The 72,089-nt window shown below is 38.5% G+C and overlaps 1 protein-coding gene and 2 long non-coding RNA genes across 4 annotated transcripts; all 3 read right to left on the bottom strand.

Annotated features, from left to right (window-relative positions):
- Positions 1-16,596: 16,596 nt before the first annotated feature.
- LOC121879083 lies at positions 16,597-19,075 on the bottom strand. The gene is made up of 2 exons (XR_006091274.1): positions 16,730-19,075; positions 16,597-16,698 (listed from the first exon to the last, which is right to left on the bottom strand). It is a non-coding gene; the product is annotated as an uncharacterized LOC121879083 (long non-coding RNA).
- Positions 19,076-25,966: 6,891 nt separating this feature from the next.
- Positions 25,967-36,207, bottom strand: LOC121878996. The gene is made up of 2 exons (XR_006091265.1): positions 32,181-36,207; positions 25,967-32,012 (listed from the first exon to the last, which is right to left on the bottom strand). It is a non-coding gene; the product is annotated as an uncharacterized LOC121878996 (long non-coding RNA).
- A 353-nt stretch (positions 36,208-36,560) lies between these two features.
- On the bottom strand, positions 36,561-68,410 carry LOC121879082 (zinc finger MYND domain-containing protein 11-like). 2 transcript variants are annotated; one of them, XM_042385583.1, is made up of 4 exons: positions 68,301-68,410; positions 67,302-67,463; positions 47,832-47,950; positions 36,561-37,688 (listed from the first exon to the last, which is right to left on the bottom strand). In XM_042385583.1, the coding sequence occupies exons 1-4, from the start codon at positions 68,379-68,381 to the stop codon at positions 37,676-37,678; spliced, it is 375 nt and encodes a 124-aa protein (XP_042241517.1). In that variant the 5' UTR covers positions 68,382-68,410; the 3' UTR covers positions 36,561-37,675. The 2 variants fall into 2 exon arrangements, with proteins under 2 accessions (XP_042241517.1, XP_042241518.1); XM_042385584.1 differs by lacking the exon at positions 36,561-37,688 and adding an exon at positions 38,651-39,124.
- Positions 68,411-72,089: the final 3,679 nt, after the last annotated feature.

The raw sequence follows: 72,089 nt of genomic DNA, 5'->3' as shown, positions 1-72,089 counted from the left end.
TTATGGTTGTATAAAATTTCATGTTTAAGTAATTTTTTAAACTGCAGAGTAACTAAGTATTTTACACATACTGTACCATAATGAATTTGTACTGTTTTATAAATTTAATAAATATATCTCACCTATTGACACCTAAGTTTCTGTTAACCTTTTCTTTGTGATTCTTGCACTTACCAATTTATTCAGCTTTAGGTAACCTCTTGCAGCCAAAGGGTTAAAACAGCCAAAGGGTTAACTGGATGTAACCTGACCTGATGTAACCCATCTCAAATACATATACAGTACTGTACTATGAATAAATTTGGACCTAATTTTTAATAAGCAGAGAAAACCAACCTCACCCAACCTAAATACAGCAGGTGGGGTTATGTTCCTGAAAAAAAAAAACAAGTTTGTCAATTTAGGATTCTGAGGGTGAGATGGACTCAAAATTTCCATCGGCTGTTTCCATGGCTACTGCTTCTGTTACTGCTGCTTTTAATGCTAGTGTTACTGCTTCTGTTTCTGCTTTTATTACTCATAGCATTTGCACAACTGCTCTTGCTGCATCATTCAAAGACACATTGAAAACACAGCCTTTTTGCTGCCAAACATGGATATGGAATTGACGTCACCAACACATCAGATCAGGATTCAGTCTGGAAAGTGAAGACAAAATATTAAATGAGGTACTGCAAGAAGGACGGTGTGGTACTGACACATGGAAGAGGAGAAGGGGAATGATGAGGAGGGGAAAGGGAAGGTGAGGAGAGGAAGGGAAGTGGGAAAAGATTAGGAGAAAGAAAGAAGAAAAGAAGAGGGACGAGGAAGACTGGTCGTAGAGGGAAGAGTTGATGGGGAGGTATTAAGGATTCAACTTCCTTAGTTACTTCTGTTAGATATTTTTAACTGATTTATGTTGTATCAATGACACCCCTGTACTGCTCTTGTCACAGATAGTTAAGAGGCATAAAAAAAAATAAAAATTAACAGATTGGTGAAAAATATAGTTTAAGAGTTAATGCTGCAAAGACTAAAGTACAGTAAGTCCTCGCTTAATGCCGGGGGTTTCGTTCCTAAAATAGATAAAATACAGGAGTTACGTTGTTGAGCCTCCCTTTACCCCATGAAATACATTACATATATAGAAAATCATTGCCATTTCTATAGAAAATAATACATACATATACAACTACTAAGTTTGTATTGGTACTCACCGATGGGCAGAGGTGGTAGAGCGAGTGTGTGGTGCGTAGTGAAGCAGAGGAGGAGGATAGCGGGAGGGGAGGAGTATGGCTAGAACGGAGAAGGAGGGTGGGAGCGGAGGAGGGCGGGCAAGGAGGAGGTTGGCGAGTCATTGAGACTCTGCATCAAGCCGAGAGAGCATAGCGTGACCAAACGAGAGAGGGTGATGCACCGCAAAATGTAGTCTGTGACAATGTAAAACGACATTGTATCGGATCACAAATTTTTTGTCTAAAGTTTAGCGAAGTAATACCGAAACAACGTTAAGTGGGACAACGTTAAGAGCGGACTTACTGTAATGGTTGTTTCCAAATTGGAAATACAGTAAATCCTAAAATAAAAATTACGGTAGACAATAGGAAACAAAAACAAATGGAAAATTTTGTGTTAGCTGTGATGGTAGATGTAAGGAAGAAATCAAAACAAGAATAGATCAAGTAAAAGCAGCTTTAATAATTTAAAAAAACGAATGAAAAGGGACATTAACTTCAATTTGAGAAAAAGGCTGCTGAAAGGCTTTATATGGCAAGGACTAGTGTATCGGTCAGAAAAGTGGACACTTTCAGCAGACACCAGAAAGAAGTTGGAGGCCTTTGAAATGTGGTGTTATAGGTGAATGCTAAGAATAAACTACGCACAGGAAACAAAGAAGTAATACGATTTGCAAAAATTTCAAGAGAAATACTTAAAATGTACAGAATTAGAAAAATGAGATACGTACAGTATTTTGGTCATATAATTAGGGATGACGGGATAATAGTAATGTTAATGGGCAAAGTTGAGGGTAGGGGGGCCAGTGGGTAGGCAGAGACTGGGATGGATGAATGAAAATAGAAACTGGGTCCCCAGAGATACAAAATCTTGAAGGGTTGGTAAAAACTGCCTGAGAACATTTAAAGTGGGGCACTGACTGTGGCCACTAACCTTCAGTACAGTACTTGTAGTTGGCAAGCTTTCCTGTAAAGGTACTGTTAAAGCTGAAAAGAAGTTAGTGTAAAAAGGTGTGGTTGTGTTATGATTAAGATTAAATATTTTTCAACCCCTTTAATTATGGTTTCTCTAAGACAATCTATTTTCTCGTGTGTAAATACTTTTAGGGCTGCCACTTATATATTTCCTTTCAGTCAACCCAATTTCTTGAATTTTCTGTATTAGTCTATTTACCAACATTATGTGACTTATCTGTCAAGCTGAACACCCCACTACATGCATCTGCTGGTTTTAAGGTACCGTATATCTCGGCTTATAAGACGGAATTTGAACATTAAAAAATCTGCCCAAAGTTAGGGGGTCGTCTTAATCACCAAGTATAAAATTCTTACCTCTTAAATATTGCGGTTTAGCATGTCAAGAGTGGTGATGGAAACATGGTAAACCACTCACAAAGTCCTACCAGGGAAAGTGACCTTGACTGTGACCGCCTGTGGCTATTTTTAGCCGTCCTTGTGTTCGGAGGTGGTCAGTAATGCATATCTGTATATTTACTGATCATAATACTTATCTCCTATAAATAATTAATTTAAAATTAATTTTTTTACAAAGAATATTCAGTAAATGACTGCGTTAATTCTTGAAACTACCGACAGTGGTAAATTTAGGATATAAATGATGAACAGAAGTCACTTCATGGAGTCATGGATTCGGAGTTTGGTCCTTAATGATCACCTACCAGTTATAATGCTAGCCTCCCTTTTTCGCGATACAAGTATATAAATTAAAGAAAATACTTGCAGTGTGTTTAATGTATTACAGTATATTATAAATAAATAAATAAACAAATAAATCGGCAAATCTATTTTAAGTAAATGGAAATATTTTACTCACACCAACATTAGTTCCAATTAAATAACTGCCGCTTAAGTGAGTCACTAGTGTACACCAGCCGGTATAATTTGATGCCAATACTTGAAGTGAATTGGCATTATTTTAAATAACCAACAATAAATAAATGGAAAAAAGATCAAAGGTGAGAAACATTATATTGTATGTATGTTGTGTTGTCAAAGGAAGAGAAACAATTGAAACTCTGCAATTGTGTGTAAATGAGACAGAAAGATAAATCAGCAACCTAAGACTTGGTCACAATTTTCGTGATGCCATATGGAAGTAGGGTCTACCATTAGACAATACTGTACATTGTGCTTCCAATATCTTCCCAGGCAGTAGAATCTCCCCATTTGGTAGCTGCCTAAAACTTTTAGTAATATTACTTTGATACAACATGATAAATTAGACAAACAATGAAAATAAACAAACAAAAGTTATTTACCAAGACCTCTCTGAGAACAGAGGGATGTAGGGGGAAGGAAGGAGGTTGAGATAAGATGGCTATTTATAGCCTGTCTTTGTGTAGGAAGTCGACCACACTAGAAATAATTAATTTTATTATGGTAGTGTTGTGAGGATGTGTGAGTGGTGTGGGGGGTTGTGGTAGTGTTGTGAGGATGTGTATGTGGTGTGGGGGGTTGTGGTAGTGTTGTGAGGATGCTGTAAGAGTAGTGTGGGGGCTTTGTGGTACAGTTGTGAGGATGTGTAAGTGGTGTGGGAGGTTGTGGTAGTGTGAGGATGTGTGAGTGGTGTAGGGGGGGTTGTGGTAGTGTTATGAGGATGCTGTATGAGTAGTGTGGGGGCTTTGTGGTTCAGTTGTGAGGATGTGTGAGTGGTGTGGGGGGGTTGTGGTAGTGTGAGGTTGTTGCTTCAAGTGGCGTTATTGGGGGGTTGTGCAGTGGTAGTGTTAGGAGGATGCATTATGAGTAGTGTAGGGGAGCTTTTGTGGTTCAGTTGTGAGGATGTGTGAGGTGGTGTGGGGTTGTGCAGTGGTAGTGTTAGGAGATGCGGGCATGGTGATCGTGAGGACTGGTTCCAGTTGTGAGATGTGTGAGTGGTGTGGGGTTGTGCAGTGGTAGTGTTAGGAGGGATGCAGTATGAGTAGTGTGGGGGCTTTGTGGTTCAGTTGTGAGGATGTGTGGTGGTGTAGAGTTGTGCAGTGTGTGTGGGGAGGATGCTGATATATGTGAGTAGTGTGGGGGCTTTGTGGTACAGTTGTGAGGATGTGTGAGTGGTGTGGGGGGGTTGTGGTAGTGTTGTGAGGATGTGTGAGTGGTGTGGGGGGGTTGTGGTAGTGTTGTGAGGATGCTGTATGAGTAGTGTGGGGGCTTTGTGGTACAGTTGTGAGGATGTGTGAGTGGTGTGGGGGGGTTGTGGTAGTGTTGTGAGGCTGCTGTATGAGTAGTGTGGGGGCTTTGTGGTACAGTTGTGAGGATGTGTGAGTGGTGTGGGGGGGTTGTGGTAGTGTTGTGAGGATGCTGTATGAGTAGTGTGGGGGCTTTGTGGTACAGTTGTGAGGATGTGTGAGTGGTGTGGGGGGGTTGTGGGAGTGAGTCATAACCACACACCACCCTCAACACACTACCTCTTTCCTGCATCACCATCCAACACTACCAACATGCAACACACCTGGTCACCTCTACATTATTAACACCTATACTGGAGTTGATTGGGATCATGTGCTGTGTACATCGATGTATTTCTGCCCGACACTGAATACGTCATCAACCTCTAGGGTCCAGGATAATATTAAGCCCTGGCACGGTGACTCCTCTCTCTTAAAGTGCATTAAGGTGATTGTATTTGGCGTCATCTAATCCCTAACTTCATAATGGAGTTGTCAAGGCTTCACTGTAATTACAATCTCCAGTTTTTTAGTTTAGTTTATTCAACTGGTATTATATCTACAAGAGTTATTTAACCAGACGTGGACATTTCTTTTTGTAAAGTCATATGGAGCTAAATGCAGCTAAATGCAATTTTTCAAGAGAATCATGAAAATGGTGGTACAAGCACCAAATTTGGCATGGTAATTCTCTAATGGTTACTAGTCAAGTCTGCCTGATTGGCCATTTAAAAATTCAAGATGGCGACCATTTTTCAAGGTGACCGCCATATTGACCTTCAAAAGTTGATTTTTCTTATAGAAATTGATGTAGTTGGTCAATCTGGGTGATCTTGGTGTCGATATGTATGTTTTCAAGCATGCTTAGATGATTTTTTATAGTTTTAAGTCCATTGTAACATTTTTATCCACATAAAATAACACTATTAGTAAAAAATCTAACAAAAATGAACTTACTAAAAAAAAGTACGGTAAACAGTGGGAACACAGTCCCACCACCGAGACGAGGTAACACTCCCACCACCGATCGTCTCGTGTGAAGCAAGCATATAAATTAAAGAAAATACTTGCAGTGTGTTTAATATGTTACAGTATATTATAAATAAACAAATAAATCGGTAAATCCATTTCAAGTAAATGGAAAAATTTTACTCGACACCGACATTAGTTCCAGTTACCGGTAAATAGCAGACGCTTCAGTGACGTCACTAGTGTTTACACTACACCAGCGGGTAACATTTGATGACATTACTTGAAGTGAATTGGCCTTATTTTAAAAAACCAAGGATGGTTGGTAGAGGACTACTGAGTCAGTGGGTAAGTGTCACATTTGGGGTACTGGTCTTATACAGCGAATAGAGCTCAAAAGCTACTTTTTAAATGGAAATTTGGGGGGGCCGTCTTATGCACCCCGACGCCTTATAGGCCGAGATATACGGTATCTATTAGTCATGCTGGGCGACAAGCCTAGTCACAAGACCATGCGGTCAGATACTCGTGTCTTGCAGGACACGCTATGACTTGTGATATGGAGACAATATTGATATGATTTAAGGACAATGGGGGGTTAGCAACCACCTAGCGTGGGTAATGTACAAGAATTAAATCTAAATTTTGACTAATAAGTAGGTGGTGACATAAAAATGGTTTATGACTCTTTCTGTGGTAGGAGGCCCCTGACAGTGGGACAGTCAAAGCAATAGTGTTGAAGGGTGTTAGCGTTGGGACAGTTACAGAGTCTACAGGAAGATAAGTGTGGGTCATCCCCCGCCTCAGATACTTGCCAGATAGGTCTGTATCCTAACATAATTCGAGCAGAGACATGGTGTTGGATGGATATATTTTCAGCCCATTCACTATCCCTGCAATGGATTGTAGGGAGAAGAGTATAATATATTCAAATATCTCGGTTTGCCATTAGAAAGGAACGTTTTCTATTATCTGTAAGATTGGATGCTATGATGCAACCTATTCATTTTAAATCACTTTATATGTTAAATGCTTGTAATCTATAAGTAAAAAAGTTTGTGTCTGTACTTATACTCTTTGGACGCTGTTTTTCTGGCGGTTAACTCTGCGTGCAATAAAGAAGAAAACCCACACCATGGACGTATAAATCATCCCGGGTAATTGAATCTCTACCAGAACGTCGGCAACAAGGATGGGATTATAATACAGTGGTCCCTCGGTTAACGAACGGTTCAATTAACGAAATTTCGGTTAACGAATTAGCTCCCATAAGGATCTTCGTTCGGTTAATGAACAAAATTCCGATTAACGAAATCCTTGAGACAAACATGGTTTGTTGTGAGCATCAGCTGATGGGCTAGTCCGCCAATACAGTACAATAATCTGTGGCGTCCCCCAAGGCACCAAGATGGGACCTCTCTGCTTCCTTATGTTCATCAATGATGCCCTAAGAGAAACCCCTGCTCGCTGGAAATATGTCGACGACTCCACCATTGGGATCAGCGTCAACAATTCTGCTCCCGACTATACCGCCCTTTAGGATTTATTGAACAGTCTCCAAAACTGGGCCACCAACAACCAAGTCACCATCAACCATACCAAGACCATGGTTATGCACATCAACCTCTCCTCCGACATTGTCCCACCTCCTTCCATTACTTTAGGTCCGAACACACTCCAGGTTGTAGATTCCACGAAGCTCCTCGGCGTCACCATAGACAACAAACTAAATTGGAAACCACACGTCAGTGAAGTTATCAAATCCTCCAGTTTCCGTCTCCACCTCCTCCGCCGACTCAAGTCCCTTGGAGTTCCTGCACCCGAGCTCCTCAGTGTTTACACAACATTCATACTTCCCAAGCTCACCTATGCCTCCCCTACCTGGTCTTCCTCCCTAAATGCCACACAACGTAAACACCTAGAAAAAGTGCAAAAGAGGGCATGCAAGATTATTCTCTCCCCTTCCTACTCCACATATCAAGAAGCTCAACACACTGACCCTTTCGACTCTCACTGACCATCACCACGACCTCATCTGCAAATTTGGTAAGAAGCTTCTACACCATCCTCGACACCGGCTCCTACTACCACCTGAGATCCCTAGCCCGAGAATTGCTGTTCGACACCACAACCGCATCCAGCTCATACGTGCACGAACTGATCGCTATAAGAACAGCCCAGTCCCAACCATTGTGAAAATTATCAATAACTTGTAATAAACCAGTGTATTCACTCCAAGTAAATACTACTTCTTGCACTGTCACAATGTTGAAATGCACTGTAGTTTGAGCTTTTCCCCATCTAGTTATTATATATCTTATTTGTATCACTTATGTTACTTGTATATTATTTGTAATTCGAAACCCATTCCCCAAATATGTAACTGTATATTTTCAGCCTTCTGGCTGCCAAGCTCTTTCAATAAACCGTTAATTATTATTATTATTATAATCTGTTCTATGTTTACATTTGTTTCCAGTGGAGTAAATAACAAGAAGGTTGTGTTCTTGAATATTTTTTCATTTTTTATATTAAAATTGTTGGTCATTCTAAAATTTAACCATCCAAACTCTGTCTACATAAAGTTTTTCAACTATTATTTTTGGCTCGATATATGTAACTATTCATTTATTGAAAACATTTACAGACACTGTCCTAAGGGCAAAGCTGTACTGTACATGTAATCAAAATAATGTACAAAATGATTACTAAAATTTTTGTCTTGAGCAAACTATCGCATGTTTACATTCAAATTAATCACTATCTTATAAGAATTCCAGCAATGTAAATTATATTCTCCCCGATCAGTTCTATGACATTTTATAAGCAAAAAACAAAAACTCAATCTAAAGGACATAAATAAACAAATAAATACTTCACTAGACCTTTGGTGCCAACTGTCAAACATGTCACTGTTGTGGGGTAACGTGATGTTTGGGTTCACACTCAGGATGGGATGGAGAAAGGAAACTCACAATGTGCTCTCTGTATACATGTTGTATTGGATGTACAATGCAGCTTGGTGCTGGGAAGGCAGCATGGTTACAAGCATTGAGTAGAGAGAGCTGGTTGGTGAGGGTGCTCAGAGGAGGACCAGTTTGTGGGTCGCCATGCTCGCCGGCGGGAGCGAGGCCCGCCAGGCAGCGGCGGAGGAGGAGGAGGAGGTGTTGCTTGCTGGTTGGTGTAGGTAGAAAAGAGAGCGGTCACCACGAGGTCAGGTCTTAAATAGCAGAGGTAGGCGTGGCTTAGTAGTTGACCTCCGTCATGTAAGGCAGCGCTGGTTGACCTAGACCACGAGGCATACACTGGGGAATTCGTGGGGTCGGCTACTCAGCACCAAACAGCGTTTGTAGGGGAAAAATCCACTACAATACTCCCCCCTTCCCTCCAGGCGATGTAGGAGACTTGTTGTCTGCAGGGTTGCATGCCACATGTGAGCCATAACGGCGATGGCGTGGATGAGCCGGCCGCTAGAGGAGACAACTGTCTAGATACACAATATCTGTGGGTGTAGAGAGGGAGAAAAAGGGTGTGTGGAGACGATGAATGTTGTGCTTCACTCACGGCAGGTACAGAGTAGTCAGATGCGCCTGCTGGGGTGTGTGGGCCTGGGTCAGGAGCAGGGGCTGCGTCAGCAGAAGCGGATTAGGGCTCGTGACAGCAGCTGGGTCCACAACAGCAGCAGGGTGCAGGACAGTAGCAGGGAGTACCTGAGGGAGAAAAGAGGGGTGTGTGGGTCCGCACTCAGGCGCATGGGCCGCGTCGGGAGCAGGGGCTGCATTAGGAGGAGCGGCAGGGGGTACTGCTGGGCCGGGGGCAGCGTCTGAGGCAGGACGGGTGATGCGCCTGCTGGGGTGTGTGGGCCTGGGTCAGGAGCAGGGGCTGCATCAGCAGAAGCGGATTAGGGCTCGTGACAGCAGCTGGTTCCACGACAGCAGCAGGGTGCAGGACAGTAGCAGGGAGTACCTGAGGGAGAAAAGAGGGGTGTGTGGGGCCGCGTCAGGAGCAGGGGCCACATCAGGAGGAGCGGCAGGGGGTACTGCTGGGCCGGGGCGGCGTCTGAGGCAGGACGGGTGCGTTGGGGTCGGTAGGACGTGGTGCTTGGGGCAGGAAGAGCAGCTGGTGTCTGCTTAGAGAAGCAGTGCTGCTCTAGGGTGTCTAACCTGCGGTGTAGAGACAGTAGCTGTAGAGCCGATGAGAGCTGCCTCTGTGTGGATAAGCCAGTCTTCCATGTTGCTTGAAGACTGGGAGAGTGATCAGTTTCTCCTCCATCCTGTGTGAGTGCGAATCTCCGGGGGTCACCATTTGTGGGGTTATGGGATGTTTGGGTTCACACTCAGGATGGGATGAAGAAAGGAAACTCACAATGTGCTCTCTGTATACATGTTGTATTGGATGTACAACGCAGCTTTGTGCTGGGAAGTGGCAGCGTGGTTACAAGCGTGATGTAGAGAGAGCTGGTTGGTGAGGATGCTCAGAGGAGGACAGCTTGTGGGTCGCTGTGCTCGCCGGCGGCAGCGAGGGCCGCCAGGCAACGGCGGAGGAGGTGGTGTTGCTTGCTGCAGCTGTAGCTAGAAGAAGAGAGTGGTCACCACGAGGCCAGGTCTTTTATAGCGGGGGTAGGCGTGGGTAGATAGTTGAACCCCGCTCCGTGGGCGGCGCTGGTTGACCTAGACCACTACACTGTCACCCCTCCCTCCCCCCCCTCCCAGCAAGGGTTTGGTGGTTATACAGTAGGCTTTAAGTTTTTATCTTATATAATATCATAGACTAAAGTTTGAATATAATTTGCATTGCTGGAATCCTTGCCAGGCAGTGAATAATTTGAGTATAAACATATATTTTGCACAAGAGATAAAATTTTTAGTACATTAGTTTAGTACATTTTATCATGTAAAGTTTTTCAACTGTATTTTTGGGTAGATTTACATAAATTTCTTCATTTATTTTCATTCATTTATATGCGCACACCATACTAAAAGAAATGTAAAAGAAATAAATGACCTAAGTGTAAACCTGTACATGTATTAAATGAGTACGGTACTAAAATTTTAAGTCTAGTGCAAATTATAGCTTGTTTATATTCAAATTAATCACTATCTTACAAGAATCCCAGCAATGTAAATTATATTTTCCCAGGTCATTTCACTGGAATTTTATAAGAGAGAAGCTTAGTCACTTAAGGACTGATAAATAAACACACATTAGACCTTGGGCGCCAACTGTCAGACATATCACCTCACCTCCCCCTAACCCCTCCACCCTCCCTCCCTCCCCCCATCTGCCCAGCCAGGGTTTTAGGCTTACAGTTTTTATCTTATATAATATCTCAGACTAAAGTTAGGAGAATATAATTTGCAGTGCTGGAATCTTTGCAATACAGCGAATAATTTGAATATAAACGTCATATATTTTGCACAAGAGATAAAAATTAATCACCTGTATCACATTACAGTAGTGATTTAAGAGTAAGAGTGTATATGTATGATATATATATTGTGATTTAAGGGCGATTTAGGGGAATTTTAGGAGTGTTTCTGACTTTGTGCATTTTTGGCTTTACTTTGTATGTACTTTTCTGTGAGCTGGAACCAATTACCCAATATCCCATTGAAACAATGGATTCAGTTAACGAACGACTCTGGAACGAATTGTGTTCATTAACTGAGGGACCACTGTACAGAGTTGTATGAGTCATGACAAGTGACAATAATCATTGTTCTCAGATATGTGACGTAGCTTGGTTCATACAGTAGGCTCTCGCCAATAATGTCAATTAGGTGCCTGAAAAATGCCGTTATTAGCGAAAATGTTATTTTTGTGACATTAAAATACCGGGGTACATGTAAAAAGGGTTTATTGGTGCTGCCGCCCCAAGAATTTCACCCATTTTTTCCCCTTTGAAGCTCTCCTAACACTTTTTGTTAGTTGAAATAAAAAGAATTGTTATTCAATCATCAAAATAAAGAATTTGAGTAATATAACACTTACCTTGGGGTTGTTTTTGAGGTGCTTGGTGTGATGATTGTTCCGAGGCTGGGGCATGGAGGCTACTGCGTCAAACCTCCTCCCACTTCCCTGGTCCCATCTCCGTCCCCATTCCCACGCTGGCCTCTCGCACCTGGTTCACCCACTTCCGCTAACACTTCATCAAACCCCGCAAAGTCAAAATCTTCAGGCATTTCCCCAATGTCATCAATGTCTTCATCAACTTCAACCTCTGTCTGTTGGTCTTCCTCGGCTGGCCGGCTTTGTGAAAAAAAGTGAGTGATGAGTGAATGCTGCTGGGCATTCACTCGCTCGTTGTACTGCTTCTGGTATTTTCTTGAAATAGATTTTACAAATCCAATCATTTGCTCCCTTTCACCTGAGTCAATCTCAATGTCTTGGATCATCTCTTGAAGGCTGGTACAGACACCCAATAAGAGTGACAGCTTCTGTGTCGTCACTTTCCTCTGCTCAGTCTCCCCTGCATCACTCGCTGCATCACCACTCTCACCACCTTCTTCATCCTCCAGGAGATCCTCGACATCATTTGTGTTACCATCTTGCATCAGTTCTTCTAAATCTTCCCGAGTCATTTCTTGAAATCCTGGGGCTGGGATACTGCGGACGGTTTCCAACAATTGGTTCATTAACTCTGCTGGCTGCTGTCTCTTCGTCTCGGCACTGGTTATAGAGGCGAAAATCACACAAGTGGGTGCAGCACTGTATTCCACCGAGCATGTGTGAGAGTGAGGAGGAGCGGACAACTACGTCATCAACATGGCGGCAAACAATGCTATCTTTGATGCGCTCGGACGCTTCCCGCAACATCTCCGTTATTCAAGAGAGTCCAGACGTTATTATCGAAAATGGGTATCTATTGTAACTTACTGTTATTGTCGAAAACGTTATTGTGGAAGTCGTTATTGGTGAGAGCCTACTGTACATAACAAATTGGCAACGAGGATGGGATTATAATACAGAGTTGTAAGAGTCATGACAAGTGACAATAATCATTGTTCCCAGGTATGTGACGTAGCTTGGTTCATACATAACAAAGAGCAGCTGAGTGCATTCTCTTTTGATAGGTCATGCTGGGCTTATATTTGGGCCCAAGAGATCCTGATTGGGCAACCTTAATTTCGAGAATCATTTATTGATCGAGTTCAACAGAAAGATTTGCAATTAAACATGTGTATTATCTTTTATTTTTGTATTTAGTTAACTAATTTTCTAAAATTTTCTGTGCCTTTTTTTTATATTTGAGATAATTAATAAGTGTGTTGTTACTTTTTTACTTTCAGTACTTGAGTACTTTATGAATGAGACACTTTTTTACTTCTACTTGAGTACATTGAACTTTGGACACTTTTACTTCAACTTGAGTAAAATTTTGCCACTGTAACATTAATTTTACTTAACTAACAAAGTCAGGTACTTTTAACAACTCTGGGTTTTGCATTATTCAATATTTGCACTATATTTTGGGCCCCCAATTATAAATTAATTCATGTTACCACCAATTTATTGTATAACTTACCATATCTTTCTCTCTCTTTTTTCTCTATGATTTGAGGTTATCACTCCACCTCCCTTCCTGTAAATTTTTTAAAGGCTACCACAAGCATATTGTGATGTCCCTATGTCTCAAGATTGCTTTGTGTACATTTTCTAGATGCAATAAAGATCAATGATCATCTTTGTCTTTATGCCATACTTATTTTTTAATTATAATCTTGTTTATCAAGATTAAATGATTCAACACATCACATTACTGTGATATCCCCATAAGCTGGAATAATTGGTCCAGAGCTCTTCCAGGAATGATAAATTTCCCGGTAATGAGACGCTTTTTCATCCCCGGAATTTTTCTGGATACTGGAAAAAGTTTTCCTAGAGTCTAAAACTACGCAGCTTGCACCGACAGACACTATCATACATCCTCTAAATGTTTCTGAGTGCTGAGGAAAGTTTTCAGAGAGTCTAAACTATGTATCTCAAATTCATTGAAAACATACAGTACAATGGAAAAAAACCTGTTCTTCGGCTAAAATTCATTGCATTCCCCACAGAAACAGAATATTTCATAGAGACCTCTTGTGTGATTTTCACTAACACAACTATGAAAGGAAACTGAAACTTGTTAACATTTCTGAAATCTTTTAATTTAGCTTGATACTGTACAAATATACCTATAATTTGTACATAACTCAGAGAGGTCGCGCACTTCCATGCACACACCAGCGGCACTCGTCAAATTGGCACCCGAGTAACTGGATTCCTAGCAGATGCTTCACTTTAACCCAGCTGCTGCCACACCTGATATCAACTACCATTACACTAACTCTTCTAATGTTACACTCACATTATCTTCATAAACTTTCAACTTACCAGTACAGTACTGTACTGTACTGACATCCAATAATTTGAAATTAAACTGGGGGTTTCAAAGCTTCTAAGCTTACAGAAGTAGAATCCTTGAACAGAAGTATTTACGATAAAGTCAAACTTCATTTAAGTAGAATCAACATTATTTGCATAACTAACTGTTGCAACTAAAGTACAGGTACTGCAAATTTTTATGACCTTCAGCTGTTACTTTGACGTTTAACACATAGGTTTAAACTCTAAGTTCTGTATTTCATCTAATGATATTCATATAAAATCAATGCAATAGCTTCACTACAACAACAAATAACCCCCTGACATTGATTAGTTAATGGACACCTTGGCATCATACATCACATGTGTTGTAAAAAATATCATAAACTAGACTTCTAATACATCAAGAATCATTATGAATTAGTGTGAAGGTGCAGGGTGTACTGTACAGTATGTCCAAGCAGGCCTTAATACAATTTAAAATTGTTTTGAAGAATTTGTATTACATGTTTCGTATTCAAGAACTGTATTACTGATGTTCTGTAATTTACAGCTAGACCCCGACTTACGACTGCTACGACTTATGACCGTCGGGACTTACGACCGCCGCAGATTTTTAATTTTTTTATTTTTATTTTTTCAAATGACACGCATTTTCTATACCGAAACGTTTCCAGTTAATGTAGTGTCCATGTATAATTAGAAAATTATGGGGGCCCCATGTGCATTCAGCTGACTACATTAAAGGTAAGTGCTCAGTCACACTGTATCCATTCCTTATTACAGGTATTTATTACTTTCACTGTACTGTATCCATTCCTCATTATTCATTACTTTTACTGTACTGTATTTTATTGTAGATTTTTTATTAAAAAAAAAAAAAAAAAAATTTTTTTATCTATGTCGGACTTACGACCATGTTGGACTTACGACCTGGATTTGGGTCCCTAACCCCGTCGTAAGTCGGGGTCTATCTGTATTTATTTTTTACCCTAGAATAATAAGTGAGGAACCTCCTAGGTAGGCCAAGAAAAGCAAGGGGAATATGCCTTGTTAATACTAAAGACGGAACATGATTCTGAGTAAGTACAGTATTCAAGTTGCGTTTCTTAACTGTGCTTGCCCAATCAGAGGGTTTAACCAGTGATAACTGGTGAATTCTCTTTTTTGTACAATCACCCACTCATTTTCCATCACAACCATGGAAGAAAGCAGAAGCAACAGTTGACCTCTAGAAGCAGAATGTGTAATTAAAGCTGAGTTACGGAGTTAATATTTCATTCCACCACTACAAACTGCTCTTCTGATTCCAAAGCCACAGTACAATCTTCAGTTCCAGCCAAGTAACCACAACCCTATGGGAGGAGGGTAAGTGTCTAAGCCAGTGGTTCCCAACCTTTTTTGGCTGTGACCCTAAATTTCCCAACAATACGGTGTCATGACCCTCAGGCATATAATATATTATATAGCTTGAATGTTAAGCAAAAGTACTATATTTTTAAATTGTCTGAAGGCCCCTCGCGACCCTACTGAGGACACCCCGCGACCCTGATTTGGGTCGCGACCGGAGGTTGGGAACCGCTGCTCTAAGTCATGTGGCTTTACATGGTTAGCTAGAAAACTGGATTTCAGAACAAATCTAACTTAGCATTGAAGATGGAGGATCAGTCTAGGAGGCTCATAGCAGTGGTGTATTAGTGTACTGATGAAGTAGCTCTGTTCTAGTTATATCTTCTACATCCAAAGGGCAGTTGTTGCTTCTATTGTCTTAAGAGCAATGATATTGATGGTTAAGGATAAATAAATGCAAGATAATTCTTGAGCTGCCAAAAGGGGTACGGCATGATGAACTAAACACCCCTCCCCCCAGCCCATAAGGTATGTGTCATAAGAGGAGCAGGTTACTGAAGGGTGTTATGGTAGAAAAGAAAACTATTTGCTGTATATTAATGAGATCTATTCAAATGATAGTTATTCTAGTTCTGATTTAAAAACAATAATTTATTAAAGGAGGAAAAACCATAATTTGCACAATCTTTCAAACTGCTCTTCTCAAATCCATTTCAATTAATGAAGTTTTCTATACTTTACAACCTTGTTATCTCTATTGCACAATGTCTGAGCCACAGTAATATGTCTCACCAAAGTTACTACAGTACAACACAGCTACAATACAAATTTCAACCCACCTGATAAGAGGCTGACCTAGAATGATGATAACAGCTTACTCTTATAGCAACTTAATTAAGACATTCATTCTAAAACCTCTGACCTCTGACACGGTGAATTTGGTAACATGAGGCGCTTGGCATACAAATGACAAACTCACTTTACCCCCCAAAATCTGTTAGAAGAATTACCTTACATTCCCCTGGCGAGTTTATCACTGGTATACCGAGCCTCTCATATGTAACAGCATTAATGGCAAAACTACTCTCTAAATGCTGATCACCATTTCTAAATGTATGTGACAAATAATAAACATAAAACCCTGCAGTAATCTCAGAACAATTTCTGATAAGACAAACGTTGGAAGATATATATGTATGACACAAATACTGTACAGTACTGCTGTATTCTTAATTTTCATACTAAAAGATAAAAATATAAAAAAAATAAAAATAATAATAGAAACCTTTGGCAGTTTAATAAAAATTCTGTACAGAATCATGAATCATAAATATGAGAAGACTTAATAAGAATGAATGATAAAAATTAATAATAATGGCAATTAAATTTTATTTTTTTATCTGGGATTCATAAAACCAAGGCTTGAATTAGGGAACCCCATTTTATGGCTGAGACGATGAGTAAGTGACTTATTAGACAACCCAGCCAGTTACCTCCTGGTAGAGTCTGTCTTACCTTTGGACCTGGAGCACTGAGCCTGTTTCTCCTTAGGACCTGGAGCACTGAGCCTGTTTCTCCTTAGGACCTGGAGCACTGAGCCTGTTTCTCCTTAGGACCTGGAGCACTGAGCCTGTTTTTCCTTAGGACCTGGAGCACTGAGCCAGCATTCAGCCAGCCATACTTTTGGATCTAGTGCACTGTGAGAAAGAGGCACTTTCCTGATAAATAAATTGTAAATTGGCACAAACATACTTTGGATTAATTGAACTAGAATTCATAAAGGAACTTCCCACAATGATATGATGATATTAAGAAAAATCAGTGGGTCAAAGGGTAATCAGGACCATAAACATATAATGAAATCTTCAAGTCCAGTTATAGTCTATGGGTCATTTATAAAGTGACTTCTGAAATATCAAACCAGCTAAGAAAGGGATAGAGGTCATGAAAACCTAACCCCACCACAACACACACTAGCGAACGTTCATCGCTCAAGACAGGCGGCTGTATTCAAGATTGTTGAGCGTAGAGCATCTCTATAGGGAATCACTGTCAGTGTAGTGCATATTCTAGATTGCTCAAGCCATGTGTCTTGGTCCAGGGCTGACAACATGTGAAAAGGGCGGTCTTTTTACTATCAGTATGCATATATCTCCATTAATATAAATTTGCACAAGAAATATCCTAGAAGAAAATCGATTCTGAATTAAATTTTACATAAGAAGAAACAATTGTCATTCTGACCTAATTATTACTGAAAAAAATAAGTGTGCAGGATACCAAGTTTTACTGTAAAGTACTGTATTCGGAAACATTTTACTACAAGAAAACTTTTTTTCTTAAGAATAATGCAGTGTTTCAAATATTGGAGAGGATTATATTTTTACCAAACCTAACCTAACCTAACCTAACCTAACCAAAAAAGAAACACCAGAATAACCTAAGGAACCAAACCTAATGACTCATTTATCAGGATATAGTACATGACTTTTCTAACCTAACTTAACAAGCCAGCTCCGTAGCCTCCAGTCTGTCCAGCCAAGAATTCCCAGCTAAGTAATGTAGTCACTTCTAATTCAATTAAATGGTGTAGGCCAGTGGTCCCCAACTTTTTGTAGGCTCTGGGCCACATTTATTATTTTAAATACAGTGAAGGTGCCAAAACTTTGGATCTACATTCCAGAAAAAAACCCCTCATATACTGTATACTGTACAGTTATTTGCAGTTTTACACGTCTAACTGTTACTAATTACATACATTTTACATTTACTCTTGGACAGGATGAGTGTATTTACCCCAGTGAGAAGGCTGGCTCTCTCTCTGGGACCAGTCTGGGGTAAATACACACTTCCTGTACACGACAAATTCGGGACAAACGCGCAGTTCCTCTCTCTCTCTCGAACTATAAAGTTGTATCAAGTTATTACATATTTTCATTAATTTCACTCTTACAAAGAATCCCAAATAATTCAAATTTTTGCAAAAAACCCTTGCGAGTGCAGACCATTCATCCTGGTGAATAAAATAAATTTTGGTTCAGCATTTTGGAATTTTGGAAGATGACATCCTCAGCACATTTCCTGATGTACAAAAGTATGTAATGCCGATTCATTTCAGATCAATAATGCCCAAGGAAATATATATTAGTGTTCCCAAATAGATGTCTAGTATAGTACCAAAAAATTGCAACTTAAAACATCCAACAATTATCTGAATGATTGGTAAGAGAGTTGTAAATTAAATTGATTTGATAAATAATATAGTTTTATAAATACCAGTGACATTCATAAAAATTGGCCAAAATTTCTCCTTATTATAAAAATATATTTATAATTTATTATTGCAGTACATTCAAACACATAATACATATAGATGCTAGTAAATGTATAAATTATAAATGAATTTTTTCATAGGGCTTGCTCTTAAGGTACCCTCCCTATTTTCAAGAACATTCCTATGCTCCACGTTCTTGAATACAACCCAAAGGCCGACGTTAATGCATATAAAGAACAAGAATCCAATCATAGCTCATATGGTGGGGGTTCTAAACTGTCCCAAGTGATAATATATTCTAATGTAACTAGATATCTTTTGTGTTGAATCATCCGTGCATTCCCTTGCCAGACCTGTGTGATATTTTGTATGTGATTTTAGACCACTACTGACTCGCTGTTCATCGACTCTCAGGCACTGTGTGTGTGTGTGTGTGTGTGTTGCAGCTATCGAGTATCGATAGCTGCCTGCAAGCAAGATATCCGAGGTAGGATGTCGTTAATACAGAGAGATTAAGATCCAAGGGAGTGGCGAGCCCGGGGAACACATCAAGGGAGAGTGGGCTCTCTAGCACCGCACTCCGGCATATAGCTGAAGCCGCTGCCGAGCGGCAATGGTGTTGACCATAATATAGACGAGAAATATCAATAAGAGAATAATATACTGTACCAGGGAAAAGAAAAATCAAGGTCTAACACTTACGTTAGTAGGAGAGATGGGTCGGCATACGAGGATGGGGGCTGGTTCCAAGGCAGAGGACAGATTACTGGCCCTCAGGTGAATCACCATCACTATCCACCATAGTTGTCAGGGCCTCCCTGACAGATCCCTTAAAGTCAGCACTGTCAATATCACTGGCTTGGGCTGGCTGTGGTGGGTTGCAGGCAAAGAAGTCAGTGATGTTGTGCTGACGGCTAGTGTTGATGTGGTCGTGATACATCTGGATGTACTGCTCCATACTTTGGTCTAGAAGGTTATTGAAGACTTCATACCGGCAAACTCCATGGCATCCTTTACATCACCATGAGTTAACTTCTGTTGTTCTCGGGCTGCCGCACCACCTGCCTCCTCACTGACGTCATCGTTTTCTAACAACTCGTCGGCAGTCACCTCAGGATCCCTGATTACCTCCATGATGTCGTCGTAGTTGGTCTCGGAGAAGCCTGCAGCTGTAACACTGTGCAGCTTCTCTTGCAAGGTCCACTGCCACTGCAACAGACTGAACCTCACCAGCCACAGGTTGACTGTGCCTCCCACCTGTGATACCCTGCAACACAGGCCGCCACACGTGACGAATCGTTGCCACAGACAGCTGCCCCCATGCCTCCACCAAGAAATCAACAACTTTCCTTACGTTAAACATTTTCCAAAACTGTTTAACTCGCACTTTATGCTCCGCCAACTCTTGTTCTGCATCCTCATTGTCGTCGCTCTCGCTATCTGTGCCACTCAGAAGGTTACGCAACTCATCCTTGGTGTTGGTACAGTCGTTCAAGAGCTTAAACTTCTTTGCAGAGAATGCAGCCTTAACATTGCATATCAACTCCTGGTCCATGGGCTGGATTAACGACGTAGTGTTGGGAGGAAGGAAGATCACTTTTACATTGGGGTGACGATCCAACAGTAGGGGCGAGTTTCCTGGTGCGTTGTCAAGCAGCAACAAAATGTTGAATGGCACATTATTTTGCGCGCAGAATTTCTTGACGTCAGGAACGAAACAGTTGTAAAACCAGGAGAGGGACAGACCAGTGAACATCCATGCCTTACGTGAGGTTAGCCAGTGGACATTTAGCTTGGTCATGTCCATGTTCTTGTAGGAGTGCAGCTTGCGGGCTGTGTGGATCACCGACAACTTGAGCTTACAGGTACCGGAGGCATTGGTGGTATACAGGACGGTGATGCGCTCCTTCTGCAATTTCCGGCCCTGTCACTTGCTGGCAGACTAGACAACGAAGGTCTTGGAAGGTAATTTTTTCCAAAACAGACAGGATTCATCCATGTTGAACACCTGGTCGTCTGTGTACTGTCCTTCCTCCATAGCTTCTCGTAAGAATGAAGGAAAATCCATGGCGGCAGCACGGTTAGCACTAGTTCCTTCATCAACAATGTTAATGTTGGTAATCTTGTTCCTTTTCTTCAACCCTTGTAGCCACCCAGAGGAAGCAGTGAAGGGTTTGGGCTCTGCAATTCCCATCTTGCGCACCACTGATGTGTACAGTTCACGTGCGTAGTCCTGCACTGCCCGTGTGTCCACAGCCATGTTACGTCTTGCCTGACGAATTAAGTAGCTCACCAGCAAGTTCTCAGTCTTGAGCAGCACCTTATTCTAACAGTACTTCACCATTGAAGCACCTGCAGACTTTGTGATGCTCATGTGTTCTTTAATCTTGGCAGCATCCTTCTTGATCGTCCGGACCGTAGATTCGTTCAGCCACGCTGGCACGCCAAATCAACTTGTCTTGTTCCTTTCTCTAATTCTTGCACGATCTTGTACTAAACTTTGTAACTTAGGGTACGTCTTATGCTCTTGGGGTTGGGGCGGCTGGGTCCAGGTAAATCAAGGTTTTTCTGGGGTGGTGGGGGTCCAGCGGATGCCATTGTTGAACAGATTAGCGGGCACAAGAGAGAACATTATACGCGGTGACTGAGAACAATGAGACTGACGCGGCTGGGTCAGGCGCTCCCTCCCGTGCCAGGCCACGTCATATAACATTAGACCAAACACAGCTAGCGGCGGAGGGAATGCATGGGTGGTAAGGATGCGTGGCCCAATCACAGTCCGATACGTCATATGACGTCAGCGATAACGCAACAGCGACCTAATGCGCACCCCGCACTGCGCCGCTTTCCGCGAATGGTCGAGAATGGACCGCGTGAATAAAAAATGGAGTGGAGCGTCTGGACCTCCGGCTGCTCTCCGCGTAAATGACCAAATTTACCGAGTAATTAAAGCATTCACATTCTGGCAAGGCACGGCGTAAATGACCAAACGCGTAAACCAAATCCACGTAAATGCAGACTATACTGTACATATAAAAAATATTTTGAAACCATTAATTCATGCACAGCAGATTGACCTGACCAATGGCAAAATGAACAGAATTAAGATACAGTATATGCAACAGAAATGAGTAACTATTGTACAGAGACTTAAAACACAACTAAAAGTAATGGGGAGCCACACAATACTGTAAGAGACAAAACAGATAACCCCCAAAATACTTGATTGTCGTGTCAATGGAGTATTTAGGAAGACATTTTTGTGTATTTTCCACCTGAAGCCATAGTTTTCTAAAATAATATAACAGTACCAGTAAATTTGAGAATAAATAAAAATAATACCAATAAAAAGGTGCAACAAAAAATACTGTATTGCCAAACCAGTAAATAAAAGCCAAATGAAAGTCTAACACAGTTGCAATTTGCATATAACTGTACAGTAAACCCTCGAAGATTCAGACCCGGGAAATCCGGATTTCGGAAGATCTAGACAAAAATTTTGGGGGTTCTGGGCTAAGAAGCCTCCTAGAAGTTTCCCTAAGAAACATTTCCAAACCAGAGCTAAGAACATTTTAGGCCTGTGGGCGCTGCTTGACCCATTGGTTGCTTGGATGCAGGTGCCCAAGGAGGTGGGAAACACAAACAGAGTTGACAATTGTTGTTTGTGGGAATATTATTTCATTCACTCTAGTAATGATACAATGTTTCTTATTATGTTATCATAGGTAAATGCCTGGTATATATACGGTAATTTCCTTTACCTGCAAAGTAAATGTGTGTGTGTGTGGACACACACACAAACCACATGCAAATAAATAATAATAGGAAAATCCTCTCACAATCAGAAACAAATTTATTAAAAATGTGACAGTATGCCCTCAAGTCTGTGCTCTATTAATAAAGTAATAGAGCACAGACTTGAGGGTAAACTGTCACATTTTTAATAAATTTGTTTCTGATTATTTGTGAGAGTATTTTTCCATTATTATTTGTATGTGTTTTGTGTGTGTGTACACACACACACAAAACATGGGGCCCCCCTGTACTGTATTTTTGGTGTTTCTTTTATCATTTATTAATCGCCAGAAAATCAGGACATTCGACTTTTCTGGAAAGGTGGTCCCCCTTTTAGTCCAGATCTTTGAGGGTTCACTGTAGTCCCTGGCTCACCATGGCAATGCAGACACCCCCTACACCGATTCCCTAGCAACGCTCTCCCCACGTCCCACCTCCATCCGCTCTCCCACTGAGCTAGCCAGCTAACTCATGGGTAAAGAAATATACATTCCCTTTACATTTTTCCCCTTAGGACAATTATTTCTTTTACCTTTTCATAATATGTATGTAGGATGGTGTGTGTGCATGTAACTCGGTAAAAATAAATGAAGAAAGTTACGTATATCTTCCCAAAAATACGAGATGAAAAACAACTGTAACACCAGCAGCCTGGTGGTTATAGTAATGGGTCTAACCTGGCTACAGTGCTGCCAGTGATGTTAACAGACACAAATGTGAAAAGAAAGTTACCTGTATAAGTAAATCTTCATTTGTATCACATATTTGTAATTTAAAAATAAATGTTGCAGATATGGCATTAATAGATTGTAATGCTTGTAAGAGCTCAGAAATGATTACTGCTTAGCTACCTCTGAAGAGTTTGGTGTCTGCCGTATGGACAGCAATCATCTCAGGTTATCGTCATCAGTACAGTACAGTACAGGTTGTACCTCTCTAGTCCGGCAACCTCGGGACCTGACCGGTGTCGGACCATGGAAATTTCCGGACCATGGAAATTTACCCTTTTCCTGGATAGATAGTGACTTGGCTTGGAAGCACTAGCACCACTTTCTCTGCTTCATGGTCTCTTTGAAGACGTATTGAAGGGTTAAATGTCGTACAGTAGCTTCTCAAATTTCGCGAGGTTTTAATTCGACGTTTTCTATTTGAACACACAAAAAAACAACACATTTAAAAATTTTGACGGCGGAAACTCGAATTTCGACGGGTCTGAACGGCCCACCAATGTTCAGATGACGGGCACAATCTGTAAACAGCGTCATTTCTCTTATGTACAAAAGATTCATTATTGTTTATTACTGAAAGTTTTTTTGATCGAATTAATGTTTGTGTGTGCAAAATGAGCAATACAATTCATTAATAATACGTAGAATATTAAAACACGAGGAAATGAGACAGCATTGTTTTCGTTGATTACAAAAACCAGTGACTGACTGGTTCTACATATAAAACTGAAGAAAATAAGACCTTGGTTGTAGCTGTAGTAAAATTAATATGGTTGTTTTAAGTAATGTTATTTAATATTAATAAATGGAACAATAGAAGTAGCTAACGATAATGGTAAAGAAAAAAGAGAGATCGCGTATGTAAGTGCGCACACGTGAAAACAAATTGTCATTACTTTACATAAGAATATGAAAGCAACACTTATTTACTGTTCATATATATTTTAATTAATGTTTCTAAATTTGTCTTTATTGAATTGATGTTTGTGTGTGCAAAATTAACAATACAGTTGTACCCCGCTTAACGCGGTTTCACTTAACGCGATTTCTCATATACGCGGTGTTTCGCCAGAACCGAACTTTCACTTAACGCGGTTCATCTACTCATATACGCGGGAAGCGGCGCGGGCACGATTCGCACAAGGTCGCCCAGTCATCAAAACATTACCGAGTTCTTCACCCGCCACCCACCACAGCCGGCCCAAGTCAGTGATAGTGATAATTATAGTGAGGATATGGACTTATATGGACTTTGAGGGGTTTGACAAAGAGGCCCTGCAAGCCTCTGTGGTGGATAGTGATACAATTGATACAAGTGATACAGGTGAGGGCCAATAATCTGCCCTCTGCCTTGGAACCAACCCCCCATCCCCGTGTGCCCAGCCATCTTTTCAACTAATGTAAGTGTTAAAAAACCTAATATTATTGATATTTCTCTTAATTATTAATTGTGTGTGCATACCATCATAAAGTTAAGATAATATTTTTACTACAACATAGTTGTGTGTCGTCAAAAAGTGGAGTTTGGGGGTCGGGCCAGTCTCTATTGGAATTAATCCCATATGTTCTGTTGTTCACTTAACGCGGTACCCTGTGGGTTCAATTGACCTCGTTAAGCGGGGTACAACTGTACAATTTATTAATAATACGTGGAATATTAAAACACATGAGAGACGAGACGGCTGCCGGCATTGTTTTTGTTAAAGCTTACAAAACCAGTGACTGATTGGTTCTACATATAAAACTGAAGAAAATAAGACCCTGATTGCAGTTGTAGTAAAATTAATGTAAAAAAATTAATATGGTTGTTTGAAGTACCTGTAATGTTATTTAATGTTAATAAATGGAACAATATAAGTAGCTAACCATTAATGGTAAAAAAAAAGTGAGACTGCGCGTATGTAAGTGCGCACATGTGAAAACATATCGGCATTACTCTACATAAGAATATGAAAGCAACACTTATTTACTGCTCATATATATTGAAGGGTTAAATGTTGTACTCTGTATAGACAAGCAGAGAGAGAGAGCAGCCGAACTGCCGGATGTAAACAAACCTTAATTTCTCGCGGCTTTGGTGTTATTTTTTTTACGGGGATTAGCCCACCCGGGCATAGGCCACTGACCCACATTGGAGCCTGAGGGGCGAAAAGTTAATACTCCTGTAATAATAATAATAATTCAGATAAGTAAAAAAAAAAAAAAAAAAAAAAGAAGCTGCCTATCTACCTATTGGACAAACTAAAATCGTTCCGGACCACGGGAGTTTCCGGACCACAGAATGCCGGACTAGAGAGGTACAACCTGTAGTTATAAATCGAGCTTTTATATTTACAAGAATTAGTTTTTAATTACCCTGTAATTAAAAATAATAATAATACGTTTAAGTAAACAATAACATATTTTTAATTCTGGAGTTGGGTTAGGTAGAATTTAGCCTACTGGAGACAGCAACTGGGGGATTCATTAGCTTACGGAAGATCACAACTTCACATATAGGATGCAGGCTGATTTTTTTAGCCATTTTTCAGACAAAAAAGTGCATCTTATATGTCGTAAAATATGGTAACTGTAGGACCAACATCTGGCAGAGAAGGATTAGGCAATGAAGGTTTACCGCAAAATATTTGCACTATCACAACAAATTGAAATGGTTGAAACAGCATCAAACATCATTTCATTTCATAAGTTATTAATCTACAGGACTTTAAATTAAGTACTGTGTTTTGTGGCATAAGTTCCACTGTCAATTAAGGAAGAAAAAAAAAAGTGAGGCTGAAAGAAGTGACGAAGGAACTTCAGACACATGTTTTTTGCTGGGAGATTCCAGTGAGTATTTAATTCACAGATTTTTTTGAAGGATAATGGGATCAGAATTGTATCTACTTCATTAACCCTTGTCCTGCTAGGTGAGGAATTGTTTGTACTGTACACTGAGGTGACTTTACAGTGTCCCTGCTTCAGAATGCTACAGCCCCTTTAGTAAAATAGGCTCTGCCAGGAAGTGTGAGATGTTCAGGCTCAGGTATTTCACAAGTCACTTAATGAATGACCTACCATTTTAGGTCATAAAATTAAAGTCAAATAAACCTGAATAAAAATATATATTTACAAAAAGATCTGTGGCACTGCCCATGGTATAACACATTATATAAACAAAAGAACATTAACAAAAGTAATCCTGAAATTTAATTTCAAAATAACAATCCTTATTTGATAGCAGAAGTGTTCAAGGAGAAGGCTATATTAAAATTATATTTTACCTTGTGTGACAGCAGCTGTTTTCTAAATTCCACTGAAAATCATTCATATTTAATATATCCTTATAATGCCTGCATTTTCACATATAATTAAAGCAGCCTTGTACTGATGACCCCATACAATAGATACAGCACAAGTGGCTTGTGAAAATGGCTAGGATTGAAGGCTCACATCGTTAAACCATTTTGTTCATGATAAGCATCACTAGATGCTTAGTGCCAAAGTGGGACTGGATCCTAAGAACTGTTAGATTCCTGATAGGTAAACTGGATCAGTAATATTGCATTGGTAGGTCAAACCAGGCTTGTGTATCTAAAGAATGAGGTGCAGCCATCAACAAACAAATAAAAACTGGGTGACGACACTGAGTAATATTCAGGAAACACAACCAGTCAACAATTCCAATCACAACATCACTTGAAACTTAAAATAATAATAAATAAACACCAGGACACAAATGAACACCTTTTCATTGGTAATAAAACATTTTTACATAATTCTGTGGTGCATATAAAGGACAACACCAAAATATGTCAAAAATGCTTTGTCTGTAATTCAGGCTCTGTTAGTGTGCTACACAACTACTGTGTTCTCCTGAACATAAAGACACGGGTATACAAACATAACATTATATCAGTGTAACCTTACAACATAACATAATCCAACTTCTAAATACTTATAAATGATTGATTGACGCAGCAATGATAAAACACTTGAGGAAAATATTTCACATATTAATTTTATAAATAATTTGTAAAAAAAATCTTAAAATTATCATATAACTGTACAAAAACCTTAAGTATAATGTGCAATAACAAGAACAGCTAATGTTTCCTGGAAATAATGCTAATCAAATTGTGCACAGACTGCATCTAATACAATCTTCTATTTCATTTATTTAATACAAACTTCTATTTCATTTATTCAAACCTTGGTACTTATTATCAACAACAATGGACATGAACACACCTACAAATCCTATGAGGATGAGTGGCTGATTTGCCGCACATTGGCCACATACAGTACAAACAGACTCCAGCTTCAAAATAAATGTCTTCAATTCACTGAGGATTCAAATTTCTTTGACCTGACACACACAAACACCAATTAAAGAACAGCACATACTAAGCTTATCAACCATCTATCAGACCCTAGCTACACTGTATGGTGCAAATAACTCTTGAGATTTCAAATGTTGTACAAGAAGCCAAAAAGAAGTTACATCAAACTCAGCACCTCTAATGTAACTTGTAAATAATGTTACTCAATGGTGTAACTTTTAAATGATGCTACTTTAGTGCTATAATTTTTAAATAATGTACTTTGTGCTGTAACTTGAAATTTATTTTACTTTGTGCTTTAACTTGTAAATAAAGTTACTTTTGATGTAAAATGTAAATGCAGTTACTGTGCTCAATGCTTCCATCATTTGGAAAGACTTGGTGAAAATTTTCCCCATGAAAGTGATGAAGCACCTAGAGCTCCCTTTGAGTTATAAAGCACTTTCTTTATATAAAACAGCCCTTATTAATTCAGTTACCAATAAATAGAGGTTTTAACACACTGAAAGCCTGATTAACTTATCACTGAAGGCTTGTCCAGCAAAACTTTTATTTATCTAATACTATGAACCAGTTTATGTAACTATCCTGGGTAATAAACTTTAATGTCTTTGTTAATAATCATATAATTTATTTACTGTACTATCCAGGGTGGGCGAGATATAACCGACACATAACAAGCAGCTGCCTGAGTAAAAACAATGTGTGTACTTCGACTGCATATATTTTTCACATGTGTATGTTATGTATTATGCAAGATGTGTAGTATGTAAATGTATACTGTGCAGTATGTACAATATACAGTACAGTATTGTGTATCTTGTATGATCATAATGGCAGAATTTATATAGGTTTAAAGTGTCAAGCTATTTCTTGCCAACCTTTATATAGTATAAGGTATCCCAACAAAAACATCAAAGCTATGGTATATTGAGATAATCAAGAAACCAGTTTACCAGATCTTGTATGTATATCATTTTCTACAAATAATCTACCTTTGGCCACAATGTTCTTCACATTTTATTACTCAAGTTTGTTATAGAAACATCAGTGTCATAATGTAGAATAAAAAAAATTCTAGTGAGAGAGATGAGACTTTTGTTCAACCCTAATATTCGTAATGAACATAATGTCCCCCTAATAATCATCTATGGTGAAATCATCTCTTTTAAGATTTTAACAATATAGTACTGGGATATTGCTATATATTATTGCACATAAACTATAACAAAAGCTGGTGAGAGAAATGGTATAACTTACTCATCATTAACAATAACAAAAACAAATACCACAAGTCATAATGAAATTTTCATTACCTCCCAAAGTACCTTAAATATTACTATTCCACAGGACACAAGTACAGTAAATCATTTTGTACAAGACAAATTTTCAGTTTTATATTAAACCTCCAAATTATTGAGTAAAGAAACACACACACCTCCCATCCTGGGCCCAGAGGAACACAGATTTGTACATTCATTTCCTCTTGTAACATGGCAAAGGGAAATACATTTAGTTACAGATCAGCCTCAGAACAACTATGAAAACTCTCTCCTTACATTTTTGTATTATAGCTTAACCAAGGCAGTTAGATGCAAACAGTACAAGCAGGGATCGATTTATAAATGGTTTTCTGGAACAGAACCCTTTCGTAAATTGATGGACACCTGTACAGTACTCCATTTAGGTTGTAAATATAATGTACGAGCCTTTGAGAACCTAGGTCTGGATCTAACTGTATTTTTTTCTTATCACATTCAAACTTTAAGTATGTGGTGCAAGGCTGAGATGCATCATATTTCCTCTATGAATTCAAAATTACAGCCTTATTTTCAGCTACTTGTTTCCTTTAGAGAAACCGAACTCATATGCCCAATATAAGTTAGTTATACATTATATGCTCAATGATATAATGACAAAAACTAATTCAGTTTCTCATTACAGTATCAGCATTAACATTAACACCAACTCTAAAGAAACAGTACCATAGATATTGCATAACAGCATAATTACAGTACAAGAAAAAGTATGTGTCAACTATAAACTGTACAAATGGGTTATTATTTGAACTCTTCCTGTCATCACTTATGCTGCTGGTAATGCCTGACCATTCTACCTCACTCTCTCTCTCTTGTTACATAACTCATTCAATGTTATATAATTACTGAAAATACTTAAATACCAAATCAATCAACAAGGTGTAAAGATGAAGGTCTAAGGATAAAATGATCAAGTCAAGGAATGGAATGTGTAATGAATAGGGTGATCTAAGAACATATATGATGTGAAAAGCGAATGAAATGGAGCTGGATAAAAAAGTGATGATATGAGGTTGAAAAATCAAAACTAAACAAAAATGGCTCGGATAAAATAAAAGTGAATAAAAGAGGTTTTGATGTGTTTCTAAAAATGTATTGGCAAAGTAAACAACTGTATGGTAGAATAATGATTCATATCAATATTAATTAGACAGTAATTAATGGATAAACTAAGGGGAAAAACAAAGGATGGTATGTATGTATGTATGTATGTATGTATGTATGTATGTATGTATGTATGTGTGTATGTAAAATATAGAGGGTACAGGTATATATATGGTATGCTTAGATAATAAGTTCAAGAAGGAAATTTATATAAAAGTAGAGCTAATAAGAGCCTCTCTATCTGGTACTACATGTTTTGAATACTACAGTAGTTATAACCAAAATGCTCTACATATAATGACTTGTAATAAATGAAAGAAAACAATGAAATGAGGTAGCACTGAGGTGTTTGAGCACATGAAGAATAACTGAGGTGAGTACTAGTGCAACAAAGGGAATAGAAAAATAGCAAATGGGCACCAAAGGTCAGGTGACATTATATGTTGGCAAATACACTGTATACACTGGAGAGGAAGGCTAATCTTGTCTAACTATGTTTAGTAAAAGTCTATTGAGCTTGAGGATTAGGCATTTTCTATGCTGGAAACAAATATAAAGTATAGTTATTCTGAAAGGCAAGCTTACACAAACCACTCTGCCATATACATCATATTAATAAAAAAAGTTTGAAAAGTGACCCTTTTTTTCTATTTGGGCACTGTTTGAATTACAGAGGCTTCTCTCTATGCTACTGGACTGGAGAGACACTGTTACCAAAGGAGATCAAGAGAAAGTAGTGACACATCCATTTAACAAAGAATGAGACATCAAGCCATGGCAGGGTAAATCCACACTGTTTCCATCATCCACCACCTCTTCATTGCCCACCTGGACAAAATTAATTTGAGGGAGGAAGGGAGACTGATACAGAAGCATTCTCATCTTTCAGATTTTTTTCAAAATAGGAAGCTACTCCTGTCACCTTAACTGTGCTTAAACCCATATCCCCATGACTCACACACAAGACTTGCCCAAAGGTAATTAAGCTGGCTTAGCTACTTACATGCAGAGTGCTGACAAAATATGTATTGTTCCCTATTGACTCAGGACATTCCCAACCCCCACTTTCTATCTTGATGGCGAGGAGAGAATGTCAATCTCTATTAGCTTAGCACTGGAGGTGAATATTTTCCAATTTTTTTCATACGATTTTCAATCTTTTAATACTGAACATTTAAGTAATAAACTAACAAAATATATATATGGGGGCAGGGTTTTAGCGGATTAAAATGAAGTACTGCACAGTAATGAGAGCTGTGTACCCCATCTATCCCAGGTATGATAAACCAACCAGTAAGAACATAATCATCCACACACAATCAATATGTAACTCCTGACACCACCACACTAGTCCAACTATCCCCTAACATGATATAAGTACAAAACAATCTGAATAACCCAGTACTGGTGGGACCCAGACTAAACTGGGCTTGTGAATTTTCCAGTTTTTTATAACAAGTTCCTCCTCTCAAAACGATAAAACATTTCTGTAGTGAAGGTTCCCAAGTAAGTTACAATTCAGTTTTTCTTGTAACAATCAAAGAGACTGATGAGTCTTGCCAACAACCAGAGTCATGACACAGTGTGATGGGGTCAACCTCTTCCCGGTATCATACACAGAAAAGTATCAACATCATAAGTGCCAACACAACAATGTCTATGAGTCAGCCTCACAGTTCATATAAAATAGGTCTGAACCAGTAAGTTACTTCAGTTTGGGGAGAGACATCATGCTAACGACTTGTGATTTTACTTCATTGGAAGACTTCAGATCATAAGGTAAGCTACACTCAAGTTAATTCAGTAAAAAGAATTGTGCTTTTCATTATGACTATAATCAGAGGCATATATAACACAAATCAATCATGTCCCTTATTTCAAGAAATATATGAATCTAATCACGTGGAGCAACATATCGATCCTACACCTCTCCTCCTGACTGCAATGGCCTAACTATGTGGGTGTCCATCATCCCTTGATTATGACTTTAGCCATCCTTGGAAAAATTGTTGTATAAGTCCATGTTCTCAGCTGGTTTTACTTTTAACTTACCTGATCCTTTAACTATTCATGCAATACTACAATTAAACAAACCTTAAACTTTTATAATGATTGGATTTCCTTCTTAAGCTATGGCTGGTGCACGCCGACACATTTTCTAAAACGTGCCTTTTATGTCTTAACAAAACAAGAGGTAGTATTCAGTATTCTAAACTTATTTTGAATTTAAATACTGCAATTGTTTCATATATGAGACTTGATCACCTAAAAATAAACAAACCTTTGAGAGATGGCTGAACACACATGATATTTTCCTCCATAATATACACACCTGACAAATTACTCTAGAATATATACACCTGACAACTATTTCTAGAATATACACACCTGACAACTTCCTCCACAATATACACTCCTGAAGACTTCCTCCACAATATACACACCTGACAACTTCCTCCACAATATACACTCTTGACAACTTCCTCCACAATATACACACCTGACAACTTCCTCCACAATATACACTCTTGACAACTTCCTCCACAATATACACACCTGACAACTTCCTCCACAATATACACTCCTGAAGACTTCCTCCACAATATACACACCTGACAACTTCCTCCACAATATACACTCTTGACAACTTCCTCCACAATATACACACCTGACAACTTCCTCCACAATATACACACCTGAGAAAGTAAGTAAGAGAGAATGATCAGAAACCACAGGAGGATGGCAGAGGTTGGCTAAATCCTGAGATTTAAATTAGTGATTCTGTTCACATTTTACGAGCGGAAATTCACAAAACCACAGAGGAAACATTGTCACATATGAAACCAGCCGAGTTATTTTGTTTTCAGTATTTTTTTTTAAGGTACAGTACCTGTACCAGTTTTGAGTGACTCATATAAGTGATTTACAAATTTCCGAGGTTATACTGTAATGATAAGAAAATTCAATATACTGTTCAGTATAAGAATGACAGGAATTATCTCATGACCTGCCATCTGTAACACTCATAAAATATGGATTAAACTAACCTTTTCTAGTGCTTGGTACAGTACATAATGACCTGGACATAACTAGTGTCAATGTATGTAAACTAAGCCACTTCACTTCCCCTCAATATACTTAGATCACCTTCAGTAACAGTGGCACAAAGCCATTCGTCAAGCACAGAGAAAGGTATCATGATCAAGATGACACTTTAAAGAAATAAGTAAGAAGTAAAATAGGCTTATAGAAAAGACAAAGTGGTGTGTGTGTTTGCTGTATGCTCTGATCCTGAGAAAGATAACCAGTCTCTCTTTTTTCCAAGTTAATCACATGTACACTCGGTAAAAATAATTATCTTTCAGGAGGGGTCAGATGAATTTGGAACTGAACAATCCTGCTGTCTCATTAGGGTTGGTAGGTGTGATTGTGAGACATTTACTACCTATTATGGTAGGTTAATTTAGTTATTTCATTCAAATTATAAAATTAGTTCGTTGCATTAAGAGTGGTGAATAACAGTATGCCTTACGAGCCTTTATCAAAAACCTTCATTCGTGATGTCATTTTGTTTCTCACAAGAATTGTAAAGATACTTTTTTTTACCGAATTTACCATAAGACGTAACCACACTAAAACCCACCTTTCACATTATAGATGTCAATGTGTATTACCAGAATCTGAACATCCCAGCATTAAAATGCTATACAATGTTTCTTGAGGAAATTTAGCTCTGATTTAGTTTCTTCCAAACAAACCTGAGATGTCTATTTAGATATACTGATGAGCTTTTTAGGTAAGAATCATTAGGAACTAAAGTGCAGAGTCCACTGATCAGTGATATCCTAACCTGAGGTAGTATGGGCCCCCCTCATGAATCCTCTTACAATGTATATGCCAAACAGTAGAACCTTGATATACCCTTGATTTAATGTTAGAGTGGGACTGAGAACTGTCATGGTATATCAAGGGTGTACTGTTTAACATATGAACATGTAACACAACTGCAATATTACACTGTACCACCACCTGGCAAACATCTTCCACACTAAAATGCTTGTCATTAATGGTGAGCAATATTATAAGAATGTGTCAACTTTATGAGATCATTATTTCATTCGCATTGCAATTACCCAGATGTTAGACTTTACATTCACGGAGTAAAAGATAAACAAAGCATAATATAGCCTCATCGCGTTTTATGTGAAATCATTTAACATGTCTGGAATACCGAGTGCGTTCCATTTATACTCTTTTTTATTTTATGTGAGCGGGATTTTGGTTTAAAGCAATTAGTCACAAGACTGAGTTTGTCGCCAACATGGACTGGCAGCACGGTTAAAAGACATTGCAAGCACAGTGCTGTGTGTGTCGGCAGCTTCCACGGCTTCCCGCCTCACTCAGTCTGTTCTTACGTAGCCATCTTATGTGATACAGTATTATCATTTGTGTGTATGGTTTGTACATGTTCTTGCTGTAGCAATAGACTCTAACCCTTGTATCATGACTGAGTGCCAAGGGTGCCAGTGTGCCCCCAAAAATAGCAAAAAGCCTTAACCAGTGATGTGAAAATGGACATAATTAACTGCTATGATGGAGGTAACACACAGTTGATAACAAGTGTGTGTTTGGCCTTTGTGAGTTGACACTGTGCATGATACATAATAATGCTTCAAAAATGAAAATGCCCAATATGGAACCTCATTGATTGCAACTAAGACATCATAATCTTGAAGCTCTATTATGAAAAAAGTGGAAAGGATGTTAAGCACATGGATTGTGCATCAAAACCAGCAAAACGTTCCCATAAGCATTCTTGTGATACAAGCAAGGCACAAAGCATTTATGAGGACTTAGCATCAGAAGAAGATGGAGAAGTGATGGCATTAAATGCAAGTTCTAGGTGGTTTGTGAACTTTCAGAAGTGTTGCAGTTACCACATCAAAATGACTGGAAGTCCCAAAATGTTCTAGCAGACATCAACTGCTATAAAGATATCCCTCATGGGAAGACAATGAAAGCCTCGCAGCTGACATTGCATTCATTACAAAATAAATTAATTAATAAAAAATAAATAATAATAAATAAATACATAAATCATAAGGACGACAAGCCACTAACATCTATCGGTGTCAGAGGCCAGCTGCATCTCTTACCCGCTCAAGCATCATCACCACCTTCACCAACCTGGTCATCTGACACAGATAATCCCCTTCCTCAATAACTCTTCCAGTCCCCTCACCTCCACCACCAGCATGCAATCAGAAGAAGCAGTCAATGTAAGTGGCAGAATTACCTTTGTCTCAGTTTCTACTGTCACTTAGTAAAATTTAATAAGATTTGGCAGAAGATTGTACAGTAGTTTTTCATTGTTTAAATATTAAGTAGAGTACAATCATTAATAAAAAAACCTAACCTCAATCTTTTACATCATTCATCATGGGATAATATTTTTTATTTACACGGTTTTGAACTACTCGACCATTTTTAAGAACTTAACTATCATGTAAATTGAGAGGTGGCTGGACAATCAATGAGGCTCTTGAAACAAATTTAAATAAAACAAATAAGCTAAGAGCAAAACAAAATAAAATAAAATTTTACTTAAAAGAGGATTTGGAGAGAATAGAGATCAAGGGGTCAGTGGCTTATACAGGTATTGTAAATCATTAATAAACTAGACAAACTAAACTGACACGGGGTGATGAAATGATTTACAGATGTGTTTTGAAATTAACTAAGATCTTACCCCTTTATCAAACATTTTTCTATTACAGTATCAAATTTATTAAGATGATTTTTTTTTCCAAAACCCATTGAATTGGTCTAGATATTAGTTGAACTAGTTACTAGTCAGAGGAGGCAGTGTAACATTCCAGATCAAATCCAAACCATTTTATGCTTGGGTACACTTAAACCAACATGGCCAATAATGACTCTTGATGTAGTTAAATGCAACATAAAATGCATTTTTCCATATGAAATAAATTTGTCTTGAAGTACAAACAAATGAATATCCCCACCATGACTCCCCAATCGAACCTTGGGATATACTGTATGAAAAATGAATCTAACTTTTCCTGCTGTGGCCTCGATTGAAGTTGATACATTTTAAAAAAATGTTGAGGAAATGGAGATAGAGAGCATATTTTAGATGGTTACCATGGGCAGATTTGTATGCTAGAGCCCTCATGTACTGTTACTCTAGAAATTATCTCATAAAAATGACAAAAACCTAACAACAATGCTGACAGTGATATGGCTAACATAAGCTTCTCGTGATAAAAACTAGCACAAAGTGGCTAACATAAGCTTCTCGTGATAAAAACTAGCACAAAGATGAAAAAATAATATAACATGCAAACAAGTTTTCATCTATATGAGCAGCTGGACTTTTGGTCACCCATTATAAATAGATATACTGTACAACAAAGTGTGTTCTCTCTTATGGATAATTGTTATGGTAAACTTCATTGTGACTACAGTCAGTTCTGCTATAACGCGATAGTTGTGTTCTTGTAAAACATCGTGTTATACAAATTTGCGTAATAGAAATAACAGGGCTTATGGAGAAAATAGGGTTAGGTGCAGATTACTACTCGAAATCGAAAAAAATTTAGTAGTTAGCCTAACACAAAGGATAGCACAGTCTAAATAAATGTTACATTCATATCTAATAATGAAATCATACAGTAAATTTAACACTTTACCTTGAAAAAATATGAATATAACTTGATGGGGAGAAGGGTGATTTTGAGGTAGATAACATCGAGCTTCTCTTCAAGGGTTATTGCCTTTCTTTTACTATCATCACCGGGAATGCGATCACCAGAACGCTTCTTGGAGATATTCTTCTTTACCATATTCACAGTTAATACCACAAAATTGGAGAAATAGTAAGCAAAAATCGCATTACAGCAAACAAGCGTTCGCGTTTTACAAATATCGTTCCTCTATTCATAAATCGCGTTAGAGCCAATTCGCAATGTCAAAACACGCGCTATAGCAGAACTCACTGTATTACTGTACTTTCTCATGTCATACCTTAATCTGTCAAAGGTATCTACTCCTGGCTTTAAGTATTTTTTACTATCCCCTTCACTAAAAATTTCAAGTGCTAAATCCACTGTCTTTAACTACAATAGCCGCATCAATAAATAAGTTGCCTCACCAATAAACTGAAGGTATTAAGATGGTCTGAGAAGTAACTGCAGAATTCTGCATGCTTCCTACTTTGAATGCCTAAAACAGTAAGAATGATACAGAAAATAGTTTGTTCAAAGTTTAGTAACCAGCATATGAGATCCAGGGATTTTTCATTTAGAGTTGAAATTGTGTTTTAATCAGTGATGTAATCGAGACCGAAAATTTGAAACAGACCGCTCATATTTCAGCCTTTATGAGTTACTTGAAGATTAAGCCACCTCTTCAACCCAGCTTAATCAACCTGAAATTTACCCATCCCAAAACTATCTGGTGGGGAGGGGGGGCTAATATTCATGTGATCCATAAATGCTAAAATTGCAAATGGTCTAGTTTGTGGTCTTGGTCTCATCTACATCCCTGGTTTTAATGTGTGCTATATCTGTGTTACAATACTGGTTTACATATCTGATCATTGCATTTAAGGTCTTGTTTATGAGTCTGAATAAAAGTAAGCATTTTGACACAGCACAAAGAAAACGTCTCAGCAAAATTAAAGAAAAATCTCGAAAATCTTGGGAGTCAGATAACACTCCAGCCCAGTCATGGAATGGGTTTCAAATTATATTCCATTCAAGCGTTTACATATCATACGCTTACATATCAATGTGATAATCAAATAATTGCACAAAATGTGGCACAATTAATAATTTGGTAATTCCAGAGAGATCATTAATATTCAAGAACAATAAAATGTAATTCTGTCCAAGATCTTACCTGGAAAAGCATTTCCACCAAGTTTAAAAAAGTTATTAAAAAACGAGGGCTTATTGTACTTACAAGACTTAAGTCTACTAAGAGACCCACACACATCTGGAAGATGCCAGATGCATCCTCGTCATGTAGTCTCATCGTTTCATGCTGAGACAAAAATGATGAAATCTGTTTTATCTAAACAACATATTAATGAAAAAAGTTCAAGTAATAAGGTTTAAAGAATTTCTGATGTTTTGACACTTGAACGTATGGAGAAAAATAGCAACTTAAAGATTTGGCGAACATAGATTAACTTGCTCTGAAAGCAAAAAAATCAATGTACAAGTAAAGTACAGTATTACAGAAATGAGAGTATATAATCATATACAATAATAAATGGTTAAGAATGAGGTTTTAGTTTTACAATTTTGGAGAGAAGATCTCTAATAACACTGAAGGTTCCGTTACTTTATTTGATATAGAGGAAAATACTGTTCAACCATTTTATTAGTGACACCCGAGGTAATGAAGTCAATACTATATGGTTACTACTGAATCCCTTTAAGTTTTTGTCTTTGTAATGGAATATTTAAAGTATGAAATTTGTTCATTCAAATTAAGGAAGACTAATTGACTACCACTGTTCATGCCAAGGCAGGTACTGTAATGATTTGTAAAACTTCTATTGAGCATCCAATGATTAACTGAAAAAATGAAGCACAAAATACAAAGATATATATATATATATATATATATATATATATATATATATATATATATATATATATATATATATATATATATATATATATATATATATATATATATATAGTTATTTATTTATATGCAATTAATTCACTGTAGGTGAGCACTATCTAAGTATATGCTGATAACCACATATGAAACAAGAAAACACCAAGTTTCCAAGTGCTCATGTAAAGGTGAGTGACCCAACCCTTTCACCTTTTGAACTGAATATGGTGGACACTTGCTGTCCTTAGGGACTTGATCTCACTCTCCTTTACTGCATATATTAGCCTTGTCAGTAATTACTCCTTAGTCTGTACTCACCCCTAAAGATGTGAATTACATGAAAGCACTTGGAAACTTGGTGTTTTCTTGTTTCTTATGTGGTTATCAGCACTAGACCACTAGATTTATATCAACTGCATCATCCTAAAGCCTCAACTACAATAACAATAATGTGTGTGGTGGCTGTAGTTCACTCACCCAAGTTTCAAATTTTTACAGAGGAGGTACCGTAATACTGTATGTGACTGATATCTAGTTTGAGCCAATACTAGTACAGTATAATTATGCCCCCAATGGCTTCTTTTAAAAAACAACTGACTCACATATATCCAAACAAAGAGATGGAGGCTATACCTATCCCATCTCAAGCCGTCAGTGATATGCGACACCAGAACTATACCGTACATGCCTGATGCTGTCGGTTGAGTTATAAATATTCTGTACAGACCACACTGTAGCTATGGGCCATCTCTTTCTTCTTCAGTCATAAAAAAAAAATCACAGATGATCCGCACTTCCTTTTGTACTGATATTACTGTCTTTATAAAAACTTCCTGGGCTGTCAGTAACTGAGGGGAGAAGGAAAAAGTGAAACTAGGACTTGATCATATATATGACCACTTGTGCTAACTTCAAAATGTTAGAATATCTTTCCTAATGCTAACCTTTACCTTAAACAATAAACAATGACCATTACAATGTTAAGTTCTACTTGATAAAACACATAATCACCCTCTCATCATTTCTCCCTCTGGATTACAAAATGTTATTTCCCATCGCTTGCTCTCTGTCATCATATACTGTACAGGTATCCCTCGTGATATGAACGTTCTAGATACAAAAATTCGCTTATACAAATTTCCTATACCGACACCACTCTTTTGAGATACGAAAGCTTCCCCAGCTTATACGAATTTGGGTCCGGGCAAAACTTCAAATCGCATGCCAGGAGTCAGCTGGAGTGCCCATCTTGGGGAGAGATGCACAGAGTTAGGCTCTTACTCAGCCCACCTTCTTGTGGTGAACCCAGACTGCCTTCTCATAAGGTAATGTACCAAAGTTATAAAGGGGGTCCCCGACTTATGCACGTCTGACTTACGAACGCCCACTGATACGAACGTGATTAAACTTCAAATTTACAGTATCTTATTTACCCGATGACTTATTTTTTACTTTCATTTACTATATTCTGTAATTCTAATTCATCTTTTCTCTTAAATTAAGTTATTTTAGATGTATATAAGGACTTAGGCTATGATATAGTGGGATTTTAAACATTGTTCTGGGGTGGCTCTTCTTCTGTCCAACTGTTAGATAGGGTGGAATCAAAGGCATTTTGTCTTATTGACTCTCCTCCTTTAGTTGGTAATCTTTCTTCCCTTTCTCTTCGCTGCAATGTTGCTTCACTCTCTCTCTTTTACAGGTACTTTAACGGGCATTGTTCGGTGGATTTGGCATCCTGTGTACCACCGGCAAGGCAGTGGACTCGTAACACTCGTCTTGCGCGCGGTGCCCACAGTTTCTCTGTGGCTGTTGGTCACACTAGAATAACCCGTTGTAGTACATCCTTATTTCCTCACACAGCCAAACTGTGGAATGCTCTGCCTTCTTCTGTGTTTCCACACTCATACAATCTATCTCACTTTAAAAAGCTGGTTTTCCGGCATCTTCGTGGTGTAGATTTATATAATCCTTTTTTTTCTTCTATTTTTAATTTCTTTTTACAGTACTCTTATTTTTTCGCCCCCTAGGCCCAGTTGTGAGTCGATGACCTGTGCTCAGATGGGCTATTCCCCGAAACAAAAACAAGTGCAGTATGCACATAGCATGTGTTCCGACTTATGTATGTACGTATCAGACTTAAGAATGTCCTCAAGAAATGAACCTGTGAGTAACCCGGGGACCCCCTGTACAGTATTTTCTTTCTTTTTTTCTTCTTATATGTTAGGTAGCAATTTCATGTGTTAGGTAGTAAGTGTGTAGTGTAGGAGAGGCGCAATGAGGGAGGTGCGGATGTTGGTGATATCCTCCCCCTAATGGGCGAAGCCGAGAATTGTGTTATTTATATTTTTCAACTCGTATTTTCGGGTAGATGTACATACGGTAAACCCTCAATAACTTGGCATTTGATAACTCGGAATTTCATATAACTCGGCATGGATAGGGTCTCGGAATGCTTTATGGTATAACTTGGCAAATGCCGAAATATATAAAATTATCTGGGAAAATCTTGACATATCTGGCCACCTGTCACCTACCATGCCTCTGTGTCACCTACTATGGTGCTTCATTCTTTGCCTGCAGTGCTGGTAAGTGTTACTTTTTTTTATGTTTAGTAATTACATATACAGTACACATATATACCTGTAGGTCAATAATTTTTTTGTGTATTTTTGTGAGATGGGGGAGGAAGGTGCCTTGATAAGTCGGAATTTGGGATAACTCGGCAAGGCCAGAGCCCCATATGTCCCGAGTTATCGAAAGTTTGCTGTAAATTTCATTCACTTTTTTTTACTCTGTTACATGCACATACAATCTTCATACAGAATGAGCAAATTTATTTTTTTAATAATTATACAGTAAAAAACAAAGTGAATAAAATGTTTTTAAGTCCCTGGGACTCGTGGGAGGGGTAGTTCTGCAGAAGGGGGTGTGCAGAGTCACTATCTCAGCTTTCAGCTATGCTGTGAGTTGTCTTACTGTTATTTTCAACTCGTATTTGTAGGTATATATAAGTATTTTTTTTTATACGGTTACATGCACACACAATCTTCATACAGAATGTGCCAAAAAATTATAAAATAATTATCTTAAAGTCATAAACATAAAGGAATTAAACATTATGTGTATGTAGAAGCAAGTACCAAGGATGGGAGGGAGAAAGCTATGGCTGGGATTCCATCACCCACTCAGTGCTCTACTGTCTCCCCATCTCCTGCCAAATGGCAACACAGTAGTGTTTCTTTTATTTATTATTAACATGCTTTTTTATTCTTCAGATTTACTGGTACAGTACATATTGTTTTAAGTACAAAGAATAAGTTCTTCCACAAGCAAACCTCCCATCCATTCATCCCACGAAACAGTTCAGGCAGTCACCCAGCTGACTCACAGATGTGTGGTGGCCGCAGGTGGTGTGAATACCATGATGTCACGTCGGGATGGAGCACTGCCATATATTTATAGCCCACTAACCCACCATCTCATAACACATTTACATCCCACATTTGTTCTCCATTTTTCTTATTTTATAGTTTTATATTATATTTTCCATATTTCTAAGCCACATTAAAGTATTACAATGATTTTTCCGCCACTTTAATAGTTTCATTACAAGTAACAATATACGAGGTGGCTAGGCTGAAAATTTGGCGATACAGGTATAGCCAAGGCCTTGGCTATAATTGCCTCCACACACACGTTCACTTCTCACACATACACACCCATGCTCTTCATTTTTCAAATTTTATAGTTTTATTATATTTTCTTTATTTCTAAGTCACATCATTTATATAGAGTGGAATAATTGTTAAAGAAGTCTGTTTTTTTGACAAACGCTTCAGGAGTTAGCAGACGCGACCATCTTGCAGTAATGTCCCAAAGTTGAGCATTTTTCTTCTTCATGTTTTAGGTTGTAATTTCATGTGTTAGGCCATAAATTAGAGTAGTTGTGTACTATTTATCACTAATTAGGTAGGTTTTGTTCTTGTTTATGAACCAATTTCATGTTTTTGGGGGGTATGATATTGGGGAATTTTCGTCATTGGGGAAGCGAACCCTAATTTTTCCATTGTCCTTTCATTCGTGATACGTAAATTCACATAACGAATATTTTTGGGGGGGAACCTAACCCATTCGTATCTCCAGGGACACCTGTATACATTTTTCCCTAATAAATAAATAAAAAAAATTCATGTGATTACGGTTTGACATTAGTTAATGAAAAAGTTGCATCCAATTTATCTACAAAATTTAAAAATGAATACAGTGCTGGAAATGAAAACAAAATCAGAAACACCGAGGGGAAGTTGATTCTGAATATTGGTAAGGAGTCAATTGAAATTACCAACACAAAGACACAATAAGACATACATTATACAGTAAGTTGAGTAGTATCAATCATTCCAAACTCCACTTTCTGTGTTGGATCTCACATACTAGATAGACAAAGTCCCTTACATAGTCCCTGAACCCAAAAACAAAGGATCTGTACTAGTATGACCACACATTCCCTGATCCCAAAAGGAAGTCAGCCCAAGAAGTAATACCATGATTATTAGGTGCTAGCTTAAAGGAATTGAGTAAGTGGTTTAAACATATATGTTCATTGTCTGTTAATTGCACTTACAAGGAAATGTTCAAGACAGATATAAACTCTTCATATTCTACAAAATCCTTGCTTTAAATAAGGTGTCCTAAAAGTCTTTACCCAATCGGGGGAGGGCAACACAATAGTAATTGTACTTCTACAGCAATACAATAGAATTTATATGTGTTGCTATATGCACTGTAGGGTGTGTCATAGGAGGGAAGATCAGCTAAAACTAATGGTCCATCACTTTTTTGGCAGATTTTAGTGTATTTAAACAGAAAATAATTTCAGTTTCAATATTTTGCAACCTTTTGCTAGGTAAATTTTAGCGTGAAATTTATCGAAAATCTAACGTACAGCTGCATTAGTGCATTACAATTAAATAGTGAACATTGCTTTCTGACTTCATTCTTTAACAACCCAACTAACAATATTTATTTCTGTTTCAGATTCTGATGCATTTATAAGTTGATAATATTTGCGATGGCTGCTTGTGTCAGGACGAGGAACCAAAAATCCAGCCATCTCAGTCACTATCTTTGGGTCTGGGAGAGAGCTCCTGAAGTTGGAGTTGCCTACATTGAGAGATGCTTTGAGATACGGTGTTTTAATCAGGCAAATCAGTGAAAAGACCAAAGAACTTACACAAACAAAGACATTAAGCAGTGATATGACCAAAGCTGTCTTGGAGCAGTACACTGGCTAACGCTCAGTTCAAGCCTCCAGTCATAACAAGTCAGAAGAAGATTAGTGAGATCATAAGAGCCAGTTGGGAAAAGGCAAGAGATATCTCTTGGGAGAAAACTTGCAGTTAAGGACAGCTTTGCCAAGCAACTGGACCAGTTATTTGACATAATTACTTGCGGCGTGCCCAATTGTTCTCTCTGTCCTGGAGTTTGATGCGATCGTGACTGTAAACCGAGGTCTACATCTCCTGTATTTATTTGCTGCAACTGAAGATTCTGTGATCGAATCATTTGTCAAAGCACAGAGAGAGAAGACTGGCATAGGGGCTCTCATGATTTCTAGCCAAAATATTCGAGGTCCAAGAGACAGGAGGCTGCCACAGAGAGACAGAAGAGGAGAAGAGTTGCCGAGGAAAAGAGACTTGAGAAGGCCCAGGGTGAGGTAAAAAAGGCCGATGATTGGAGTCAAGCTGATTCAGAGTTTAATAACTTCCCCATGGCTGATCCAAGTGCTGACCAGGAGAATGGTGACTTTGTCCCTAACCCAGAAAATAATGATCCCAAACTTTCCAGGCATAAGATTCGAAATAGGAAAGATATCCCGAGCATAGCTCTGGCCAGCATGCGACACCACACTGGTCTCAGAGAAACTGCAGAGATAGCAACAGCTGCCTGGATTGACGGTGGTTTGATAACACCTGATGATGTTCACCTGGTGATAGATCATAACAAAGTAAGGAGAGCTCAGGAGAAACTTGTCAGTAACCTAGAAGAGGAGTTTGATAAGGGGATAAGAGAAAATGGAATCAATTGTTTGTTCTTTGATGGGAGAAGGAATGACACTAAAGTGTTCATGAAAGTTGGAGATTCTGACAAGTTGTTCCCTGCCATGGTGAAGGAGGAACACTACTCCTGCTGCAGTGAACCAGGAGGGAAATATTTGTGGCATTTCACTCCAGAGAAAGATGACATCAGGAAACCAGCTGAGATAGTGGCAGATAACATTATGTGAACTGGCTCAGAGAGAGGAGCGTAGACCAGACCCTGCAGGCCATTGGAGGGGGACAGCACCAACACGAACACAGAATTAGCAGGGGGGGTCATACAGTGGATAAGCGGAAGATTGGGAGAGAGCTGGTCTGGATTGTTTGTGACCTCCACACCAGCAGTTGCTACTCCAGACACATCTGATCCAGGCTGGATGTAGGAACTCTTTCAAACAACAGATGGTCTGGTCTCTTGGCAAGATGTTTGGACTCTGCTGCTGAGTTAGAAATAAATCCGAGCTTTGAAAAATCACAGTTGGCCCTCCACTCGTTGAGCTTGCACATACTGTCATTGACGACCTGAGTACTGACCAGTACTATGGTTACATGATTTGCAGTGCCATCAAAACTGGGGTCATGCCTGATAGACTTGTTTACCTGCAGATAGGTCCAGTCTCACATTCTAGGTGGCTCACAACGGCTCTCAGGTTCTGCAGAATTTGGGTCGCTCATCATAAACTGAAAGGGAACCAGCTTCACAACCTGAGACTTATTGTCCAATTCATCGTGAGTGTCTACTTGCCAAATTGGTTCAACACCAAGGTCAAGTCATCGTTCTCCGAAGGTCCGAGGCATGTTCTCTTCCAGCTTGAGCTCCTGAGGAGTCAGCCAAGGAAGGTTGTTCAGATTGTGGAGCAGACTGTGAGGAGATCTTCCTGGTATGCTCATCCCGAGGCAGTTCTGCAGACAATGCTCTGCAGTAAGGATGAGGAAGAGAGAGAGTGGCAGTCAAAAAGATCTTGGATATGAGACTTATGAGAGGATCTGGGCATGACGAATCAGTTGGTGACGATTCCTTCAGGGTCAGGAAGACTCCTGAAGTCAATCTAGGTGCCAAGACCCTCACTGATCTCATAGATCTGGATAACATCCAGGCTGGCAGTGAGCCCCCTCTTACCTGCAGCCTCACCAATGTTCAAGTCAGAGCTTTCCTGGACAACCCCATGCATGTCCCTGCCTGGCCCTCGCACACCCCGAGTATAGAGCGTTATGTACAGCAAGTGAGCGAGGCCAGCAGTCACGTGTACAGCCAGGAGAGGAGGGAAGGCTACATCCGAGCTCAGGTGGTCAGCAGGGAGGTGATGAGTAGAAACAGAAGCAAGAAAGACATGTTCTCTATGGTGTGCAGCAACACCGGGTCGTAGTAGTAAAACCGGTTTTTGTATTTGATTATTTTGTTTTCTAAAGGAATATTAAATTTAATAAATGTGTCAAGATCATTCGTTTCACTATTCTGGATCATTTTCATCCTAATAAATTAACCTGATACATTTACTTTACTTTAAATAAGCTATTTAGTGGTGTTGGTAAAAGGGTGGGAATACTGAATTTTCATAAGATTTCAAGTTAAAATTTACCTAGCACAAAATGAAAACTTTTCAAATCTGAAGATATCACATGATTCTGCACATAGAACTTCATCATTATTACCATGGGCCGATTTTTCAAACTCAAAAAAAAAAAAAATTCGCCTCCGTATGACACACCCTAATATGCAGTGATTAAAAATAAAATTAATGTGTTTGTGTGTGTGTTATCATGTATCACTGTGAGCAGAGACTCTTCGAGTACCGATAGATACAATTTCTATGTTACCAGATTGTACAATATGCAATAATAAAAATAATTATAATAATAATAATAATAATAATAATAATAATAATAATAATAATAATAATTTTTATAATGATAATAATTATTATTATAATAATTATTAAAAATGGGAACTACTCTGTGTAACTAAATATATAATACATACAAATACTTTTCCATTAATATAGATGTTTCTCTGATACACTGGCATAATTAAAAATAATAATAATTCACTTCTGACATTAACAAAAACACTGCATTTCAAAAGTGATAATTCCTATATGTCTGAGAATTACTATACTGTGTTTAGAAATACATTATACTAAACATAATAAGCTGCCTACAAAATATGCTTTGATGAAGTTACAATAGAATAAAATATATTTTTACAAAAATTCTACAAATAAAAACAAGACATGAGGTCAAACTAATGTACAGCTGCAGATGAGTCTTCATAGAAGAACAATTCTCAACAAACTGTGTACTGTATCTGAGGATGAGCCAACACAAAACATGTTTTTTGACAAACTAAAGAAAATAATCACAGGTGCCATTAATAACCATTTTAGTTCAAAAGTTAACTGCAGCAGCCTCAACTTTATACAACAGATATGAGAATCATAGTATAACTTAATAAAACACTAGAAACAGTTACCGGTAAACTCAAATAAAACTACAGATGGGCCTTCAGTTTGTGAGTCCTGTTGGCAAACACTGGCATCTAGGTATTATCCCACCTCACTGTATTCCACAAACATGGCACATAAAATAGGCCATAAGTTTAAATGCTCGCCAGCAAGCTTTTATTTTTAACGTACTTGCATGAACATCCATGATCCCTCTACCTTAAGCTGGACCTCAGAAAAATAAAATACTGATCAAATAAAAAAGTTGTGTACTTTACACTGTTTCAACACTTGATTGGGTACTGACACTAACAGCAACTTAAAACATGCACTCACAAGATAAATTACACTACCCTGAGAGCCTTGCCAGGCATGCTCATATGAATGGATCGAGCAGCTGTGATGGAGATAAAAGTGCAAGTTGTATGACATATAAGCTCATCAGTGAAGTGCATGTACATTCCCACATGGGAAAGTGTACCACACTCTATTTAACCAAAATCAAGGCCAACCATATATTCAAATGATTCCATGCCATATACTCTACAATACCTGCATACTTAAATGAATGTCATCAAAAGCATGCAGATGGTGTCTTAAGAGGAGTAATCTCAGGCTGTGCTATGTCAGCTAAACTCCCACAATAATGTTCTTTACCTAACACTACAATACCTGTAGCTGGGTCACCAGAGGCTTTACAAAACCATGTAACAGATAATACATGGGTTTCTATTTACAGTATAAAAAGTAAACAGGGCATTTTCTTGATATAATCTTTTCACCTTAAACCTAATTAGGGATTCCATTTTGAAAGAATCACATTCCACATATTACACAATAACCCACCATTTAATTAAAAAATTTACAACTGGGGTACTTTAATAAACTTTGTATTTAGCTGTGTAAACTCTAATCAAATAGCACAGTTTGACACACCTCATCTCTCAAAAAATTCATAAAAATATTCTTTCATCTTCCCACCCTTAACATGTCCCCTAAATACATAAAGTTACCTCTTTCTGCGACAGAGTTTTTTGTGCTCTTTATGCCAGTGAAGTTGTTGACACTCAATGGAGCAGTAAGCTGTGTTCCAGCAACAGTGGTAGATGGCCTCAGCCTCGCATGTCCAACACTGTCAAGAAAAAACAAAATTGTCACATACTTTAATTTCATTAGAGTAATGATAATGTACTACCTGTGTCCCTATGATGCCTTACATGCAGCATGGAAGAAGAAAGTGGGGGGGGGGGGGAGCAGCCACATATGTGTGAGAACCTTAACTTGGTAAAAAAGAAACTTGGGTGTTTAAAGTTCAATGCAGACATGCAATTCCAGTTTCTGTGAAGCTGGTGTAAATGGGGGCCTTGCACCTACATCTAAATTTGTCTAATTTAAAACCAATGCAATGAGTTCATTCCTGGTTGGAAAATTTAAGTACCTTTGCTATATCACCTTTGTTTAACCCTGACTTCCATTTATACACCTCAATCATATTGACCCTCACTCTACATCTCTCTAGGGAGTGCAAATTCAGATGCCCGGGATTAGTCTTGTAATCCTCCTCTGTATGCTTTCTAGGGATTCAATATTCCTTCTGTAGTACGGTGACCAAAACTGAACTGCATAATCCAAGTGAGGTCTCACAAATGCAAGATATAGTTTTAGGATAACCTCGTTAGTCTTGTAACTAACACGTCTTTGTATGAACCCGGGTACTTTGTTAGCCTTGTCTCGAGCAATTACACATTGTTGTCTTGGTTTAAGATTCCTACTTATTATTACCCCTAAATCTTTCTCAGTCAGATTTCTCTATATCAACATTGTTCATCTGATCTCTGTTTACATCAGTCAATGTTGATCTCAGTTCCCACAGGTGATCAAATAGTCTTCCTCACCACATACTAAGGATGTACCGATACTAAAAATTTTGCCGATCGCGATACTATGATACTTTGAAATGGTCGATACTTTGCCAATACCAATACTGACAGTAAAATTGTTTTTAAATTACTTAAAAATAATAAGTAAGCTTAATGATAGCTAATTATATGATTCAACAGAAACCTTAATTTTATTTGGAATGTAAAATACAGTATGCATCGTCTCAGGACTCGGGGAGTGCAGTAAGAGACTTGTATCTCCTATGCAGAAAGTGAAAATTTATTTGGATATGTTTTATTTACTGAGCAAATTAATTTGAAATTAAAAAAAAATACATGCAATGCCATACCACACAGGTATAAATTATACACAAATGGCAAAATAAATCTTCCCAATTTATTGATGAACAAACTACTATAGTTCCAAAATTTCTACAGTATCTATTACCAAGTAGGAATGTCTGCTTCTAATTTAAATAAATTTGTAACTATTAATATTCCAGTTTTCGGTACATTTAAATACAAGTAGCTAATGCCAGATTAGTCATTTGTAGCTCTGAGCTTTGAAATTAATTTAATCAAAAGAAATAAACAATTATAAGTTTTAAAACCACATTTACAGAACTAAGAAACAAAGACCAGAGACATGGCTAAAACACAGACAGTAGTAACCTTACTTCCAGTACAGGTTGTACGTCTCTAGTCTAGCAACTTCGGGACCTGACCGTGCCAGACCATGGAAATTGCCGGACCATGGAAATTCACCCTTTTCTTGGATAGATAGTGACTTGTGCTTATGCTTGGAAGCACTAGCACCACGTTCTCTGCATCATGGTCTCTTTGAAGACATATTGAAGGGTTAAATGTCGTATAGTAGCTTCTCAAATTTCGCGAGTTTTTAATTCAGCGTATTTTATTGGAACACACAAAAAAATAAATAAAAATATTGAGGGTGGAAACTTGAATTTCGACGGGTTTGAACGGCCCGCCAACGTGCAAACGACGTGCATAATCGTGTAAACAGCGTCATTTCTCTTATGTACAAAAGATTCATTATTGTTTATTACTGAATGTCTTTTTTATTGAATTAATGTTTATGTGTGCAAAATGAGCAATACAATTCATTAATAGTACGTAAAATATTAAAACACACGAGGAAATGACACAGCATTGTTTTCGTTGATTACAAAACCAGTGACTAACTGGTTCTACATATAAAACTGAAGAAAATAAGACCTTGGTTGTAGCTGTAGTAAAATTAATATGGTTGTTTTAAGTCATGTTATTTAATATTAATAAATGGAACAATAGAAGTAGCTAACGATAATGGTAAAGAAAAAAGAGAGATCGCATATGTAAGTGCGCACACGTAAAAACATATCGTCATTACTTTACATAAGAATATGAAAGCAACACTTATTTACTGTACAGTTGTACCCCACTTAACGCGGTCAATTGAACCCAGAGGGTCCCGCGTTAAGTGAAACCCGCGTTAAGTGAACAACAGAACATATGGGATTAATTCCAATAGAAACCGGCCCGACCCCCAAACTCCACTTTTTGAAGGCACATACCTATGTTGTAGTAAAAATAACATCTTAATTTTATGATGGTACATGCACACAATTAATACTTAAGAGAAATAGAGAAATACAGTCGCCAAGTTAATGTCCATTCAAATAATGGACTCAACTCCCTCCCCCTCTCACACTACACAGCCGGCTAACAGATGGTCGGTCGGTCCCTCCCTCCCCCCCCCACCCCCCACCAACCGTCCCAAGGAGATGTGTGGGATAACCTCAAACTAAAGTTAGGAAAATATAATTGACATTGCTGGATTCCTTGTAAGACCAGGAATATTTTGAATATAAATGTCATATATTTTGCACAAAAGATAACATAGTTACCTAGAGAAAAATTTTTATCTAAAAATTGTAAGTTTAAAGCAAAATATATGATGTTTATATTCAAAATGATCACCAAATTATAAGAATTCCAGCAATGTAAATTATATTCTGACCGGGTAATTTGTATGAATTTTATGAGCTAAAACAAATATCTTCAGTTAATAAAAAAAAAATAATCTTCACGACACTATCTGTCAATCAAAGTACCCCACCTTGCCTCCCCCCCTCTTCCAACCGCGCGGTCAGTCCCAACCCTCCCCCCCACCCCCCACCAATCCTCCCTTCCAGAGTTTTTAACATTTAGTATTAAATAATACCTCAGATTAAAGTTAGGATAATATAATTGACATTGCTGGATTCCTTGTAAGACCAGGAATATTTTGAATATAAATGTCATATATTTTGCACAAAAGATACCATAGTTACCTAGAGAAAAATTTTTATCTAAAAATTGTAAGTTTAAAGCAAAATCTATGATGTTTATATTCAAAATGATCACCAAATTATAAGAATTCCAGCAATGTAAATTATATTCTGACCGGGTAATTTGTATGAATTTTATGAGCTAAAACAAATATCTTCAGTTAATAAAAAAAAATAATAATTCTTCACAGGGTAACAGATGGTCGGTCGGTCCCTCCCTCCCCCCCACCCCCCACCAACCGTCCCAAGGAGATGTGTGGGATAACCACTAAATTTTAATAAATAATACCTCAAACTAAAGTTAGGATAATATAATTGACATTGCTGGATTCCTTGTAAGACCAGGAATATTTTGAATATAAATGTCATATATTTTGCACAAAAGATACCATAGTTACCTAGAGAAAAATTTTTATCTAAAAATTGTAAGTTTAAAGCAAAATATATGATGTTTATATTCAAAATGATCACCAAATTATAAGAATTCCAGCAATGTAAATTATATTCTGGCCTGGTAATTTGTATGAATTTTATGAGCTAAAACAGGCAGTCAGGCAGGGTGGCGGGTGGGGCAAATCTAAAAATAGCGTCTCGGACACTCACCGCGTATATGTGGAAAAAATCCGCGTTAAGTGAAAGTTCAGCTTTGGCAAGGCACCGCGTATATGCGAAAACGCGTTAAGTGAAACCGCGTTAGGCGGGGTAAAACTGTACATATATATTTTAATTAATATTTCTGAATTTGTTTTTATTGAATTAATGTTTGTGTGTGTAAAATTAACAATACAATTTATTAATAATACGTGGAAAATGAAGACACACGATGAGACGAGATGGCTGCCGGCATTGTTTATGTTAAAGCTTACAAAACCAGTGACTAATTGGTTCTACATTTAAAACTGAAGAAAATAAGACCCTGATTGTAGCTGTAGTAAAATTAATGTAAAAAAATTAATGTGGTTGTTTGAAGTACCTGTAACGTTATTTAATGTTAATAAATGGAACAATATAAGTAGCTAACCATTAATGGTAAAAAAAAAAGTGAGTGCGCGTATGTAAGTGCGCACATGTGAAAACATATCGTCATTACTCTACATGAGAATATGAAAGCAACACTTATTTACTGCTCATATATATTGAAGGGTTAAATGTTGTACTCTGTATAGACAAGCAGAGAGAGAGAGAGAGAGAGAGAGAGAGCAGCTGAACTGCCGGATGTAAACAAGCCTTAATTTCCCGCGGCTTTGTTGTTGTTTTTTTTATGGGGATTAGCCCACCTGGGCACAGGTCACTGACCCACATTGGGGCCTGATGGGCAAAAATTTAATACTCCTGTAATAATAATAAAAATTCAGATAAAAAAAGAAAAGAAAAAAAAGCTGCCTATCTACCTATTGGACAAACTAAAATCATTCCGGACCACGGGAGTTTCCGGACCACAGAATGCCGGACTAGAGAGGTACAACCTGTACTAACTTACATAAGTATGTATTGTACAGTATTACCCCGCTTTACACGGTTTCACTTTCCGCGATTTCTCATTTACGCGGTACCTTGGCAGCACCGGACTTTCACTTTCCGCGGTGCATCTACTCATATACGCGGTGAGGTATAATTTTAATTTTAATTTTTTTTTATTTAGCTCATAAAATTCATACAAATTACCCGGCCAGAATATAATTTACATTGCTGGAATTCTTACAATATGATGATCATTTTGAATACAGGTTGTACCTCTCTAGTCCAGCATTCTGTGGTCCGGAAACTCCCGTGGTCCGGAACGATTTTAGTTTGTCCAATAGGTAGATAGGCAGCTTTTTTTTTTTTTTTTTTCTGAATTATTATTATTACAGGAGTATTAAATTTTTGCCCCTCAGGCCCCAATGTGGGTCAGTGACCTATGCCCGGATGGGCTAATCCCCGTAAAAAACAAAACAACAAAGCCGCGGGAAATTAAGGTTTGTTTACATCCGGCAGTTCGGCTGCTCTCTCTGCTTGTCTATACAGAGTACAACAATTAACCCTTCAATATCTATGAGCAGTAAATAAGTGTTGCTTTCATATTCTTATGTAGAGTAATGACGATATGTTTTCACATGTGCGCACTTACATACGCGCAGTCTCACTTTTTTTTTACCATTAATGGTTAGCTATCTATATTGTTCCATTTATTAACATTCAATAACATTACAGGTACTTCAAACAACCATATTAATTTTTTTACATTAATTTTACTACAGCTACAATCAGGGTCTTATTTTCTTCAGTTTTATATGTAGAACCAATCAGTCACTGGTTTTGTAAGCTTTAACATAAACAATGCCGGCAGCCGTCTCGTCCTCGTGTGTTTTAATATTCCACGTATTATTAATAAATTGTACTGTTAATTTTACACACACAAACATTAATTCAATAAAAACAAATTCAGAAACATTAATTAAAATATATAAGAACGGTAAATAAGTGTTGCTTTCAAATTCTTATGTAACGTAATGACGATATGTTTTCACGTGTACGCATGCGCACTTACATATGCGATCTCTCTTTTTTCTTTACCATTATCATTAGCTACTTCTATTGTTCCATTTATTAACATTAAATAACATTACTTAAAACAAACATATTAATTTTACTACAGCTACAACCAAGGTCTTATTTTCTTCAGTTTTAAATGTAGAACCAGTCAATCACTGGTTTTGTAATCAACGAAAACAATGTTGTGTCATTTCCTCGTGTGTTTCAATATTCTACGTATTATTAATGAATTGTATTGCTCATTTTGCACACACAAACATTAATTCTATAAAAAAGACATTCAGTAATAAACAATAATGAATCTTTTGTACATAAGAGAAATGACGCTGTTTAAACGATTATGCACGTCGTCTGCACGTTGGCGGGCCGTTCAAACCCGTCAAAATTCAAGTTTCTGCCGTCAAAATTTTTAGTTATTTATTTTTTTGTGTGTTCCAATAAAATACGTTAAGAATTAAAAACTCGCAAAATTTGAGAAGCTACTATACGACATTTAGCCCTTCAATATGTCTTCAAAGAGACCATGATGCAGAGAAAGTGGTGCTAGTGCTTCCAAGCATAAGCACAAGTCACTATCTATCCAGGAAAAGGGTGAATTTCCATGGTCCGGCACCGGTCAGGTCACGAGGTTGCCGGACTAGAGAGGTACAACCTGTATAAACATCATGGATTTTGCATTAGATATACAAATTTTAGATCTAATGTAATAATTTGGTTTACAAAAAGCAAATATTTTATCCTTTGTGCAGAATATATGAAGTTTACATTCAAAATATTCCCTGACCTGCAAGGAATCCAGAAATGTCAATTATATTATCCTAACTTTGGTCTGAGTTATTATTTATTACTAAAAATGTAAATATACTATTTTCTCCCAAAGCTTCTCTGGTAGGGAGGGAAGGTGGGGGGTGGAAGGTGGAGGGTAGGGAGGGAGGGACCGACCCAGCTAGGGCGGAGTATTTTGATTGACAGATAGTGTCCTTGAAGAATATTTCTTTGTTTATTTACTGAAGATATATGTTTTAGCTCATAAAATTCATACAAATTACCCAGCCAGAATATAATTTACATTGCTGGAATTCTTACAATATGATGATCATTTTGAATATAAACATCATGGATTTTGCATTAGACATACAAATTTTAGATCTAATGTAATAATTTGGTTTACACAAAGCAAATATTTTATCTTTTGTGCAAAATATTTGAAGTTTTCATTCAAAATATTCCCTGACCTGCAAGGAATCCAGAAATGTCAATTATATTATCCTAACTTTAGTCTGAGTTATTATTTATTACTAAACGTTAAAATCTAGTATTTTCACCCAATCATTTCTCAGAGAGGTAGGAGCTAGTGAGCTGGGAAGAGGGGGGGGGGGAGGGGGGATTTGAGTCCATTATTTGAATGGACATTAACCTGGCGACTGTATTTCTCTTAAATATTAATTGTGTGAGCATACCATCATAAAATTTAGATGTTATTTTTACTACAACATAGGTATTGTGTCGGAAAAAGTGGAGTTTGGGGGTCGGGCCAGTCTCTATTGGAATTAATCCCATATGTTCTGTTGTTCACTTTACGTGGTTTTCACTTTCCGTGGTACCCTGTGGGTTCAATTGACCGCGTAAATCGGGGTACTACTGTACCTTGTTTGAAAAACAAACAACATACAGGTTGTACCTCTCTAGTCCGGCATTCTGTGGTCCGGAAACTCCCGTGGTCCGGAACAATTTTAATTTGTCCAATAGGTAGATAGGAATTATCTGAATTATTTTATTATTACAGGAGTGACCTATGCCCGGGTGGGCTAATCCCCTTAAAAAAAAAAGCCGCGGGAAATTAAGGTTTGTTTACATCCGGCAGTTCGGCTGCTCTCTCTCTCTCTCTGCTTGTCTATACAGAGTACAACATTTAACCCTTCAATATATATGAGCAGTAAATAAGTGTTGCTTTCATATTCTTATGTAGAGTAATGACGATATGTTTTCACATGTGCGCACTTACATACGCGCAGTCTCACTTTTTTTTTTACCATTAATGGTTAGCTACTTATATTGTTCCATTTATTAACATTAAATAACATTACAGGTACTTCAAACAACCATATTAATTTTTTTACATTAATTTTACTACAGCTAAAATCAGGGTCTTATTTTCTTCAGTTTTATATGTAGAACCAATCAGTCACTGGTTTTGTAAGCTTTAACATAAACAGTGCCGGCAGCCGTCTCGTCTCCTCTAATATTCCACGTATTATCAATAAATTGCATTGTTAATTTTGCACACACAATCATAAATTCAATAAAAACAAATTCAGAAACATTAATTAAAATATATATGAACAATAAATAAGTGTTGCTTTCATATTCTTATGTAAAGTAATGACGATATGTTTTCACGTGTGCGCATGCGCACTTACATACGCTATCTCTCTTTTTTATTTACCATTATCGTTAGCTACTTCTATTGTTCCATTTATTAACATTAAATAACATTACTTAAAACAACCATATTAATTTTACTACAGCTTCAACCAAGGTCTTATTTTCTTCAGTTTTATATGTAGAACCAGTTAGTCACTGGTTTTGTAATCAACGAAAACAATGCTCTGTCATTTCCTTGTGTGTTTTAATATTCTACGTATTATTAATCAATTGTATTGCTCATTTTGCACACATAAACATTAATTCAATAAAAAAGACATTCAGTAATAAACAATAATGAATCTTTTGTACATAAGAGAAATGACGCTGTTTACACGATTATGCACGTCGGTTGCACGTTGGCGAGCCGTTCAAACCCGTCGAAATTCAAGTTTCCGCTGTCAAAATTTTTATTTATTTATTTTTTTGTGTGTTCCAATAAAATACGTAAAGAATTAAAAACTCGTGAAATTTGAGAAGCTACTATACGACATTTTACCCTTCAATATGTCTTCAAAGAGACCATGATGCAGAGAAAGTGGTGCTAGTGCTTCCAAGCATAAGCACAAGTCACTATCTATCCAGGAAAAGAGTGAATTTCCATGGTCCGGCAATTTCCATGGTCCGGCACCGGTCAGGTCCCGAGGTTGCCGGACTTGAGAGGTACAACCTGTATACAGTATTTTCAAGTCTTATTCTATTTTAGCAAATTATTGAAGAATGCAATATAAAGTAGTCGACTACCAGTAGAAAAGTTTAAAATATAATACGCAGGTACATTTCGTAGGACCTTTTGGCACAAAAGCTTAGATTAGAAATAAATGTTTTAAACAAACAATTACAAAACTTGAGTTACATAATTGTATTCCATAATCAAAGTTGAAAATTCTAAAAAAGTAAGTTTAAAGATATGAGTGTTTCACCAAGTGTCAGTTTTAAGATGACTTAGATGTAGAGTGTATACATTACCATCAATGCTAAATAATCTTTCAATTTTCACTGATAATGGTGAAGAAAGATGCTTGTTTGTAACGAGACTTAAGGCAGCGTCTCACTAGCACGTATTCCATCAACTTTTCCAGTTTCCAGTGTTTATTCCACAAATTGTAAATTTTTCTAGTCCGTCTAGCTCAGACGAAAAGTATCGTTTCCGCCTGACTGGTCTTGCAGTAATATCTGTGGTCTAGTCAAGTGAGATTAAAAAAAAAAATAAAATAAAATAAAATAAATGAACCACATAAAATAACAAAATTTAATTTGAAAGTACAGGGTATTCAGTTTCGCATTTTTAATAAACAGCTTAAGAGAAAATTTCTTTATTGATGTTATTATTCGTAAATACATATGATATATGTGTTAACAATGAGTCATGTGTTAACTTCTTCATGGCTTCTCTATCTATTCCTGTGTGGACACACTTGTCCAAAGAATGCAGCCCCCCAAAAAAATCGCGGAGGTCAGGTTCTCAAAATGGCTGCAATGCCAAATCTGTGAATAACATTTGTGGATGGGGGAATTTTTACTCGTGTACAAAGAAATGTATATTCCCTTTATGTGTTTGCCCTTAGGACAATTATTTCTTTTACCTGTACCCATCTCTTATTTTACGTGGGGGTTACTTCCTTGAAAACCACCGCTTAATCAAAAACACGTAAATTAAACAGAATTTTCTCATAAGAATACTGTACATGTAAATGATATAGGTTAGGGAAACCATCATATACAGCAAAGGGTACGAATAGTGCTCTCACTTAAACCAGGTACGCGGCCAACCTCCGACACACGCTCTCCTCTCTAATGGCGGGCGATCACATTTAATTTCACATCCATTGCGATTGTTTTTTGCGCCTTTTTAGCTTTAGGCTCCCCAGAGGAGGCAGATGGACGCTTTCCAGACAAGCTCAATGGGGAAAACAGTGATTAACACTAAAAAGGTACGTGACAAACACACAATGCAAATGAAAGCACAGAGAAAAAGTAGTGCTGGTGTGAACTGAGAAAGTGATACACGGGAAGCTTGCTGGACGTCATCACAGTTGTTGTACAGAATACTTCATTATCATCATTATCTTCATCATTAGTAGTAATAATCTTTAGTATTACATTATTATAATAATTATTATTATTAATAATATTAAAATCACTGATGTTGACATGACTGACTTTATAGTAATAACTTACAAGCACCTCACCAGGCATCACACGCGACTCCACTGCCAGGTGACCAGGCGAATAATTGCGGCAAAATTAAACTCTCTTGAGTGCGTTATTTAAAAAATAGGTGCGTGTAAATTAGCTTTTGGTATTAATTGAACAGTCGCGTTATTCCAAAAACACTTAAATCAAACACGCATAAAACGCGAGTTACCTGTACCTTATATCTCGGCTTATAAGACGGAATTTGAACATTAAAAAAATCTGCCCAAAGTTAGGGGGTCGTCTTAATCACCAAGTATAAAATTCTTACCTCTTAAATATTGCGGTTTAGCATGTCAAGAGTGGTGATGGAAACATGGTAAACCACTCACAAAGTCCTACCAGGGAAAGTGACCTTGACTGTGACCGCCTGTGGCTATTTTTAGCCGTCCTTGTGTTCGGAGGTGGTCAGTAATGCATATCTGTATATTTACTGATCATAATACTTATCTCCTATAAATAATTAATTTAAAATTTATTTTTTTACAAAGAATATTCAGTAAATGACTGCGTTAATTCTTGAAACTACCGACAGTGGTAAATTTAGAATGAGAATGATTAACAGAAGTCACGCCATGGATTCAGAGTTTGGTCCTTAATGATCACCTACCAGTTATAATGGTAGCCTCCCTTTTTCGCAAAACAAGTATATAAATTAAAGAAAATACTTGCAGTGTGTTTAATGTATTACAGTATATTATACATAAATAAATAAACAAATAAATCGGCAAATCTATTTCAAGTAAATGGAAATATTTTACTCACACCAACATTAGTTCCAATTAAATAACTGCCGCTTAAGTGAGTCACTAGTGTACACCAGCCGGTAAAATTTGATGCCAATACTTGAAGTGAATTGGCATTATTTTAAATAACCAACCATAAATAAATGGAAAAAAGATCAAAGGTGAGAAACATTATATTGTATGTATGTTGTGTTGTGTTGTCAATGGAAGAGAAACAATTGAAACTCTGTAATTGTGTGTAAATGAGGCAGAAAGATAAATCAGCAACCTAAGACTTGGTCACAATTTTCGTGATGCCATATGGAAGTAGGGTCTACCATTAGACAATACTGTACATTATGCTTCCAATATCTTCCCAGGCAGTAGAATCTCCCTGTTTGGTAGCTGCCTAAAACTTTTAGTAATATTACTTTGATACAACATGATAAATTAGACAAACAATGAAAATAAACAAACAAAAGTTATTTACCAAGACCTCTCTGAGAACAGGGATGGAGGAGGAAGGAAGGAGGTTGAGATAAGACGGCTATTTATAGCCTGTCTTTGTGTAGGAAGTCGACCACACTAGAAATAATTAATTTTATTATGGTAGTGTTGCGAGGATGTGTGTGGTGTGGGGGATTGTGGTAGTGTTGTGAGGATGTGTGAGTGGTGCGTGAGGTTGTGGTAGTGTCGTGAGGATGTGTGAGTGGTGTGGGGGATTGTGGTAGTGTTGTGAGGATGTGTGAGTGGTGCGTGAGGTTGTGGTAGTGTCGTGAGGATGTGTGAGTGGTGTGGGGGATTGTGGTAGTGTTGTGAGGATGTGTGAGTGGTGCGTGAGGTTGTGGTAGTGTTGTGAGGATGTGTGAGTGGTGTGGGGATTGTGGTAGTGATGTGTGAGTGGTTGTGGTAGTGTTGTGAGGATGTGTGAGTGGTGTGGGGTTGTGGTAGTGTTGTGAGGATGTGTGAGTGGTGTGGGAGGTTGTGGTAGTGTTGTGAGGATGTGTGAGTGGTGTGGGGGATTGTGGTAGTGTTGTGAGGATGTGTGAGTGGTGCGTGAGGTTGTGGTAGTGTTGTGAGGATGTGTGAGTGGTGTGGGGGATTGTGTTAGTGTTGTGAGGATGTGTATGTGGTGTGGGGGGTTGTGGTAGTGTTGTGAGGGTGTGTAATTGGTGTGGGGGGTTGTGGTAGTGTTGTGAGGATGTGTAAGTGGTGTGGGGGTTGTGGTAGTGTTGTGAGGATGCTGTAAGTGGTGTGGGGGGTTGTGGTAGTGTTGTGAGGATGTGTAAGTGGTGTGGGAGGGTTGTGGTAGTGTTGTGAGGAGGGTAAGTGGTGTGGGGGTTGTGTAGTGTTGTGAGGATGTGTAAGTGGTGTGGGGGTTGTGGTAGTGTTGTGAGGATGTGTAAGTGGTGTGGGAGGGTTGTGGTAGTGTTGTGAGGATGTGTAAGTGGTGTGGGGGTTGTGGTAGTGTTGTGAGGATGTGTAGAGGTGGTGTGGGGGGTTGTGGTAGTGTTGTGAGGGATGTGTAAGTGGTGTGGGGGGTTTGTGGTAGTGTGTGAGGATGTGTAAGTGGTGGGGGGTTGTGGTAGTGTTGTGAGGATGTGTAAGTGGTGTGGGAGGTTGTGGTAGTGTTCTAGGATGTGTGAGTGGGTGGGAGGTTGTGGTGGTGTTGTATGAGGGGATCTGTGTGAAGTGGTGTGGGGGTTTGTGGGGTAAGTGTTGTGAGAGGATGTGCTGAAAGTGGTGTGGGGGTTGTGGGGCGAAAGTGTTGTGAGGGGATGTGCTGAAAAAGAGTGGTGTGGGGGGTTGGTAAGTGTTGTGAGGATGTGCAGTGGTGTGTGGGGGGTTGTGAGTGTTGTGAGGGGATGTGAAGTGGTGTGGGAGGTTGTGAGCAGTGTTCTGAGGATGTGTGTGGTGTGGAGGTTGTAGTGGTGTTGTGAGGGATGTGTGTGGTTGGGGGTTGTGGTGTGTTGTGAGAATGTGTGAAGTGGTGTGGGGGTTGTGGTGTTGTGAGAATGTGTATGTGGTGTGGGGGTTGTGGTAGTGTTCTGGGGATGTGTATGTGGTGTGGGGTTGTGGTAGTGTTGGCGGGGATGTGTATGGTTGGGGGGGTTGTGGTAGTGTTGTGAGAATGTGTAGGAGTGGCGTTGTGGGGGGTTGTGGGGATGTGTGAAGTGGTGTGGGGTTTGTGTGTGCAGGGGATGTGTGGGTGGTGTGGGGGGTTGTGGTAGTGTTGTGAGGATGTGTATGTGGTGTGGGGGGTTGTGGTAGTGTTGTGAGGATGTGTGAGTGGTGTGGGGGGTTGTGGTAGTGTTGTGAGGATGTGTAAGTGGTGTGGGAGGTTGTGGTAGTGTTGTGAGGATGTGTAGTGGTGTGGGGGTTGTGGTAGTGTTGTGAGGATGTGTAAGTGGTGTGGGGAGGTTGTGGTAGTGTTCTGAGGATGTGTATGTGGTGTGGGGTTGTGTAGTGTTGTGAGATGTGTATGTGGTTGGGGGGTTGTGGTAGTGTTGTGAGAATGTGTAAGTGGTGTGGGGGGTTGTGGTAGTGTTGTGAGGATGTGTAAGTGGTGTGGGAGGTTGTGGTAGTGTTCTGAGGATGTGTAAGTGGTGTGGGGGTTGTGGTAGTGTTGTGAGGATGTGTATGTGGTGTGGGGGGGTTGTGGTAGTGTTATGAGGATGCTGTATGAGTAGTGTGGGGGCTTTGTGGTACAGTTGTGAGGATGTGTGAGTGGTGTGGGGGGGTTGTGGGAGTGAGTCATAACCACACACCACCCTCAACACACTACCTCTTTCCTGCATCACCATCCAACACTACCAACGTGCAACACACCTGGTCACCTCTACATTATTAACACCTATACTGGAGTTGATTGGGATCAGGTGTTGTGTACATCGATGTATTTCTGCCCCTGACACTGAATACGTCATCAACCTCTCGGGTCCAGGATAATATTAAGCCCTGGCACGGTGACTCCTCTCTCTTAAAGTGCATTAAGGTGATTGAATTTGGCGTCATCTAATCCCTAACTTCATTATGGAGTTGTCAAGGCTTCACTGTAATTACAATCTCCAGTTTTTTAGTTTCGTTTCTTCAACTGGTATTATATCTACATGTATATTATTTCGCTGTACTGTATAAAGTGTTTATAAAGAAAACAAAATGCCTTTAACAAGAGTTATTTAACCAGACGTGGACATTTCTTTTTGTAAAGTCATATGTAGTATGAAATACAATATTTCAGTATACGAGTGTCATGTTAAGATGGGAGTGGTGACATTAGTGGGGCAGCTAAATGCAATTTTTCAAGAGAATCATGAAAATGGTGGTACAAGCACCAAATTTGGCATGGTAATTCTCTAATGGTTACTGGTCAAGTCTGCCTGATTGGCCATTTAAAAATCCAAGATGGCGACCATTTTTCAAGATGACCGCCATATTGACCTTCAAAAGTTGATTTTTCTTATAGAAATTGATGTAGTTGGTCAATCTGGGTGATCTTGGTGTCGATATGTATGTTTTCAAGCATGCTCAGATGATTTTTTATAGTTTTAAGTCCATTGTAACATTTTTATCCACATAAAATAACACTTGTAGTAAAAAATATAACAAAAAAGAACTTACTAAAAGAAAAGTACGGTAAACAGTGGGAACACAGTCCCACCACCGAGACGAGGTAACACTCCCACCACCGATCGTCTCGTGTGAAGCAAGCGTATAAATTAAAGAAAATACTTGCAGTGTGTTTAATATGTTACAGTATATTATAAATAAATAAATAAACAAATAAATCGGTAAATCCATTTCAAGTAAATGGAAAAATTTTACTCGACACCGACATTAGTTCCAGTTACCGGTAAATAGCAGACGCTTCAGTGATGTCACTAGTGTTTACACTACACCAGCGGGTAACATTTGATGACATTACTTGAAGTGAATTGGCCTTATTTTAAAAAACCAAGGATGGTTGGTAGAGGACTACTGAGTCAGTGGGTAAGTGTCACATTTGGGGTACAGTGAGTTCTGCTATAACGCGTGTTTTGATAACACGAATTTGCTCTAGCGCGATTTATGAATTAGGAACGATATTTGTATAACGCGAACGCTTGTTTGCTATAACGCGATTTTTGCTTACTATTTCTCCAATTTTGTGGTACAGTGGGGTATGCTATAACGAATCTAATTGGTTCTAGAACCTTGTTCGTTATAGCATTCGTTCGTTATAGGATTAATCCGTTCCAGGCCCCCAAATACAACCACTTAACACTGAAAAATATAATATAAAATTGTAAAAATTGTAAAAAAGTGCATAAATATGCATCTAAACCCCTGAAATAAAGAATATCATTAATATTTGTAATAAAAAAACAATAAATTAGAAAAAAAAAAAATAAATTAAATAATGTTCGTTGTAGGAGTTTCGTTCGTTATAGCATTCTCAATTTTATAGGTAAAACCGTTCGTTATAGGAATATTCGTAGTAGGATCCGTTCGTTATAGCATACCCCACTGTATTAACTGTGAATATAGTAAAGAAGAATATCAACAAGAAGCGTTCTGGTGAGAGAATTCCCGGTGATGATCGTAAAAGAAAGGATATAACACTTGAAGAGAAGCTCGATTTTATCAACCTCAAAATCACCCTTCTCCCCCATCAAGTAAAGTGTTACAATTACTGTATGATTTCATTATTAGATATGAATGTAACATTTATTACATTTATTTAGACTGTGCTATCCTTTGTGTTAGGCTAACTACTAAATTTTTTCGATTTCGAGTAATCTGCACCGAACCCTATTTTCTCCATAAGCCCTGTTATTTCTATTACGCGATTTTCTATAACACGATATTTTACAAGAACACAATTATCGCGTTATAGCAGAACTACATGTACTGGTCTTATACAGCGAATAGAGCTCAAAAGCTACTTTTTAAATGGAAATTTGGGGGGGGCCAAGATATACGGTATATCCTGTAGATATGTGTGTGTGTAGACACACACACACAAAAACGCATACAAATAAATAATAATGGGAAAACACTCTCGCAAATACAGTAATCAGAAACAAATTTATTAAAAATGTGAAGGTCTACCCTTAAGTCCGTGTTTTATTAATAAAGTAATAAAGCACGGACTTGAGGATAGACTGTCACATTTTTAATAAATTTGTTTCTGATTACTGTATTTGTGAGAGGATTTTCTAATTATTATGTATTTGTACAATACAGTAGTACCCCGCTTTACGCGGTCAATTGAACCCAAAGGGTACCGCGTTAAGTGAAAACCGCGTTAAGTGAACAACAGAACATATGGGATTAATTCCAATAGAGACTGGCCCGACCCCCAAACTCCACTTTTTGTGACACACAACTATGTTGTAGTAAAAATATTATCTTAACTTTATGATGGTATGCACACACAATTAATAATTAAGAGAAATATCAATAATATTAGGTTTTTAACACTTACATTAGTAGAAAAGATGGCTGGGCACAGGGATGGGGGTTGGTTCCGAGGCAGAGAGCAGATTATTGGCCCTCACCTGTATCACTTGTATCAATTGTATCACTATCCACCACAGAGGCTTGCAGGGCCTCTTTGTCAAACCCCTCAAAGTCCATATAAGTCCATATCCTCACTATAATTATCACTATCACTGACTTGGGCCGACTGTGGTGGGTGGCGGGTGAAGAACTCGGTAATGTTTTGATGACTGGGCGACCTTGTGCGCATCGTGCCTGCGCCGCTTCCCGCGTATATGAGTAGATGAACCGCGTTAAGTGAAAGTTCGGTTCTGGCGAGGCACCGCGTATATGAGAAATCGCGTTAAGTGAAACCGCGTAAAGCGGGGTAATACTGTACAGGTAAAGGAAATTACTGTCTCTAGAACGAATGGCTCCCTGTCCCAGCCGCGAAAATGCCGGTTATTTTAAAACTGCCCACAGATTCTTGGGTACATCCAGGGTGTCATCAGCAAATAATAGATGACTGCGAAATAAAAATCCGCAAACTTGGGGGGGCCCCCTGTACATGATAGGCAATATTAGATCTCATTGTTGCCTGTGGGACCCAAGGGACAACAGATACAGTAAAAAATGAAGAGGAAGGCATACAATGCCATCTTCTTTGTTTACAATTGTTGATGAATGCAGAAAATTTATGCAATAAAATGATGGAAAAGTGCTAGTGCGAAGCTAACTTTAATGTTGGAAGTATGTTCTTATTAGTTTTCCACCAATCTAAAGGATTTCCATCACATGCTTGCAATTAATGTCTGGCATCTGCTATTTCAGCTCTGACAGTTGAAGTTGTAACACAATGTTTTTACTCTTTGAATAACTCCTTGGAATTGATTTGATTCTATAGACTGTGAACAATCTCTTTCACCCTGTCACTAAATGGTCTAAGCATTTATCAAAATCAAAGTCACTAAAGTCATCAATTTGCACAAGACTATCTAGGTTCTGCATTTCAGTTTCACCGGAATGTGCACTGGTATTTTCACATTTCCTCTTCTTGTAGAGCTTCTTCCTCTTCTCAAGACAGCTGACCATCATTCTCTGTAGGTTAACTTCATACATTTTAGATGTTTCATCACCTTCAGTTTGATACAAGGTATCCTTGTATCTTGGATCCAGATATGTTGTCAGTATTGGATTGTTAACATCAAGATAACTATGAATTCTGTTCTCCATTGATGCTTTGAAGGCAGTGAGAATACTACTGCCAGAAAACTGAGCATCTGTTGATGAACATTGAACATTGAAAAAACTTGATTTGAGGGATATCTGAAACAGTGCATTATCTTTCACTCAACCGAACAGTGTTCTTGTGGAAATTTTTCAACAGAGTAGAGAGCTTCCCAATCAGGTTCCATTTGTTTGCATGAAACACAGGGAGGCTAGGGGCTTCAGAGCAGTAGTTTGCAATGGCAGTTACTTTTTCATATATGTGCTCTAACATGAAATACTTGCTGTTCCAATGAGTGGGGACATATTGTACATACAATACATTAAACAAAGATAGAAGGCATTTATTGACCCAAAATTTTTAATATATGCTGGAGAACATACAGCTGCTAGTTGCATTCCAGAGCAGTTCACTCACGGTAAGATCTGCCACATGTGTATTGAAGCAGCGACATGTAGTGTAATAGTCAGCATGCTTGCCTCGCAAGCGAGTGGACCCGGATTTGATCCCCCGGCAGGGTGAAACTATGGGCAAGTTTCTTTATGCCATTTGCCTCTATCTTCCCAGAAGTAATTGGGAACCTGGATGTTAATTGATTTGCAGATTGTGTTCCAGGGTAATGGTTACCCAGTGCAGTTGGTAAGTTGTCCAGTCTTCTCGGATTATTCCATGACATTGGGTCACTCAGCTCATTAACTCAAGGTGTGGTTCTTTTTTTGGTAACAGCTTCTACACCTTAAACAAATTCACACCTTGGTGACCCTAGGGCCAGCCATAGGGCAACCATTATAATAGAAATAAATAGTTTGGGCTGCCAGAGACGAAAATCAAGCAAATAAAATTATGAAAGTACTGTATAGGCAGTATTGCTGAAAATTGGTCAATACCAATAATCCAAAAATAGGCTGATACCCACTGATACATTGGTACATCCCTATTAGTATATATTATTTACATCACCAATCATTTGTGCCAATAATCTCCTGCATCACAAACCATCTACACTACCCACCATCAGCCCCACTAACTATCTGTACCAACAACCATTAAAGCTACCAACCACCTGCACCATAAACCATTTATGCTCCAACTACCTGTATCACCAACTACTTGCTCCACCAATTACAGTACAGTATTCACATCAACAACCACCTGCTGCACCACCACTCTACTCTACCACTAGCACCAGCTCACCTCTACAAAACTCACATGGGCAACATTACTTGACCCCATTTTATGCCACCAACAGTAACCTAACAACACCTTGGGAAAAATTCCCTGATTTTTTTTTATCTGTACCTCACAACACTTCTCTCTTCTGTGACCACCATTCAAACTTTTCCACCAATCAGTAACCAAATTGTTCTAATAAATTCACAATTTACTAATATACTCTTACTCTTGGCTATAGGCTAGCTAGTTCCTGGCAATGATGTTCAGCTGTTAAGTTTTTTTTTTTATATTTCAGCTTTTGCACAGGGTCTGGTAAAACACTTTTTACTAAATAGGGATTATGTTGATACCTTGTAAGATGCACAAGGCACTTTGTGTGGCTCCCTGCAAGGTTTTTTATGGCACAAAAAAACTGTACTACTTGTAATACCACAAAAAACCCATTAAAATAAGAGACAAGAGAGAAGCAAGGAGGTGCACAGATACAGTAACTCAACATTGTATCTCTCATACAAGGCTTGCAGTAACTTACCCATTGCTTTTTCTTTGTATCAGAAATGACATGTTTGTGCTTGTCTTCTATTTCAGATATCTTAGATCGATACTCCTCCTTGACTCTTTCAACCTCTTTCTCCATCTGCTTCATTGTTGACTGTATTACTTTTTGTTTATCCGTTTCATATTCTCGTCTCAACTGAAAGTAACAAAAGAAATATGAAATAACTAGAAACATATCCATAGGACAGAGATGCCAGTTCCTGTACATAATGTGACCTTTAGACATATGAGTCCAATTTGTGACCTTAAACTTTGACACAAACTTATAGTATTTATTACTTATGGCATATCTTCTGGGGTTAAAAAATCAAGGACTTAATAGAACAACTATTTAAAAAAACTCTCTTCAATGGCAACAACAGACTTAATGCATCATGCAATTCTGTATGCAGAAAATGTCATCACATTTTACTCTGCACAAAGATTACATCATTAACCCTTTTAATTCCCGGGGATATAAAAAAACTAAGTCCAACATAAAGCCGGGTAACTTATCACATAGTACATAATTTGTTGCAGAACACAGTAATCCATCACCAATTACATGCCATTTTCATTTATTCTTCATAACTATATTTCTACTTAAAATTAAACCATAAGAAAATCACTAATTAGCAGTCTAACTAACTTACTTGTAGGAAATATTGTCCTTTATAACTATTGTGCTATCTGTACAAGGAATATTTTTTCATGGAAATTAAATTATCTGCACACAGTGCATAAAGTGCTTTTACCCGCTACTCCTGGCACCACCCATGGCATAGTCAATAACAACAAGGAATTGGAATTTATGGTCTAAATTTGTTGAGGTATAATAAAATTCAACTTAGAGACAACAGAATTCAAGGGATTACTGTACAGGTATACAGTACTTATGTATGTACCTGTACTGTACCTTTACATAAGAGCAATCATGAGAGTATGACTGAACAATGAAAACATGGTACAGAAAATAAAGCCAGCATTACATTACCTTGTCAGCCAGGTCACGCTTTGCTTTCTCTGTGTCCTTTGTTCGCTTGTTGCTCCTCTCACCCAACTCCTCCAGCGCCATCTGATAACATCAACACACTTAAAATTTATCGATGATTTTGACAAATTTAATACTATTTTTCCCTTACGAGAAATTATCTATTGGAGTACATTCCTCTTAACCCTAAAACTGCTATCATCATCATCAGTTGATTTACCCAAATTGTGCTATCGACGTCTTAAGACACGTGGCATTCGGTGCCATGAATTTAAAGCTGTACATAAAAAATCATACTAAAAATGGGGAGTCGATGATTGGTACACTAGAAAAGGGGTACTCAATTGGCAGACTTAGCATTGGTGTGGACTCCAGCATCTCTCTCTCTCTGGTTTGACAAGGCAAACCATTTATCAGAGTTTTTGCAAGATGAAAAGAAAATGGAAAATGAAGCATTTTTTGGCAGATATTACATCTCAGCTCAATGCTCTCAATGTCAAGATGCAAAGAGGAAACAACACAGTGTGTGATCTGATATCAACTGTTCGAGCTTTCCAGAAGAAACTGAAACTTTTCAAGCCCGATCTCCAGGGAGAACTTCTCCACTTCCCCAAACTTTTGGAGCATACCAAAGAAGGAAACATGATAACCATATGCATTAGGGTGTGTCATAGGAGGGAAGATCAGCTAAAACTAATGGCCCATCACTTTTTTGATAGATTTTAGTGTATATAAACAGAAAATAATTTCAGTTTCAATATTTTGCAACCTTTTGCTAGGTAAATTTTAGCGTGAAATTTATCGAAAATCTAACGTACAGCTGCATTAGTGCATTACAATTAAATAGTGAACATTGCTTTCTGACTTCATTCTTTAACAACCCAACTAACAATATTTTTTTCTGTTTCAGATTCTGATGCATTTATAAGTTGATAATATTTGCGATGGCTGCTTGTGTCAGGACGAGGAACCAAAATCCAGCCATCTCAGTCACTATCTTGGGTCTGGGAGAGAGCTCCCTAGTCGGAGGCTGCCACATTGAGAGATGCTTTGAGATACGGTGTTTTTAATCAGGCAAATCAGTGAAAAGAACTGTATCCTATACAACAAAGACATTGCCAGGAGGTGACTCAAAGCTGCTGTCTTGGCAATAGTACACCTGGGCTTAACGCCTGCCCGGCTTCCATTGCACAACAAGTCAGAAGAAGATTTAGTGAGAGATCATTAGCTAGTTGGGAAAAGGTAAGAGATATCTCTGGGAGAGGAAAAACTTGCAGTTATGACAGCTTTTGCTGCCAACTGGACCAGTTATTTGACATAAATTACGTAAGTGCCCACTGTTTCAGTCCTGAGGCTGATGATCAGGATCAGGTAACCGAGGCCCACATCTCCTGGGTATTTGGTGCTTGAACTGAAGATTCCTGTGATCGAACTGGCATCGGTCAGCCAACAGAGAGAGAAGACTGGCAGGTAGGGCTCTCATGACTTTGTAGCCAAGAGTATTCCAGAGTCCAGAGAGAGGCTGCCACAGAGAGAGTAGGGTAGAAGAGGAGTAAAGAGCTGCTGAGGAAAAGAGACTTGAGAAGGCCCAGGGTGAGGTGCCATGATTGGCTGGCTGATTCAGAGTTTAATGATCATGGCTGGATCCTGAAAGGACCAGGAGGAATGGTGACTTCATCCCCAACCTGTAAAAAATAATTTTGATCCAAACCCTTCGGTGGGCAGATCTGAAATAGGAAAGATATCCCGAAAGACAGTTTCTGGCCAGGCGTAACACTACACTGGTCTCAGAGAACTGCAGAGATAGCAACAGGCTGCCTGGATTGACGGTGGTTTGATACCCAGATGTGATGTTTACCCAGGAGCAGATCATAACAAAAAGTAAGGAGAGCTCAAGAGAAATTGCTGGGGCAAACTGTAGGAGTATTTGTAAGGGATAAGAGAAAATGGAATCAATTGTTTGTTCTTTTGATAGGGCGAAGGCCACCAAAGTTGTCTGCAGTTGGAGATTCTACAAGTTGTTCTTGCCATGGTGAAGGAGGAACATCACCCTGGGCGAGTGAACCAGGAGGGAAGTATTTGTGTATCACCCTGTAGGAAGTGATGACACTTGTGAAACCAGCTGAGATAGTGGTGCAGATAACACAGAACTGGCCCAGAGAGAGAGAACGGTATCACAGACCCTGCAGGCCATTGGAGGAGCAGCACCAACACTTAACACAGGGTGGCAAGGTGGGCCAAGCAGTGGATAGAGCGAAGATTGGGAGAAGCTATCTGGATTGTCGCAGACTCCACACCAACGAGTTGCTGCACTTCAGACATCTTGATCCAGGAGCTGATGGTAAGACTCTTTCAAACAACAGATGGTCTTGGTCCTCTTGGCAAGAAGCTGACTCTGCCACTGAGTTAAGAAATAACCGAAGCCTTTCTTGAAAAAATCACAGTTGGTCTCCCACTCCATGTTGAGCTTGCACATACTGGTCATTGACGCACTCTGAAAGTACTGACCAGCACTATGGTTAAGGCTGAGATTTGAAAAGCTATCAAACTGGGGTCATGCCTGATAGACTTGTTTACCTCATGCAGATAGGTCCAGTCTCACATTCTAGGTGGCTCACATGGCCTTGTGTTCTGCAGAATTTGGTCGCCTATCATAAACTGAAAGGGAACCAGCTTCACAAATCTGGAGACTATTGTCCAATTCATCGTGAGAGTTCATTTGCCAAATTGGTTCAACACTGTTGCTGTCATCGCTCTCCGAAGGTCCAGTATGCCTCTTCTTCCAGCTTGAGCTCCTGAGGAGTCATTGTGCCATGAAGGTTGTTCGATTAGATAGACCCAGAGGAGATTCCATGCCTATCCCGAGGGGCAGTTCTGGTGTGACAGCCTGCAGTAAGGGATGAGGAAGAGAGAAGAGTGGCAGCCGTGATCTTGGATATGAGACTCTATGAGGATCTGGGCATGACGAATCTCTGCTGGTGATTATCTCAGGTCAGGAAGACTCCTGTCAATCAGGTGCTGACCCCTCACTGATCTCAGGATCTGACAACATCCAGGCCGGGCAGTGAGCCTCACCTGGGCAGCCTCACCAATGTTCAAGCCAGAGCTTCCTGGACAACCCCATGCATGTCCCTGCCTGGCCTCAGACACCCCTTAGTATAGGAGCAGGTGGCTATAAGTGAGCGAGGTTGGGCAGTCACGTAAAGGAAACAGGAGAGGAGGGAAGGCTACATCCGAGCCTTCAGTGGCTGTGCAGGAGGTGATGAGGAGAAACAGGCCAAGAAAGATATGTTCTATAGCAGTAACACCGGTCGAGAGTAAACCGCTTTGCATTTGATTATTTGTTTTCTAGCGAAATATTAAATTTAATAAATGTGTCAAGATCATCTGCTTCACTCATATTCTGGATCATTTTCATCCCAATAAATTAACCTGAGAGACGATTTTACATTTTAAATAAGTTGTCGAGTGGTGTTGGTAAAGGTGAATATCAATTTCATAAGATTTCAAGTTAAAATTTACCTAGCAAAAAATGAAAACTTTTTCAAATCTGAAGATACTATGATTCTGCACATAGAACTACATTTATTAATACCATGGGCCGATTTTTCAAACTCAAAAAAAAAAAAATTCGCCCAGATGATACAATCTTAATATGCAGGATTAAAAAAGAAAATTAATGTGTCGTGTGTGTGTTATCATGTATCATCAGGAGCAGAGATTCTTCAGTACCGATAGATGCCACTTCATACTAGATTGTATAATATATTAATAAAATAATTATACACACAC

This window comes from Homarus americanus, unplaced genomic scaffold (assembly GCF_018991925.1).
Source record: "Homarus americanus isolate GMGI-L3 unplaced genomic scaffold, GMGI_Hamer_2.0 scaffold4060, whole genome shotgun sequence".
In the NCBI taxonomy this organism is placed as follows: domain Eukaryota; kingdom Metazoa; phylum Arthropoda; class Malacostraca; order Decapoda; family Nephropidae; genus Homarus; species Homarus americanus.
The sequence above is the reverse complement of the archived record's forward strand: the minus strand, read 5'-3'. Positions and strand labels throughout refer to the sequence as shown.

Excerpts from the sequence above, each read along its gene's own strand:
- LOC121879082 (XM_042385583.1), bottom strand. The coding sequence starts at position 68,381 with ATGGCGCTGGAGGAGTTGGGTGAGAGGAGCAACAAGCGAACAAAGGAC. Across the intron at positions 67,464-68,300 it reads AGCGTGACCTGGCTGACAAG|TTGAGACGAGAATATGAAAC; the intron begins GTAATGTAATGC and ends TGTTACTTTCAG. Across the intron at positions 47,951-67,301 it reads ATACAAAGAAAAAGCAATGG|TGTTGGACATGCGAGGCTGA; the intron begins GTAAGTTACTGC and ends TTTTCTTGACAG.